This window comes from Lycium ferocissimum, chromosome 3 (genome assembly GCF_029784015.1).
Source record: "Lycium ferocissimum isolate CSIRO_LF1 chromosome 3, AGI_CSIRO_Lferr_CH_V1, whole genome shotgun sequence".
NCBI classification, from domain to species: Eukaryota; Viridiplantae; Streptophyta; class Magnoliopsida; order Solanales; family Solanaceae; genus Lycium; species Lycium ferocissimum.
In genome coordinates this window covers 23,903,936-23,964,883 of record NC_081344.1, presented here as the reverse complement: position 1 = coordinate 23,964,883, position 60,948 = coordinate 23,903,936, and the positions used below count along the sequence as shown (strand labels likewise).

The 60,948-nt window shown below is 36.9% G+C and overlaps 4 protein-coding genes, 1 non-coding gene and 1 pseudogene across 6 annotated transcripts in view; 2 read left to right on the top strand and 4 right to left on the bottom strand.

Annotated features, from left to right (window-relative positions):
• Positions 1 to 11,201: 11,201 nt before the first annotated feature.
• On the bottom strand, positions 11,202 to 17,158 carry LOC132050070 (uncharacterized). 2 transcript variants are annotated; one of them, XM_059441110.1, is made up of 4 exons: positions 16,927 to 17,158; positions 16,282 to 16,396; positions 15,218 to 15,401; positions 11,202 to 11,678 (listed from the first exon to the last, which is right to left on the bottom strand). In XM_059441110.1, exons 1-4 carry the CDS (start codon positions 17,122 to 17,124, stop codon positions 11,459 to 11,461), a joined length of 717 nt encoding a protein of 238 aa, XP_059297093.1. In that variant the 5' UTR covers positions 17,125 to 17,158; the 3' UTR covers positions 11,202 to 11,458. The 2 variants fall into 2 exon arrangements, with proteins under 2 accessions (XP_059297093.1, XP_059297094.1); XM_059441111.1 differs by having other exon boundaries at positions 16,318 to 16,396.
• A 2,184-nt stretch (positions 17,159 to 19,342) lies between these two features.
• Positions 19,343 to 21,956, top strand: LOC132051052 (cytochrome c oxidase subunit 2-like; annotated as a pseudogene).
• Positions 21,957 to 22,531: 575 nt separating this feature from the next.
• Positions 22,532 to 22,604, bottom strand: TRNAV-UAC (transfer RNA valine (anticodon UAC)). Its single transcript has one exon. It is a non-coding gene; the product is annotated as a tRNA-Val (tRNA).
• A 13,159-nt stretch (positions 22,605 to 35,763) lies between these two features.
• Positions 35,764 to 36,750, bottom strand: LOC132048793 (uncharacterized; the record flags this gene model as incomplete). Its single annotated transcript, XM_059439476.1, has 1 exon — positions 35,764 to 36,750. A coding segment is annotated over one exon (819 nt), but the record flags the coding sequence as incomplete, so codon positions are not given.
• Positions 36,751 to 43,782: 7,032 nt separating this feature from the next.
• Positions 43,783 to 46,046, bottom strand: LOC132048792 (uncharacterized). The gene is made up of 3 exons (XM_059439475.1): positions 45,200 to 46,046; positions 44,437 to 45,053; positions 43,783 to 43,919 (listed from the first exon to the last, which is right to left on the bottom strand). The coding sequence occupies exons 1-3, from the start codon at positions 45,418 to 45,420 to the stop codon at positions 43,783 to 43,785; spliced, it is 975 nt and encodes a 324-aa protein (XP_059295458.1). The 5' UTR covers positions 45,421 to 46,046.
• A 10,335-nt stretch (positions 46,047 to 56,381) lies between these two features.
• LOC132050069 (uncharacterized) overlaps positions 56,382 to 60,948 on the top strand; it is a 6,458-nt gene continuing 1,891 nt past the window's right edge. The window contains exons 1-3 of the mRNA XM_059441109.1: positions 56,382 to 56,699; positions 57,153 to 57,213; positions 57,296 to 57,440. Coding sequence (XP_059297092.1) covers positions 56,513 to 56,699; positions 57,153 to 57,213; positions 57,296 to 57,440 — 393 coding nt within the window. The 5' untranslated portion in view covers positions 56,382 to 56,512. The remainder of the gene's footprint in view (positions 56,700 to 57,152; positions 57,214 to 57,295; positions 57,441 to 60,948) is intronic.

The following is a 60,948-nucleotide window of genomic DNA, read 5'->3' as shown; positions in this document are numbered from 1 at the left end:
CTTTTTCGCTACGGTAAATGATCTCGGATCACGAGCACACATTTCTGCTCCGGTAACAACTTCAGATCAAGGACTCTCATCTTTCTTTTACGCTTTCTGGCAAAGACCTCAGAAGCTACTCTCTCTCTCTCTCTTATCACCATTTCCAATCACAGTTTATATCAAGTCATCATATGAAATAAGAGTGCTTGTCATGCATGATATCAACATCAACAAAGAATTCATATAAAAAACTCATCGGTACTTGCCATAAAGTACACATCAAAAATCATGTCATTTTCATATTCCTTCCCTTTCGGATGATAAGTGAGATATCAAGAGAGATGAATGCACAAATATAGCACATATGGCGATAAACCCACATAACAACTGACAATACCAACCTAGTTGGATTTCATATCCACACCATGCCCAAAGGTCTATCATGTTTTCCCCGTCAATAACTAACATTTGCATATGCTTCGCTAACCGGAGTCTAACCAAAAAGGAAAGCCGTAGCCTACCTCTCAAGTCGAACAGGTGCCACGGACCTCAAGCAAAACCTTTCCTTTCTGAACGATCAAAGTCTGTCAATTCTTTATTCTATATTAGATTCTGAGACTAATGATACCCATATTGCCATAATATTATTCGAAATCGGAAACAACCCTTAAAAAGGAAATCCGAGCCAATTTCATCGGTCAATTAGGTTACCCAAAGTCTAGAGAGTCCAAAAACTAAGATTCATCACAATCCAACCTCAAATGAGCATCAATTTCATCACAATCTAACCTCAAATTAGCATCAATTTTCCTATTTCGTCAAAACCCCGAATTTATAGGAAAAACCCTTATTTTCTATAACCAAATCTTAAATAAAAGAGAGATTCAAGCTTAACAACTAGTTACCCCAAAGATTAAATGACTAGATTCAAGGAGATTACCCAACAAAACATGATTTAGAGTGAAAAAATGGTTCAAAATCAATCTAGGGTTCATCACCTCAAAAACCCCAACTAAAACATGATTCTTTGACACGATTTCCCTATTTTAATGGTGACATAAACAGATTAAGAAGGTATGAAACTTACCCAATGGAGGAACCCTCAAAAAGACCAGTAAAATCGCCCCTTAGAACTGCTTTAAGACTCCAATTTAGTGAATGAAAAGAATGGTTTCGAATTAGGGCATTTATGTTTCTAATTTTAGCGATTCTCGCATTTGCGGGTCCTTATCTCGCAGACGCGATCTCGCATCCGCAGATGCGGGGTCACTTACCATGTCATCATCTTGCATCTGCGGACCAAATATCGCATAGGTGAGTCCGCAGATGCGACCCCAAGTTCGCATAGGCGGCACGCTGGAAAGTAGAAAATTCTGGTTTTTCACCAACTTCAAACCAAAACCCAACACTCATTCAAGACCTCCCGGATACAAACCAAACATGCATACCATGTAAAAACACGCTACGAACTCATCTTTGCCCTAGGAATTCCCAACGGATGTCATCTTGACCCGGCATCCCCCCCCTCCCCCCAACCAGGCCCCAAGAATAAGATTTCAACTAAAGGGCCAAAACGCTCCCGAGTGCCTAGCGAACCAAACCAACCCCTCTACCAAGTTATAATCGACTCTTTGGACCTCATGGAATCAATGAAATTCCCAAAAAGGTTTGTATACACAAAAGTCAACTTTTGGTCAACCATTTTTCACCTTAAGCTTTTAATGTCCTCAAATTTTGACCAAGACTCACTCGACTATCTCAGGAACCATTCCACCCATCCCTATAAGTTAAACACGCTCTAACGGAGTTAGGGGAAAGGGTCAAAATGCCTAAACGAAAAAATGAGTCGTTACATCAGATACTAATTAAACAATCGTTCGTCCTCGAATGGAAAAAAAGTGAAACGAAGGAAGCGTACCTGAATCGGTAAAGACCTGGGGATATCTAGTACGCACATCGGCCTCGATCTCCCATGTAGCCTCCTCAACTGGACGGTGCTTCCATTGTACCTTAACTGAAGCTCTCTCTTTTGATCTCAACTTCCTCACTTGCCTATCCAAGATTGCTAACGGCTCTTCCTCGACGGACAAATTCTAGTTGAACAATACCGAGTCCCATTGGATGATATAGGACCGTCTGAGTGATACTTCTTCAACATAGAAACATGAAACACCGGGTGAACGCCAGCTAAACTTAGTGGCAAAGCCAACTCATATGCCACCTCACCAACACATCGAAGAATCTCAAAAAGGCCGATGAACCTCGGGCTTAACTTGCCCCTCTTCCAAAATCTCATCACACCCTTCATGGGTGAAACCTTCAATAGAACCTGGTCACCAACCATGAAATCCAAATCCCGGACCTTCCGGTCCGCATACTCCTTTTGCCTACTCTGAGCCGCAAAAAGCTTTTCCTGAATCAGCTTTACCTTATCCAAGGACTCTCTCAAAAAATCAGTACCCTAAGTTCTCACCTCGAAGGTCAAACCATCCAATCGGGAAACGAGATCTCCTACCATATAAATCCTCAAAGGGAGCCATGTCAATACTCAAGTGATAACTGTTGTTGTACGCAAACTCAGCCAAAGTTAAGAACTGGTCCCAGTGACCACCAAAGTCGATCACACAAGCCCACAACATATCCTCTAACACCTGAATAGTCCTATTGGACTGACCATCGGTCTGCAGGTGGAAGGTGGTACTAAGATCCAACTAAGTCCCTAATTCCTTCTGCAAAGTCTTCCAGAAATGGGAAGTGAACTGAGTGCCTCTGTATGAAATGATGGAAACAGGCACACCATGTAATCTGACGATCTAACTAATGTTAGATCGTACCCAACTTTACCGAGTTGTAAGTGGTCTGAATTGGAATGAAGTGCGCGGACTTAGTCAACCTATCAACAATAACCCAAATGGCATCAAACTTGCCCAAAGTCTTCGATAGACCAACCACGAAATCCATAGCTATTCTCTCCCACTTTCACTCGAGAATGGCATCCTTTGAGTTACACTACCCAGTAGCCGGTGCTCGTACTTAACCTGTTGGCAATTCAAACACTGGGATACGAAGTCGCTCTTCGTGCTATCCACCAGTAATGCTGTTTTGAGTCACGATGCATCTTTGTAGCACCAAGATAAATGGAGTATCTGGAACTGTGAGCCTCCTTCAAAATCAACTTAATCAAACCACCAACCCTAGGAACGCAAATGGGCCCCTTAATCCTCAAAACACCCTTTTCATCAAGAGTAGCCTCCTTGGCTTCCCCACTTAGCACCTTATCCCGAATCTTACGCAATTTCACATCCTCAAACTGTTGGTCCTTAATCTACTCCAAAAGAGATGACCTTGCCTTAACACAAGCTAAAACCTTGCCAGGTTCTCAAATATCGAGTCTCACCATACTATTAGCCAAACATCGAACCTTCATGGCTAAAGGACGCTCCCCAACAATCAAACGCGCCAAGCTACCCATACTCACTGTCTTTCGCCTTAACGCATTAGCTACCACATTAGCCTTTCCCGGATGATAAAGAATGGCCATGTCATAATCCTTGAGCAACTCCATCCACCTACGCTACCTCGAATTCAGATCCCTCTGATTAAACACATGCTGAAGACTATGATGATCGTTGAATACCTCACAATGGAATCCATACCGGTTTGCCTCCAAATTTTCAAAGCAAAGACTACCACCGCCAACTCTAAGTCATGAGTGGGTCAGTTCTTCTCATGGACCCTCAAGTGTCTCGAAGCGCACGCGATCACCTTACCCTCTTGCATTAACATACAACCCAAGCCAATACGAGAAACATCACAATAAATAGTAAAGTCTTTACCCTGCACAGGTAAAGCCAAAATCGGAGCTAAAGCCAATAAAGCCTTTAGCTTTTGAAAGCTCTCCTCACACTCATTGTCCCAAAAATGCCACAGAACTGAGCCAGAACTCACACTTTGAAAACTTGGCATACAACTTCTTTTCTTTCAGCGACCCAAGAAGTATCCTCAAATGCTTCTCATGGTCTTCCTTACTACAAGAGTACACCAATATGTCATCAATGAAAACAATAACAAACGAATCCAAATAAGGCTTGAAGATCCCATTCATCAAATCCAGAGAGCTTTGGGGACATTAGTAAACCCAGAAGACATCACCAAAAACTCATAATGACCATAGCGGGTCCTGAAGGCTCTCTTTGGAATATCCTTAGCTCTAATATTCAACTAGTGATAGTTCCATCTCAAGTCGATCTTAGAAAAGATCGACGCACCCTGAAGCTGATCAAACAAGTCATCGATGTAGGGTATTAGATACTTGTTCGAATGGTAACCTTGTTCAATTGCCGATAATCGATATACATCCGCATAGAACCATCCTTTTTCTTCAAGAACAACACAAGAGCACCCCAAGGGGAAACACTAGGTCTGATGAACTCAACAAGTCTTGCAATTGCTCCTTCAGCTCCCTCAACTCTGCCGGAGCCATACGGTAAGGTGGAATAAAAATAGGCTGAGTTCCTGCCTCCAAGTCAATGCAAAATTCAATATCATGATTAGGCGGCATACCAGGAAAGTCTGTTGGAAAGACCTCCACAAACTCGCTAACTACAAGAACAAACTCCAGGGAAGGAGTATCCGCACTCGTGTCCCGAATATGAGCTAAGTAAGCTAGACACCCATTATCCACCAACTTTTTCGCCTGAAGGAATGATATAATCTTCTTAGGAGCAGGGCTAGGACTACCCTTCCAGTCTAATCTCAGAATGCCTGGCATCGCTAATATGACTATCTTGACATCACAGTTTAGAATCACGTGGTAAGGAGATAACTAATTCATGCCCAATATAATATCAAAGTCTACCATACAAAGGATCACCAAGTCTATCCATGTATCATAGCCCATAAAAGTAACCACGCATGAGTGATAGGCTAGATCTACTTCCACAGAATTTTCGACCGGAGTAGAAACACGTATGGGCACATCAATAATATCACAAGTCATATACAAACCAGTAGATAAATATGTATCCACATATGAGAAGGTAGAACCCGGATAAAATAATATCGAGGCTTCCCGATTATAAACTGAAATAGTACCTGTAATGACTGCATCGGAAGCCTCTGCCTCTGTGCTCCCAGGGAAGGCATAGCAATGAACTAATTTGCCATCGACTGTGCACCTCCCCGTCCACGCTGGCCAGACTGAGCTCCCCCTCTCACAGACTGGGAACCGCCCCTGCCGGGCTAATGAGCACTTCACCCAAAACTGCTATCCACCTCTACTAGGCTGCGACCCAACTTTGCCTGAAGTTCCACCTCGGCTAACTGAGGTGCTGGAGTCCGGGGGGTCTGAAACTTGGAACCCTGCTGGGCTCTACTCTGTCTGGGTCTGGGACACTTTCTAGCAAAGTGCGTCGGGTCATCACACTCAAAATAACCTCTGACCAACCTGGGCTGCACCACTAAAGCTGAAGAACCAGAATATCCACCCCAGTTTGAAGGTCGAGAATAGGGACCTTGAGAAGTCTGCCCAGTACTAAGTCAACTCTGCCCAAAATAGCCACCAATTGATATCTGAAGCGCTGACTGGATGGGGCGGCCAGAATAGTGCTGATGTATCCTGGCCGACTGGCCCCCACCTCTCGAAGTAGAACTACTGAAACTGGCAGATCCTCTTGTTGCTGCCCCCACCTTGAGCTCAAATCCTAGTATACTCAACCTCTGTGGCATGATCAACCACAAACTGAAATGAAGAACCCTAGCCACTAGTTGTAAAGTAGCTAGCTTCAACAAAAGCACTAATCCCTTGACAAACCTCCTCACCCTCTCTGTCTATGCTGAACAACATAACGAGCCAAGGAATGAAATATGGCCTCACACTCTGTAATAGACATACCTCTTTGCCTCAAGTCATTGAACTCATCTCTCATCCTATCTCTTAAAGTCGGGAGATGTACTTCTCCAAGAACACCTGATAGAACTGTGTCCAAGTCAAAGGAGGTGACCCAGCTGGTCAACACTCAACATAGGACCTCCACTACATCTTTACGTCCCCACACAACTAGAAGGACACATAATCAACCTTATGCGGATCAACTATACCCAGCTTGTGAAGCCTCTCATGATTGTCAATAATAAACTCATACGCATCCTCTCCAAGAGTACTAAAGAATTCCTGCGGCTCCATCTTGATGAACCTACCAAACAAATGCTTCTCTTCAACGATCATAGTAGGACTGGCAACAGGTCTAGGAGTGAATGCAAGTGCTAGGATCTCATCAATACGAGAAGCCACCGCAAAGAACAGGCTGCGCCCCGTGGTTCTAATACTGCTCAAGAGTCTTTTCTCCCGCTCTAGTCTGTGATCCTCCTGGGGTAGCTGGAAGGCCACCCACCTGGGTCAAACCCTCAAAAAGACACAATATACTAACTACGGCATCCTGGAGTATAGGAGTAGCAATCACCTCGAGCTGAGCCTGGGCTGGTCCCAGCTCCTCCTCATCCATAGGCTCGTGCTCATACTGAAGCTTTGGCTCAGGAGATACTGATCTGGCTCAAGTCTGACCAACCACAGGGGCCCTACCGCTGGCCGGTACTGCACGGCCGCCTTTGCCTCTGCCACGACCTCTCGCTTGTCCTCGACCTCATACTTCAACCCTAGCAGTGAGCGCGGGCAATTCATGCCTCAGAATAGTCGCACATTTTCTCACCATCTGTGAGAGAATAGAAGTAAAGTCAAATACCGATTTGAATCGAGTAGATACAAACTTGAATAAAGTTGCACGAAAGGAATGAAAGCATGGAAGTTTCCTAAATGTCCTATAGCTCTTGCAGATAAGTACAGAGCTCATCGTACCGATCCGCAGGACTCTATTAGACATTGCTCTTGTACTTGTAAAATCGGTAACCCAGGGCTCTGATACCAACTTGTCACGATACAACTCATGAATCGTGCAGGCACCCACACTAGCCCCTCAGGTGGGTGAACCCTTCCCTCAAAGCATGCCATTAAATCAAATGCGGAAATGAAAATAGTAATAAACTAAGTCTCAATAGATATCTAAGATAATAATGTAAGTGTGGAAGTAAGAAATACTACAACTCAAGGATCTAGTTTGAAACTAGTATAAGAGCTACTAAAATGAATACATAGTATGAATAAAGTACGACAAGTCTCAAATGCAAGAACTACTGTCTGATGAGTAAAAAAAGACAAGTATGCAAAGAGGAGTCTCCAGGATGCGGATCCGGCATGTGGCTCACCATGGAAGCTTTGATAATAAGGCCTTGGGATCACTCGCGAGGCTGAGATGTGGAACCAGTAACAAACTCTGCACTCAAGAAAAAGTGCAACAATAGTAGTATGTGTAAAAGCACACGTACTTGTAGGTGTCATAGACCGACAACGATTAGTTTACATATATAAAGGAAAGGAACTAACAGGTAGGCAGATAAGCAATCAAGTACAGTCAATGAGTAGTCTCAAGTATAAGATCAGTCAAATGTATAATATCAGTCATGTACACGATCAGCCAAATGTATAAAATGCCATGTACATAGTCAGGGATAAATGAGTGAATGCAAATGCAATACACTAGCGAGTTTCCCAATCCATACACACATTCCAAGGGCAATTCCTTATAGCCATGACCCATAAGAGACCCGCGAAGTCCATGTACCTCTCGTCCTGGCAAATGACCTCGGGTACGAGCACTCTCTCGCTCCAAAGAAATAACCTCGGTTCACGAGCACATATTTTTACTCCAGTAACAACCTCGAATCACGGACTCTTATCTCTCTTTTACACTATCCGGTAAAGACCTCGGAGGCTACTCTCTCTCACTTATTATCAGTTCAAATCACAGTTTATATCAAATCAGTATATGAAATAAGAGTGCATGTTGTGCATGATATCAACATCAACAATAATTTTTAAAAAGCTCAACGGTACTTGACATAAAGTAAACATCACAAATCATGTCATTTTCATATTCCTTCCCTTCCGGATGATAAGTGAGATATCAAGAAAGATGAATGCAAACACATGTCACAAATATAGCACATATGGCGACAAGCCCACATAACAAATGACAATACCAACCTAGTTGGTTTTCGCGTCCACACCATGCCCAAAGGCCTATCATGCTTTTCCCATCAATAACTAACATTTACATACGATTCGCTACCCAGAGTCTAACAAAAAAGGTAAGCCGTAACCTATCTCTCAAGCTGAATAGGTGCCATGAACCTCTAGCCAAAACCTTTCCCTTCCGAATATCTTTTGAACGATCAAAGTCTATCAATTCATTACTCTACATTAGATTCCGAGGATATGATACCCATATTACCATAATATTATTCGAAATCGAAAATAATCCTTAAAAAGGAAACCAAGGCCCATAAGGGCAAGATAAGTAGGTTACCCAAAGTCTAGTGAGTCCAAAAACCAACATTCATCACAATCTGACCTTAAATTAGCATTAATTTCCTTATTTTGTCCAAACCCCCAATTTATAGGAAAAATCTAGGGTTCATCAACCCAAAAAACCCAACTAAAACATGATTCTCTAACATGATTTCACCATTTTAATGGTAACATAAACAAATCAAGAATGTATGAAACTTAATGGAGGAATCCTCAAAAGACTAGAAAAAGCGTCCCTTATAACTCCTTTAAGACTTCAATTTAGTGAATGAAAAGAATGGTTTCGAATTAGGGCATTTATGTTTCTAATTTCAGCGATTCTCTCATCTGCGGGTCCCTATCCCGCATTCGCGATCTCGCATCCGCGGAGAATTGTCTACGGATGCGGACTCACTTACCATGTCATCATCTCGCATCTGTGGACCAAATCCACCATAGGCGGGTCTGTAGATGTGACCCCAAGTCCGCATAGAAGGCACACCAGAAATCAGAAAATTCTAGTTTTTCACCAACTTCAACCCAAAACCCGACACTCATCCGAGACCTCCCGGATACAAACCAAATATGCATACCAATGTAAAAACACGCTACAAACTCACTCGTGCCCTCAGAATTCCCAACAGAGGTCATCTTGACCCGGTCAATGCCCCCAAGCCCTAAAAACAAAATTTCAACCAAAGGACCAAAACGCTCCCGTGTGCCTCAGGAACTAAACCAACCCCTCTACCTTGTTATAATCAACTCTCTAGACCTCATGGAATGGAAGAAATCCCCTACAAAGTTAGTATACACAAATTTCAACTTTTGGTTAACCACTTTTCACCTTAAGCCTCTAATTTCCTCAAATTTTAACGAGGACTCAACTCTTCCCTACAAGTCAAGCAAGTTCTAACTGTCATGACCCAACTCGTGAATCGTGAGGGAGCCAACACAATCCCGTTGGTGGGTGAACCCTTCTGTAACATCTCGTACCGTTAAACTAAGCTACGTCTATGACTCAGATATACCGGAAGCCAAAAAAAGGGAGTTTAAGTCGCAAAACCAGACTCGGTTCTGTAGGTGACATTTGACAACCAGAGGGACGGATCGTCGATTGGTCGACGGACCGTCAAAACGCACCATCCCTATAATCTCATTTTGAAAATTCTCCGAAATTTCTCAGACTACTGACGGTACAGTAGAATTGACGGACCATCGACACGTCAACGGACCGTCAATGATGCACCATCAAAAAATTTAACTCAGACCATCAAAGCAACTTGACGGACCGTTGAATTTCGACGGACTGTCAAAGTGCACTGTCAAAGTGCACCGTCAATCCTCCCGGATAGCAAACAGTATAAATATGACACTTCACTCTAGAAAATCAGTTTTCACATACTAACGTGGTGGTTTCATGTCGGTTACATTAATGCTTTCCCATAGATATTTTTACTCATGTTATATATATATATATATATATATATATATATATATGTTCATGTTCATGACCATGTTGCACACTAGGCAAGATAGGATTAAGAATGAAGATAACCGGGATAAGGTTGGAGTAGCATCAGTGGAGGACAAGATGAGGGAAGCGAGGCTGAGATGGTTTGGGCATGTGAGGAGGAGAGGCACAGATGTCCCAACATGGGAGTGTGAGAGGTTAGGCTGGATGATTTCGAAGAGGCAGGGGTAGGTCAAAAAATATTGGGGAGAGGTGCTGAGACAGGACATAGAGCAAGTTTCAGCTTACCGAGGACATGACCTTAGATAGGAGGTTATGAAGGACTGAGATTAGGGTAGAAGGCTAGTAGGTAGTCGCTATTTCGATCTATAGTCTATTGTCCTTTGATTCTTGCTACTATATGTTGTTTCTTATACTTCGATTATCTTATTTGTCGGTAGAAGCATCGCTTTCTTTTTCGACGCTCTATCTTGACTTATTCGCTTTCTTTAGTTTCATTTGCATTTTGCTTTGAACTGCTCGTACTTATCTAACCTTTCTCGTTGTGTTTTTTCTTGAGCCGAGAGTCTTTCGGAAACAGCCTCCCTATCTTCCGAGATAGGGGTAAGGTTTGCATACACTTTACCCTCCCCAAACCCCACATTGTGGGATTTCACTGGGTATGTTGTTGTTCATGACCATGTTATAGTTTTAGTTTCAGTTCTTATCATGTTATTTCCGGTGCCATGTTTATTTCATTTAGTTGCTTTATATGTCAGTACATTCGATGTGCTGATGTCCCTTTTCTATTGCCCGGGGGCCTGCATTTCACGATGCAGGTACAGACTTACAAGATGACGCATTTGCTTAGTAGGACATTGCACGTATTAGACCACGGATTTGGGGGACAAAAATTAAAGACACACGCCCGAAACAGGGCCATTTATGCGAATAATCCGTATACTGCACCAAAGCATAAACTTAATGACTAATTGGAATTCGCTTGGCCAACATGGGATAGTCGGTACCTTTGCTGATTTAGCATGTCATCTACTTGAACTTTTGGTATCAATTGATGGATTATTCGAGCAGTTTGATAATTTGAGCGCGGTAGGACAAGTGCAGTTAATTTTAAGTGATAAACTAGTTTTGTAATAGCTTAATGACCGCTAGTGAAATAGACTCAGGACTTCAGCAAACACTCATTTCACATTAGCTTTCCAGCGAGCAAATTAGGTCCCGAAAAAGGTAAATAATGGAGATATGTTACAAGGGGCATGTTGACCCTCTCCATTTCCCCATCCTAAAATGTTATATCCTGAAGCATCCTTTCCATCAAAAGAAGAAGACGAGAAAGCCTGGCACATGTTGACTGCACGACTTATTCCAAACAAGAAGTACCAAAAAACAAATTTCTGTTGAAACATCTTGAAAAAAAGGGACAAAGAGGTGAAAGAACAAAGTGTTGGCACCTTAGCTTTAAAGCCGGCCAAAATCTACATCACAGGTAGCTGAAAGATTACCGCATAATTCCCAGATTCACTTCAGCTGGTAGAGCTGCTATAATACAGAATTGATCAATTGTGCTACAGGAGGACCTACATATAATTGGATCAACGACTTGACTAATCAAATTGTTGGCGGAGATGCATTTCTGTCTCACTTTTCCATGTTGCATGGGATGACTGCCCCTTCATCCTCTTATTCTTCTCCTTGTCTTTGACGGTAGACCCCTTCTTCTTGACTGACTCTTCATCAGAGTTTACAGGGCGATCACTGCACGCTGGGCACACCATCCCTCTTGTGTGCGTGTATGTTTTGGGAATTCCACACCTCAAGCACATCCTAATACAAGATGCATTTCATCAAAATGATAGTAAATAAATTGCAATCAGTAGTAGCACACAAAAAGATGTATAACCTCACCACATCCTGGTGGGAAAGAAAAGAAAAAGTTCATTCGGTAGTCTCTAGAAAAAGAAGTAATACATACTGGGTGACATTACCATAAATAGAGGTATAGCTCTTACTATGCAGGGGCTGCCCTACCTGGAGAGCACAAATAAAATATGTATATAATGGGGTTCACAATGTTGCCATGGCAATAAATTCAAGTTAATGCATGATGGTCTACGAACAAATTCATCACTACCAACCCCAAAAAGGGAGAACCAGGATGGAGAGGTATGACTCCACTGCTTGACATATACTTTATGCCATTTTTGGTTTGGGAAGCATAAGTACCGTAGCTAATATGGGAAGCTCATGACGCTTGAGCTGCAGGTACCACATATAAGAATAGTCACTAAAATCTATTACCTAAGTTCAAGATTAAGTAGTGTTGAAAAGCAAAAACAGATCTTGCAGTATATATTCATGCTAGGATACCATAGGATATTTGGATCCAATGGTTTTGTACTTGTTGGTTTTGTGCTATGTTTTCCTGAGCACTCTCTGTGTGCCAGCCATCGATAATCTTTATATACACCACAGATGAAAACAATGAAATGTACTTCTTGCAGAATCAGTAGCTGCTGCTCTATAAGTTGTCAACCTAACATTTGGCTCCACTTTTATCAACAATCATAGAACTACACAAAGGAACTGAGCCTTGGTTTAAAGACTCAGCCCAACCATGAAGCTTGATCTTCTTTTTCCTTTTTTCCTTTCACTGATTTCTCTTGGTGCTAAGAATCCAAAGTGAAAACAGGAGCGGGAAGTTTCCAGCTTCAGAACAGAAAGATAAAATCTCACAAGTCAGCACCACTTAATAAAATGAGAGATACATTAAAAGCTGAATCAGGAAAACATTTAACGAGGAGTGAGATTCTCTTTAATTGATAACAGAAACTCCATCATAAACCAGTCTCATAACACAGAGTTTAAGCATTAAAATAAAATGTGCACTTTTTTTTTTTTTTTTTTGATGAAATTAAAAATAAAATGTGCACTTAGTACAAGTAACGAGGGAAATGATTAACGAGAATGCGAAGGAATTATTCCGGACAGCAAAAAATTATCTTGGGGACTATAAAACTTGAATCCAATCCATCTCTGTCCCCTCCATGCCCCTCTTTCTAGGTAGGTGGGGTCATCCACACGAAAAACACAGGTGAGAATTCTTAATAGCTAGATTGACAAAACTGAGATTCTTCGTTTTTCTTTTTTTTTTCCTTTTTCAAAATGGGGTGGCAAAACTGAAGATTTAAAAGAGAACAATACTTAACACTTCTGCAACCACATGCTATACATGAAAATGCTTGCAGACAGTTTACATGGATAGACTTTGGTGGCTAGTGATTTTTTTTATGTTCATCCTTCTCAAGCAGTCAAACCATTAAAATCGAAGTCTTTAAATCTTTTTTTTTTCTCCAATAACCGAGGTGTCCGGACCAGCTTGCGCGCACCTCGACTAATTCCACGAACTACCTGCCACCTCCCACCCAGCAACGTATACTAGGAAACTTTGTCCACCAAGGCTAGAACAGATGGGAAGAAATCACATAGTGTTTTTGTCTCCGCTAGAATTGAACCCACTTCATTTACCAGTGTGTTATATTCAATATCTTCTGTATCCATCTCAAAAGCTCACAGCCATCAACCAACCAAAACCAAATTATGCTCCTCTCTGGATCCAAGAGCTGCGCCCTAGTAAAAAGCAGCTTCCGTTTACTCGCTGATCCACATGGATACAGCAGCTATATTCTAGTTCTCTGTGGTATGCTTGTTATCTTAGTAGTAAACAGTGTTTAGGATGGCGAGAGGCAAGGCGAGGCATGGCGACAAGGGCTGGCCTCATGCCTCACGCCTCATGGCGAGGCGTGGCGTGGCGCGGCGAGCGCCTTTTAGAAGCGAGGCGAGAATTAACACAAAAAATTAAGATATTAAATATGCATATATAAATACCCAAAAACTCAAATACTCAACATAGCAAATATTCATACTCAACATGAATGAAATCTGTTTATATAACAATAAAAGGCAAAAACTCATATAACTTAAATAAATAACAATACTGAAATTGGGGGGAAAAAAACTGTCGGAACTGGGTCGCCGGCCAGCTGCCCGAAAGTCAGCTCTGCCTGAAAAAGGCTAATCTGCAGCAGCAGCTGCCGGGAAAGTCAAAGAAAGAAAGAAGAAGAAGAAGACGAAGAAGAAGAAGAAAAGAAACAGGGTTAACCTGAAAACCCTAGCAGCAGCGGCTGAGGAAGATGGAAGACGAGACAACTGAAAGTGAAACCCTAGGTAAAAACTAATGTTTTGCTCTCTCTTTTCTGTTTGGTTTTAAGTTACACGCGTTTTTGTTTTTTTTTTTTTAAATTAAAAGGCGTCGCCATTCGCCACAGCTCGCCATGCTCGCCTCGACGTCGCATTTCCAGAAAGCCACGCCTTGGCTGTTAATGGTGACGAAGGCGAGGCGTGCCAAAAGGCGTAAGGCGCTCGCCTTCCTAAACACTGGTAGTAAACCCCCTTCCCAGTCCCTTTTATGTCTTCAATTATAACCATCATAAAGCTTACTAACTTTGTTTGAAAACTCTGTGTCAGTAATAGTACAAAAGTATCAAATTAAGTACTGGAGCTTGTTTACGAAGTTAGGAAAGGAAACAGATGACATTGTAGTTCAACCAAGAGTGTTAAATGGGTTAGAAATTCCGAAATAGTAAAAAGTGTAAGAATTATTTAAACCTCTAGTACCGTGTCAACTATCAAAAGCATATATTTGTTATAACCGTGGTGCTAAGGCAAGCTTGCGCGCACCTCGATTAATTCCATGGGATACCTACTATCTCCCAACAACACAGGTACTAGGTAGCTCTATCCACCAAGCATTTGGACAGATAGAAGACCCTTGGGTGCCAAATATTTCAAATATTATACTCCCTTTGTTTCAATTTATGTGAACCTATTTCCTTTTTAGTCCGTGCCAAAATGAATGACCTCTTTCCTAATTTGGAAACAAATTCACTTTATGAAATGATTTACAACCACACAAATATTCAAGACTTATTTTGAACCACAAGTTTCAAAAGTCTTCACTCTTTCTTAAATGTCGTGCCCAGTCAAATGGGTTCACATAAATTGAAACCGAGGGAGTACAACATTCTGAAATAAAAACTGCCTCATCCAGTGCTTTTAGAAGTGAAAACGCAATAAAGAGAAGAGGTCCAAGGGGCTTGAAGTGCAAAGCAAGAGGTGAAGCGCACAATTTACCAAAGTGACTAACACAAGTTACGGAAATTAAAAATTCCAAGCATATATGAATAATCAAATAGCAATTAAAATAACTAATTCTAGCACTGAATTTACAATAATGTTGATATTAATCCAACTTTCAAAGTTGAATTTCTGATAATAAATTGCTCCATTAAAATGATAATCCATACCTAAGAAGCTCTGCTGCATCTTCTGCACCAGGATAGCTCGCAGTTGCCATAGGTTTGCCTCCTTGTACAGTGCCAACAGAAGCATTTGCTTGACCAGTGGCTGTCTTTGGGATGCCTCCGCCAACATCGCTTCTCACCCTCTCATGGATCCCTACTAACTGAGCCTTTGACTCCACTACAGCCCCTATAAAGGTGAAAGATTAAAGAAAAGAGAAATGTGCAGACCGTGACCATTAAGATTCTCCTCTATTGTCAAAAAGAGGACTAAACAAAGAAGAGGAACAAATACTTTCATGGTAGTTGAAAAATTATACACTTACAGATGCTTTCTAGTGCAAAAATTTGACATGCCCCATTTTAAAGAAAAGACTTGTCAGCATGTCACCTTTGGAGAAATATCGTTTTTTTCTTGCGTTTACTTCTCTACCTTAGAGGATTAAAGTTGAAGTCTGCAAAGTAAAAACACTGGATCGCAAACAGGCTTCAACCAGACCTACGAACTCTATACCTCTAAGCTAATTAAGTTGCATTCACTTTGGTTTCCTATGATATGGCGACAACGTTAAACAACGACATCTAAGCCCCTTCACAAGGCTAGGTTTTCCTAATAAAGCGTCCGTCTTCGGTTCTCCACTTTCTCTATTAAGTATTAACTCTATACTATTAGGTTTTTACTCCTCAATTGATGATTAGAAATACTTTGTTTAATGCTCTAAACTGCAAACTAAAATGTGTGAGGATAGTCGGATGATAAAAAAATTCTAAACCTCGTAGGTAATGGACATACTTTAGGTATAACATTACATTCTTAGCTTTGCCAGAAGACTTGGCCTACGAACTTTCAGGCTTTGGGTGTATAACAACTACGCGATGCCTTATAAGTCTTCCTAAGCACAACTGAACAGGTCATTAGTTCTCTAACAAAAATTTCACTAGTTTTAATCTGAAAAATGATGAATTGTTCAAACCCCAATTGATATAACGGACCTCACTGTATGAGGCAAATTGTATAATTACAACAGAATAATTCCATCATATAGAATTAAAGGGAATATAGAAAGTACCAGCTGGTAAATCATTTTTGTTTCTGCTGTACTTACGACGACCCTGTCGCTGTCCATCCACCTCCTTTCCACCTTCTTCAACACTGTTGTTCAAAAACTCCGGCGGCCCTGAAATCTCCAATAATTACAAACATAAATGTTTCAAACTGCACTTCACACAGTAATAACATGAAAAAAGATAATGCTTCCTTTTTGCCCTATCCACTTAGCTACCGTTTGACCATAGATTCTGGAAGCTTTTTTTCAAAAAAAAATTAAAACGTTGTCTGTCCATGGAATTTGATCAGTTTTTGAAACTATTTTGAAGAAAAACTCTCAAGTTCCAAACACAACTTCAACTTTCACAAAATACTCCACCGTTTCAATTTGTCAAAGATATGAAGAATGTGTTTTAATCTAGTGGTGTTAAACATGGCATGTTGAAAGTTGAAATTAAAGAGTTGCCAGAAAAGAAAAGAGATTTGTTTTGAAATAGACTAAAAAGGGACAATAAGACAAACAAATTTTTTCAATACAAATTCAAAAACTCATTTTTTGTTGTTTTCAAGTTTCACAAAATCGATGGCCAAACACTGAGTTAGATTCAGCATTTTGTTGCTCCAAAAAGAAAATAAGATAAATAAATGTAAAATAGGGAAATGTTACTTCGGAAAAGGCGTCGAGAGCGGAGGGAAGGGAGGAAGATGAAGAAGGGTTAGGGTTAATTAAAAAGGGTTTGTAACGATTCTGTGGAACGTCGTCGTTTTCCTCTTCGGAGGAAGACTTATCGTAGTGAAGTTCTTGTTGTTGTTGTTCTTCATCTTCTTCCGCCGAGGAGTAGCCTTGTATTAGTGACAAACTCATCCTTACCGCCGCCCGGTAGGATCCGAATAAGATGATTACAGTTCTGTGTTCAGACACTAGTAGCTTGCCAATTACTATCGTTTTGCCCCCCTCCCAAGTCTCACAATCACAAAGTGGTCAACTACGAGCGAATTCCAAATAGTCCTCAAACTAAGGACCCGTTTGGCCATGTGAATTTTTCACTTTTTTCTAAAACAAAATTCACTTTATTTGAAAATTAGCGTTTGGCAATAAAAATTTTAAAAAAGTTATTATTTAAAATTTAAAAAAAACACCTAAAACTCTATTTTCACTTTCAGTACATTCAAACAACTTACCATGAACTCATAGTCGTCATAGCTATTGGATTCGCAATTAAATAATTATACATATTTGATGAATTTTCTAATATAAATACAAACAAAACAATAATAACAACAACCTCAGTATAATCTCACAAGTAGGGTTTGAGAGGGTAGCACGTATCAAGATCTTACCACTATCTTAAGAAGGTAGAGAGGATGTTTCTGATAATGCCCTCGGCTCAAAGAAAGATGAAAAAGAAGGCAGCAGAAACAACAACAAGATAATACTACAATAATCGATGCTAAAGAAACAACATGCAATAATAGAAATTTAAGACTACGAAAATACAAGAATAATACTAATACTCCGGGAATGGGAGAGAAATATTTCTGACTACCTGCTAACCTTCTACCCTAATTCTCAACCTCCACACCCTCTTATTGAGGGTCATGTCCTCAGTAAGCTGTAGTTGTCTCATGTCCTACCTAATCATCTCACCCCAATACTTTTTTAGCCTGCCTGTATCCCTCCACAAGCCCATTGTGGGCAACCTCTCACTCCTCCTTACTGAGGCATTCATACATTTTTTCTTCACACGCCCGAACCATCTCCACCTCACTTCCCGCATCTTATCCTCCATGAGAGCCACGCCTACACCCAACTTGGCCCGAACATCTTAATTCCTAATTTTATCTCTCCGGATATGCACACACATCCATCTCAGCATCATCATCTCTGCTGCTCTCATCTTCTTGACATGGGAGTTCTTGACTAGCCAACATTCCTCCTTATATAACATAGTCGATCTAACTACCACTCTCTAGAACTTACTTGAAGTCTTGGTCGCACATTCTTATCACACAGAACAACAAATGCGAGCTTCCATTTTATGCACTCCGCCCCAATACTATATGTGTCAATTTCCCCATTACCTTAGATTACTAACCCAAGTACTTGAAACTTCCTCTCTTGGGGTTTGGGGATGACCTGCGTGTCAAGCCTCGCGTCCACGTTCGCTTCATGGGTCACATCACTGAATCTTAATACAAATATAGAGTCTAAATAAAAATTACTGACTTCGTTCAAATCCATAACTAATACTCTCCTTCCGCCCCTGTGTATATAGAGACGACACAAAGGGATATATGAATAAAAATATGTAGTCGGCTACTCGAATCGAAGAAGCAAAAAACTCACTCGACTTATAAGAATATGAGGAAGTTTTTTTCCAAATCACTTTTAGATTTGAGCTAAGAAAATATTGGAAGTTCGACACTATCAAGACAACAATCTCGATTTAGAATAATCAAACGTTAATCACTAGTCAGTCACATGAACACTCCCACCAAGTAGAATAAATATGGTAAAAAATTGTGTAATACCTTTATGTCAACCCAGCTTGTAGGTTCCCAATTTATATAATAGGACATCTAATTAAAGAAGATTAAAGAAGAACAACAATGAAGAGGGAACTTAACAAAGTTTCTAACCAACGAGGTACAAGATATTTTTTTTCCAAGTACATAGAAGTAGTAGTGGCCTAAGGTTGTGTCTTGTGAGATTGTAAAGATCAAAATATCTTAATATATTTTCAGCCTTTTAATTAATCAATGGATTGCAGAAGAGGTTTGTCGAAATAAAGAAGAATTGGTAATTAGGGAGAGGTGACAAAGAATAGTAAATAGTAGTATAAAATAACCATACAAGGAAAGAGGAAGAATTATATATGGATTGATTTCAGAATATACCATTCTTCATGATTGGTTCAATTGAAGAAAGGAAAGCAAGAGGGCAAGCAAAAGGAAAACTAAAGTGATCTATAATTCTTACTGAAAAAAAAAATCTATAATTCTTCACTAATCGTACAGGGAAGGTGGAAAAAATTGTCTCTCTTTTTTTGGGGAGAGAGCAGTCAAAGAATGAAGCAGACCAAATGATTGTTCCAGAATGACTATTCCTCACAATTGCTCCTTGTGATGCAGCGGAACCATGGCAATTAGGATCTCAAGACGCAGCAACACCTATAATGTAAGGAATATCGGTCTTACGTAACGACAACCTTTACGTAACGACAACCTTTTCTTCGTTATTCTGATTTTGGTTTTCGTATCATGGATCTTGGGTCACGCTTTATGACATTTCCATATCAAAAAATTCAATCTCGCAAAGGATTGTTCATGGAACTATTATCGAGATTTTTCAAACCATATTTCCTAGTATCATCCCTATGTTCATTGTTATACCATCATTTACTCTGTTATACTCAATGGACGAGGTAGTAGTCGATCTAGCCATTACTATAAAGTTTTTTCTTATTGGACATCAATGGTATCGAGAGCGCCTTTCACGAGGGTGATTAAAGTGTAACGAAATGCCTTAAAGTTGAATATAGTCCACGAAGCATCTGGCTTATCGGTAATCTCTCATCCCCGCTGTCGAGAGACAATAATAACTATAGCACGCCAGAAACAGGGAGCTGAGGTGGTTAGACGTATATCCCGAAATGCACCCAGCATAAGATCCTATGGTTCCATTCTTGTTGTTGCTGGAGGTACACATCCCTCTTCTCGCGCGGAATGATATGGGAAGAGAAATACGCTAGCCCGGCATGTCCGATAATGAAGAATCGAAGTAGTGAATTCATCGGAACCAGAAGGTGGGTATACACTCGGGACCCAACGGCTCGGCTTAGTAACCTTTCGAAACGGGATCTCTCGTTGGTAATAACTACGTAGTAGTCGCGAACCATCGGCCGGGAGAGGAGCTAAAAGCCACTTTATCAGAAAGGAGAGGGGATAACCTCTTATTCCTACTCCTCTTCTTCGCTTCTCTGGATCTCCTACGGTAGGTAATACCAATGTGCACAAGCAAGTTGACCGAAAGAGACCTGGGCCGTTTTCTACTCTTCCACCAAGGAGCCGTTCTGCGAGAAGCAAGCGGAGGTCACAGAGAATCGAATCTATTCATGGCGATCCATCCCATGATCGATATAAGATATAAAACTTTCTTATTCTTTATTCTATTCTATTTTCGGAATAAAGAAAAAAAAAAGCGGTAACCTGGGAATCCCCCTCTCAGAGTTGATGCGGGACTCATAAGTATAACGCACACCGGAATACGGAATTCGAGGTCTCATGAACTACTACTAAAACTACTTTGTTTTTGTTTTGTTTGTGGACAAACGATATCCAATCGTGCCCATGGCCGGATCCTTTTAGATCTACGGGCCGGCCAGCCCCGACCATTTACATTAGCATGTAGCCGTTCCACTCGGGCCCCCGATGTGACAAGCGAGGAATCACCAGATCTTTCTCGTTTTTGGGCTACAACTTCGTAGAGCCGACTAGCCTCCCTTTCCACTGTGCATTTTTCGAACAAAGAAGAAGACTATAGAATCGAATTCACTCTTCAAGAAACTGTTCGTCCCATATCTTTTGCATGTCTTATATGTGTGGAACCTGGTCTTTTCGGTCCCTAGAATACATAGGGTAGGTAGGGCTGGGTGAGAAATAGTTCACTCTTGCCAATAAATTGTCCCCGGCCTTCGATTAACTTCACTCATAAAGGGTCTTACGGTCGAGAGAACTACCTAACTAAAGAAAAATAAAAGTGTTCTTTCTAAGAGTAGGCCAAGAGCTTTTTGCGGAAAATCCCAGGCATTGGGGCACAACAAAGTGAGGCGGTGAGTCGACCCTACCTTATGAGTATTCGACGATACGCTTTCGACGAATAGTCACTCACTTTTCGCGCTTATATAGTTCCAAAGAGAGATCAGAATCGGGTCAATCACGTTTATTATAAGTCGATAATACAGTGGTTCTACCAAAGAAAAGTTTATATATGTTTTATTGTAAATGTGTCAATGTACCTCATAGTCGGGATGCACCTTCCTTAGGTGTCGACGTGTGATATCAGTACTCGATCGTCTAAATCAGACCTCTATTTCGGTACAACAAAAAGGAGTTTACTATGGTCAGTGCAGTGAGATTTGTGGAACTAATCCTGCCTTTATGCTTATCATCGTAGAATTTGTTCCTAGGAAGGATTATGGGTCTCAGGTATCCAATCAATTAATAGCCCGAAAGCTTAAGCGGAACTGAAAGAGAAGGATGAGCGAAGCCACAAAACTGAGGCTTCGCTCGCTCGCTCTAACGCTCCTTTAGTAGACAGCGAGTGGAGTGCATAAGCCCCTTCAGAGCTAGGAGTGGGTTAATCACGTTTATTAGGAGTCGACAGTAGAGTGGTTCTACCAGCAAAAAGTTTATGTACGTTTTATTGTAACATGTGTTGATGTACCTCATAGTTGGGATGTACCTTACTTAAGTGTCAGATGTGATGTTGTACATGATCGTCTAAATGATGTTGTACCCGATCGTCTAAATTAGACCTCTATTTCGGTACAACGAAAAGGAGTTTACTATGGTCAGCGCAGTGAAATTTGTAGAACTAATCATGCCTTTATGCCTATCGTCGTAGAATTTGTTCCTAGGAAAAATTATGGGTCTCGGGTATCCAATCAATTAATCCCACCAAGCCCGGAAGCTTAAGCGAAATTGAAAGAGGAGGATGAGCGAAGCCACTAAACTGAGGCTTCGCTCGCTCGGCTAACGCTCCCGTAGTAGACAACGAGCGGAGCAAGTATGCCCTTTACAACTAGGAGTGATTACTACACGAGCTCTTAAGTAAAGTACGGAACGAGCCTTGCCTACAAAGCTCGTAAGTAAAGTAAGCAAGCGAGCCACTTGGAATTGGAGCAGAAAGCAAGTGAAAAAGGAAAACACAAGATATGGGTCTCGAGTATCCAATCAATTAATCCCACCAAGCCCGGAAGCTTAAGCGAAATTGAAAGAGGAGGATGAGCGAAGCCACTAAACTGAGGCTTCGCTCGCTCGCGCTAACGCTCCTGTAGTAGACAGCGAGTGGAGTGCATAAGCCCTTTTACAGCTAGGAGTGATTACTACACGAGCTCTTAAGTAAAGTACGGAACGAGCCTTGTCTACAAAGCTCGTAAGTAAAGTAAGCAAGCGAGCCACTTGGAATTGACAAAGCTCGTAAGTAAAGTAAGCAAGCGAGCCACTTGGAATTGGAGCAGAAAGCAAGCGAAAAAGGAAAACACAAGATATGTTACTGCCCAGGATCGAACTGGGGACCTTCAGTGTGTAAGACTGACGTGATAACCACTACACCACAGCAACTTGATGTTGTTAAGCTACACAATATCTTTATTTGTTCTTCCAAAAGGTCAAATTGGTAAATATGACAGTTAACAACATCTTAGTAATTTGTACTCCGTAATAGGTACTTCAAAAAACTTCCCGCTTGTAAAATTTTCATTCATAAGGCAGCCTATTTGAACACTTTCAACCAATAATCAATTTCTTATTTAAATATTAAACTGGTAACTACTTTAGGTGAACTTTGGACAAAACTATTTCTCCTCTTCTTTTTCTTCTTAGTTGCATTATACCATGGTGTTTTGCAAATCTATTATATCAAGTTAAGTATAATATTTGAAAACCCTATCAAAATCGTGAAAGAAATAATTCCAACAACTGTTACTATCCTATTCTTATATACGAAATTTCATGTAATAAATTAAAACACCATTAAAAACTCATCATTGATGCAAACTTGTGAGTTCAAATCAAATAGGTGTTGTTGGAAAAGCTTGGAAACATAAGCAAGGATGAAGATTGGTATTTCGATCATATATATCTGAAACTTTTACTTTAGACATTGATAGTCCAAATTTGAGACATACATGCTTGAAATTTGGCCTTGGCAAGCCAAACTCCAAACACATATCAGAAATTTGGCCTTGGCAGCCAAACTTCTAACGCGTATGTAAAAGGTTTGTTTGCACAAGCTAAATGCCAAGCTTCAGACAAAATTTGTAATATCAGACGCGATTTTTCGCAACTTAATCTAAACTCTAGATAGTTTGGTATGATGGATAAGCAAAAATAGATGGGATAAAAATTTAGTACCACCTTATCCTTTGTTTGGTTACTACTCTTGGGATAAGTTATCCCGATAAAAATAGTACTGGGATAACTTATGCCCACCAGAGGGTGGAATAATAATCCTGGGATAACTTATCCCGGGATAAAACAACGAATTGACTAAAATAGCCTTGAGGTTGAATGATAATCCTTTCCCTTTTCTCGTTTCGTTGTCTATTTTTTCCATTCTGTCTATTCACTTTGTTGAATCTATCTTATTTTAAAAACTAGTTCCTGGAGCTAATTTTCATCTATAATGACTAACAATTGGAGCCTGTTGCGTAATGAATACGTTATGCATGTTCTTAGCAACTTGGCAAATTCCAGGTTCTTGATCCCTTTTGCTCTTCCTCTAAATGTTGCGAATAGTTGTGTAATATTTGTTGGATTCTTGAATTTAGAATGGTTATATTTCAGATTGCCTACCATATAAATCCAAAGGAGTAAAGGGAAAGTGCTTTGTTCTAATGCAAAACAACTAATGCTAACTTAAGATCATAAAAGAACCAGAAAGGGCATCAAATTGACAAAAAGATAAGGGAAAATGAATCATGAAAAAGAAAAAGAAGAAGAAAGAAGTCAACAGATATATTTAAAAGGGAATTGATGTGTTTCAAACGGATAGAGCAGCTTTACTTTTGATCCTCCCCAAGTGCACAGTTCTTCCAAGGTATAGTCAGACTAGAATTCCTAACTATATCCAAAGCTTTTGGTGATTAACTATAGAAGCTAACCTTCGTAGATAGTCTCTTCTCAATGATCATGTAAAAGTTTGGGATGCCAAACTCAATATGTATTTCTTTTGTTTATCAATGATCAATGGAGGCAGTTAAAATATTTATATTTATATATATATATATATATATATATATATATATATATATATATTCAACAAACAAGGAAAAGGCATAGCCTCGGCCAAGACACTTACAGACAATAGGTATTAGGTAATCTTCATTTTAGACGTACATCTGCATTAAACAGAAAAGTCACGAATTTTGTTATATCGTTCATCTCTTTCTCTTAACCTTTGTTCTAATACCAATATTAAAGGGGGGTAGTAAATTTTTCGATAAGTTTTTTCAATAAGAAAAGTTCAAAGGACAAAACAGGAAATTAAAGTTGTTTTTAAATAATTTTTTAACAATCCTACTCGGTACTTCCTCACTCCTATGTTTCTTCTTATCATGTAGTTATAATTAATTTTCTGTCTATCTCCCAATTATTTTTTTTTGAACAGTAAAAATGAACAGTAACTTTTTTTTTTTTTTTAAGTCACGAATTTTGTTATACCGTTCATCTCTTTCTCTTAACCTGTATTCTTAATAGCAGTCTTCTTTAACCACACCCCGGTAACCACGGCCAACATCGTCCTTTATTTAGACATTAAAACGGCCTCTTTTAAACCTAGGAATTTACAGGTTAATCCATCGAGGTTATTAAGAAGTTAAGAGAATAACCATATACTAAGAATAACAAATTCATGAGGATAAGGAAATAATTACTTAAACATGATAATCACAAAATAATTTACATAGTAGGGAGATTAGTACAGAAAACATAGTAAATAAACTTACATGGTTTGAAGAAGGAGGGAGGTTTCCCTTTCGGGGAACCCCAAAAACTACTTTACACTAGGGGGTAGTTATTAAAAAACTTAATACTATTTTACAATAGGAGTTTATATTACACTGATTTTTGGTTGGGTAAGGAATTGGAGCATTTGATGAAAGGGAAGGGGAATATGAAAATTTTTTGGAGAGAGGTGGTTGTTGCTCTTGTTGGTGATGTCTTTGCTTCTCCACAAATGCTGCTATTTATAGGTGTCTTGGCGGACTTCAACTTCGGATTTCAAAATGTTGAAGAATCTTTTGAGTTCAGCCGGGTGCTCTTTGGGCCCCATCGTCACGTGAACTTGTTCAAAGGAAACTTCATCTTCTTGTCCGTTAGCTGATCTGTCCATTTACTGTAGTTGCTTTATCTTCTTGTCCGCTAGCTGATCTGTCCATTTACTGTAGCTGCTTTATTAAAGTTACTTTTTTGCAGATGTCTTCTAGCCGAATCTTTCAGTCTTTTGTCTCATCATGACTATTTTCTTCAGATTATTTTGCTTTTGACACATACACACACAAAAATATATATATATATATATATATATATATATATATATATATATATATATATATATTTTAAGTGTCTAAATTATGTAGTGCAATCGAATCAAAACTCATTCCCGAATCGTAGTCGTTTGGGTCTTGTGAATCTTGAAATGCACTTTGTTTCGAAAATTTACCATATCTCCTTCTTCTGAACTATGGACTGGTGACATCCTTGGGCTTGGAGATAATTCTGGACTAGGGTTCTTGATTACATGCTTGTCTTGTTCTGCTTTTGTTTGGAAAAATCTTTCCAAAGTCTCTTTAACTACACTTTCTATATTGTCATTTTTTTTCTTTTTTGCAAGTATGCTTTTCTTGGTAGAAGTAGCTCCTTGCGTCAGTGTCTTTGGTAGTCTTCGTCTTGTCTGGAGAGATGAACATCCCTCATCTTCACTTTTTGGCAAAGTGACAGACCATTAACGGATTTGATGAGTCTTTACCGGCTACCGTTTGAACCGGACTAGCCGTATCTTTATCCGATACGGTGGATCTATTTGCATTCATTGGGGAATGCACACCCGTCTCATCCATTTTTGTCCGAGATGGAGAACTGCGGGATTGTACTAATTCAAACTTAACCGCTTGTAATCTTTGTTCTAACGAGCTTGCTTGTTCCAAGAGTTTTTTTTTTTTTGGATGAGTGTTTCTTTTCTGGTTAAGTCTTCGACGGTTTCGATCATAGTAGAGCGATTGATCGCAAAAAATCACCTTATCCGTGTCTTTTTGTATATTGTGCGAGGGTTCTATCTGGATTTTGTCCGAGGAGGAGAAATATAATAGTTTGGTCCCAATACCTCTAGCATAGTCTAATGCCTCGGTGAAATCATTAAAGCCTTTAAAAAGAGGTCTTCTTATATCTTTGATAGAATCTACAACTTCTATCCAGGTTTGAAAAATACCATTAGTTCTACCATGGACTACAACATAAAATTTAAATTTCTTATCTAGATTTTTGTCGCAGAAATATTGACAAAGTGCGTTTAGAGTGGCTACAAAATGACCGGCGTCTTTTCTATTATGCGATATCCATAAATTGTCTACTAAACATGTCTTTGTTTGTCTATTACATATTCGGTAATACCTTAAAAGTTAAATTAGATGGCTGGAAAAATACTAAATTATTGGTTCCAAAATGTATTCTTTCTTGGGTGTTTTTGTTTAATGCAGATGTAGGTCTAAAATGGAGATTACCTAATACCTGTTGTCTATAAGTGTCTTGGGTTGAGGCTATGCCTTTTCCCTTGTCTTGTCCGAGAACTTGATGGTCTCATCTTTGTTCAAATAGGAAATCGAGTTAGATGTGACCTTTAATCTACTTAATTGGTCTCGCTAGATTATTATCTTTTTCCTTTTATATGTTCGAATATTAAATTATAAATTGAAATAGTATCCATAAAGTTTAACCATCTTCGTCTCTTGCTACTTTTATCATTAATTTTCGATAAAATTTGACTATAGCTTCACAATACCGTTCTTACAAATATTTCTGGTTTATTTAGTATATACAGTCTAAAACTATTTAAGCCATATATTACAGCTAAAATTTCGGCGTCTATACTACTCATATTTCCTTTTTCTCGGTATTTGCCGCTTTGATAAGCACATATCTTTTCTTCATTTTTATTGCTATATTTATTTGGTTTTGCCTTTAATACGGCTCCCCATCCTTGAAGCTTCCATCTGTTTCTATAATTAAATAGTCTTTTCTAGGGGCATATTTAAGTCGGAATTTTCTTTATTTTTTCTTTAATTTTTTGTACTAATCTAATATCTTCGGTATTAAAGTGTTTTTGACCATTTGATCCCGTTTTGGAATATAATGGCCACCTATTTTTCCTAAGTCTTTTATGAAACTTCTAGCATAATTTACTATTCCTAAAAAATTTTGTAATTCCTTAACATTATCTAGTTTATCTGGCATTTCTAAGGCCTTTTTAGCTATATGAGGCTGTAATTTTATTTTGCCATCTCCTAGTACTACTCCTAAAAAGTTTATATGGTTTTTACATAATTCCATCTTTTTCTTGCTAATTATTATTCCATTTTCTACAAATAATCTAAATACTGTTTGGAGGTGTCCTAAATGTTCTTTCATGTCTTTACTAAATACTAATATATCATCTACATATACTAGGACAAATCTTTTATAGTCTCCAAATATGCTATCTATTTTTCTTTGAAAAATTGGTGGAGCTGTCTTTAATCCAAATGGCATTACTAACCATTCGAAATGTCCTTCGGGACGAGGTAAATGCAGTCCATTCTATCTTGTCTTCATGCATTCGTACTCGCCAATATCTGATTTACAATCAAATTTACTAAAGATCTTTTTACTTTGTATTCTATTTATTAGCTCTTGTTTTGTCCGGTAATTTATATCCATACGTTACGTGTTATCATTAAGTCTTTTGTAATTTATTACCATTCTAGCTTTTCCTCTTACTATCTCACTATGATTTCTCACCATAAATGCGGCGGATCTATGTTTAGAAGTAGATCTTCTTATTACTCCTAAATCTAATAATTCTTTTATTTGTACTTTAAAGTCTTCTACATCTTGGTTAATTGCTTCTATTGAGGCTGTTTTAATTATATATTCTGAATTTATTATGTCTAATTTACATACAATTTTATTATTTTTCCAATATTTTAAAGGTTTTTCACCTATAATTTCTATCTCATCTAGTATTCTTATTATATTATCTAAATCTTTTTGGTTTTTTATTACTCCTATCCTTTCTATCCCTATTTTAAAATTATATAATTCTGTTTCTATATCTATTAAAGTATAATTTTTTTCTATTAGATTATAGTCGTCTAGTATTTCTTCTTCTTCTAGAATTAAATTCTTTATTTCTCTTTCGCTTTTACAGCATGTATTGTTGTCTTGACAATCCTTACAACAACTCTCTTCTTTCTTTTGCAGGTCTATTTGAGTGCCGGAGCGAGAGATCTTCTTATGTCGATTCTAGTTTCGGTTTTATGAGCTTGTCTTGGTGTATGAGTAGTATTTTTTAGAAAGATTACTCCATCTCTTGTAATCATGCAACTTCCATTGTTATGTAACATAAAGTCTAACCCTATGACGAAGTCTATATTTATATTCAAGTCTCTTACCCATATTTTATCCATTTTATAACTGGGTTTATAAAATTCTGAACAAGTGTTGATAAAGCTAATGTATGCCTTATGAACATAATGTTTATATATATTATGAGTTCCATCCATTTGCATGGCTGCAACTGGTCTTTCTAGAACTTTTATTAAATTTGGTGGAACTATTCGTTTATTTATTATACATTTAGTACATCCTGAGTCTACTAATGCTAATGTTTCTATTTCATAGTCATCTATTTTAATTCTTGCAAGTATTTTTATAGTTCCTAATTGTTTATCTTCATTACATACTAGGGCTCCATGGTCTTCTATACTCATTAGTTCCGCTGTTGAATTTTCTGGTATTGTTCTTAGCGGTTGTATATTAGATAGATGTATTTCTTCATCTTCGCTATTTGCTTCTTTTTCTTTTCCTTTTTCTAATTTACATAACCTGGTTTCTAATTCGTTTATTCTAGTTTCTAGTGTCATTATTCTTATACTTATAGTAGGGTCTTCTATTTTTTTATGTCTTTCTTCTTTATGAATTTTTGTCTTAAATTCTTTTTCTATACACTCAATACAATAGAAAGAAATACTACCTTAGAAAATCATCAGCCAAAAAACCATATTTAGAGTACCAGAAAAAAGTTTGTAAAATAAAGATTCCGTTAGGATAATAAATAAAGCTAGAAAAATAGATACATTAAAAAATCTAGAATACTTAGACTTAAGAATATACCCGAGAGTTAAAGAAATATAGAGCATTAAAAGATCATAGTATTATAAAGTGCAATTTCGATAACGGAGACCATATATTACATAGTGAAGACAAACAGTTGAACACATTGGTAGATTTAGTCATAAATTTTAGTGAAAAAATACAAGAAAATAATAAAAACATTACTAGAATATTAGAGGTGGTAGAAGTATCCCAGACTAAGCAAGAGAAAACTTTCAAGAAAGTAGAACAAAATCTAGATTACTTAAAAACGCAAGAGTTAGAATTAGAAAGGAAAGTCCAGACTCTAGTTAACAAATTTAATTTAGAAAAATTACCTACAAAGACGGAAATAGAAAAGTTGGTTAAAGTTATTACAGAAAAACCGAAAGAAATAGAACTAAAGACAACCCAAATAGTCTCTAAAATAATACAACAGATAGAAGTTTTGACTAGTGATATTAAAGAATTAAAAAAGACAGTAGAAGAACTAAAAGAAATCACTCTTTCATGAATAGATCGACCTTAGCTCAACACGAAGCCTCAAAATTAATAGAAAAGTCTATACCTTTACCAGCAGACTATAAAGATTATATACCTAACGCTAAATCAGATCAAATAACACTACAACAAAATATTACTATAATTTCATTAATCTTAGAAATAATAAAGAAAATCGAAATAATAGTACCAAAGTTAGAAGTAATAAGTGAGCACGTTCTATTGTTAAGTAAACAAAAAGAGAAAAATAAAGAGCCCGCTAAAGAAGTTGAAGAATTAATCGACCAATTAAAAAAGGTAGAAATAACACCTCAAAAAGAAAAAGTCAAAATAACTAGAAAAGCACAAAAATGGACCTTCTTCCAAGTAGATCAAGAAACGAAGGAGAAATAGAAAGGCAAGCAAGACCAAGAGTAAGTTTTTCAGATAATAGAATAGGTAATAGTTTTTTATCAAGAATTTTAAATAGAAGAACACTGGTATATATATAAAGGAGCAAGAAGAGGGGAAATTTTAGGCATTTTAGGCTAAATGGGGTGGAGGATATTTTTGTAAACAAACAACTTCTTTTAAAAAATTAAGGGATAAGGCATCATTACCCCCCTCACCTAGTAGCGTTTTTGCTAACACACCTTACCTAATGTTTGGTCCTATCACCCCCTTAAACTATTTAAAATCGTAATATTTTACCCCTAAACTGCTCGATGCCCACTCATATGGGAGAGTGACATACACCTCCCTTTTACGCGCATTTATTTTTATTTTTTTAATATTCAGCTTACGTGTCAATTTTTAAGAATAAAAAAATAAAAAATTGATTTTTCTTTTACAAAATTTATTTTTAAAACCCGTTTTTAAAAATAAAAAAAAAAGTGAATTAAAAAACTGATTTTTCTTTTAAAAAATTTATTTTTAAAACCTGTTTTAAAAACAAAAAAAAAAAAAAAAAACGAGAATTTAAAAAATGATTTTTCTTTTAAAAAATTTATTTTTAAAACCCGTTTTTTTAAAAAAAAAAAAAAAAAAGCGAAAACGCGAATTAAAAAAATGATTTTTCTTTTAAAAAATTTATTTTTAAACCCGTTTTAAAAAAAAAAAACTGAAAAGTCGAATTAAAAAACTCATTTTTCTTTTAAAAAATTCATTTTTAAAACCCGTTTAAAAAAAAAAAAACTGAAAATGCGAATTAAAAAACTGATTTTTCTTTAAAATATGGAAAAATGGATTTGTTAATAATATGGAAAGCTTGATTATTTTTTTAAAATGTCTTAAAAGATCTTGATTTTCATGATTTCATTTTCTTAGGACACTTTTATTTTTCAAAAAAAATCCGGAAAAAGTGTTTTTCTTGTCAAAATTTGAAAAAATTAATTATTTTTTTAAAATGTGAAAAACTATATTTATATTCATATTTTAAGAAAATACAAATTTTTAAGAAAAAATTAAGTTTTTCAGTTTTTTATGTTTCTTACTCTCTCAAAGAGAGTGAAACACACTCTCCTTGCCACATCAGCATTTAGGGGGTAAAATATTACGATTTTAAATAGTTTAGGGGGGTGATAGGACCAAACATTAGGTAAGGTGTGTCGTAGCAAAAACGCTACTAGGTGAGGGGGGTAATGATGCCTTATCCCAAAAATTAAACAATGCATGTTAATTTTAATACAACATACCAAAAAATGAATAAGAAATAATCTCAAGATAACTAATCCCAACATAACTAATCCCATCATAACTTATTCCAGTATAACTTGTCTTCAAATCAAACGACTCTTAAAGTGGCTAAAATTTACAAAAATATATGAAATTAGCCCATGGCTTAAATCAAGATCCCAAAATCAACTATCTGCAGGTGCGCCCTTGTCTTCAGGCTTGACAAAAGAAATAAATTTCAAAATTCTGAGTCGCATAATTTTAAGGGAAAGTCACACAAATACAACTTTTTGAAATGGTAATTAAAAAGATTGCAACTACTTTTTAAAATTTACATAAATACAATTTATTCCAAATTTTAACTTTTTAATTACAAAAATACAACTTTTTACATTCCTAAAATATCGATAATACTTAATTTTAAGAGTTACTACAGTTAATGCATCCACTTTTTACTTTCTCTCTTAACTCCACCCCAAAAAAAATAAAAATATATATATATATATATATATATATATATATATATATATATATATATATGAAAAGGGCATGAGAGAGAATGTAATTTTACAAATAAACAAAATCAACTTCAAATCCCATATTTCCTCCTCTTTATTCATCTTTTTTTTTAATTTTCACTTGATGACTGATGCAATAATTTTTTGTGATTAAAAAAAATTATTTGAATATATTAATATTAAGAAAAGTACATGAAAAGATATGATATATGGTATAAGAAAAGTACTTGAAAATATACCTAAAAAATATATGGTATATTGAAATTGACAAATTTAACTGAAAAGATGATAATAAAATATTTGTGGATATAATAGTAAAAATTAGTATATTTAGGTTTGTATATTATATATTGTATATAATATAATGATACCTTTGTGTATATAGTATATAATATTACAATATACCTAATATATGAATATATTACTATACGTGCCAACCAATTCTACTCTACAATAACATATATAGTATACAATATATATATATATATATATATATATATATATATATATAACAGATACAGTAATATACTTGTTCATGAATTAACTTTTTTTTTTTTTGGTTAAAATTCATGAATTAGCTTGCTAGTAGGTTGTGTTGGAGCTTTTTTAGGTAAGCAATTATTGTATTTTTATATGCATTCAATTATGTTATCACTAATATAGGATATCACCTTATTTTTAGCTTTTGATTCATAACAACAATCTCCTTGTTTTTAGATTTAAGTTGCATAATTTGTAATATCTAAATTAGTTGTTTATTATATATTTGACTCTTACATATCTTACATTTATGAAAGTTCCCCTAACTTTAATGGAGTATTAGATATTAAATCTAACTTGAGATAACTGAAACCTAGTTAAGATAATTATGACAATCCAGACCTGTCAAATTTGGTCATTATTTTTGACAAATAAGAAAAGCAAGAAGAATGCCTTCAACCTACACTTCATCTAAAGTTTTTTTGGTCTTCAAGGCTGCTTGGAGTTTTATGGTGAAATTCATAATGTTTGCTGCATTTAACTGATCGAAACAACCCCATTTTAAGAATAACTTTACAAAGCTTTTGTAAGTCAGCGCAAGCTGCCCTCAAGCTGTTCTGTAATGGCATTATGCAGAACACAAAAACATCGTCTTTGTGATCTAAAAGACCCACACAGAAGTGGTTAAAGGGATACCAAAAGCAAAGTTACTCCATTGAAAGGCGTATTTCTTTGCAACAATGTTGATACACATTTTGTGTTTAGACAATAAGTTGAGGTTGCAAAAACAAATTACGAAAGGCAGACACACAGATGTGTTTGAACATAAACTTCAGCTGGAAAAAAGTTTGTGAGAGTTTGAGCAACTTCACTTGAAAGGTATCTGCAAGCCACTATTTCAATATTTCACTCAAAACCCAAAACTAAAAACAAACTTCAACATTGCAAAATACTAACAACAAATTAGAAAGGTTAAATCACAATAGGCATCACAAATGGAGGATACTCAGAAAAAGGGCAAGAAAACAAGCTCAGGAAAACAACTAGAGCAAGGTGACTGATAACTAGTCAATTTGCAAGTGTGTAAGGAAGAGGGTAAAGCTGAATATCAGATGAGCTACTCAACAAAAAGCTGTTGCAGTTACAGAGCATACACATAAATAACATTGTAAACAACTAAAAACCTATTCCTAGTTTCATATTTGCTTTTGACAGGTAAATTTCTGCTCCAATTGCTATACCAGAACATAAAATTAACGTGCAGATGTAGCAGAACAACTCCATCGGTTACAGAAGAAAATTGATGTGCATGTACTTCAAAGACTGTTGCTTCAGGCAGTCCCTGATTAAGGAAGTGTAAGGAAAGCACTTAATCAAAGAACAAGACAACATTATTCCAACAAATTCATGTGAAAATGAACAACAAAGTATTCAAATTCATAACTAGTTCCATTTCGCATGTGAGTATCATTCCTGTCAGACCCCAATGATAATATAGCAGAATATATCCAATGTAAAACAACAAATACATCATGTACCAACTATGAATATCACAATTTTCAGAAGAAATCACCTTAGTTAAATGCATATATATGAAGCATAAATCGGGTTATACCCAGAATACTACCTGCACCTTCAAACAAAAACTAGTGCAAGGTTAAAATACAGACCAGGAGTTTTATTATCCAAACTACAGAATAAGAACTTGGCCACACTTCATTCACTGGTTTGTAAATTGGAAACAATGTGCTAGCTCGAACATGTAAGTCTCAAAAGGCCCTATGTATATCAAGTTCATGATCTATCTTCCACATATAGCCAGAGAAGCCAACCATGTAGTATTATTTCCCTCCTTCCAACAAGTACTGCATTTCCACTAACCGGTAAAAGTTACAATTATTTGTTAACGTTTGCCTAATTTACCATCCACATATCAAATAATATCTTGAAGCTAATTTTGATTGATCTGAGACAGAGAAAACATGCGTGTCAAGTCCATATGAAAGGCTGGCAGCAGAAATTTCATCAGTTATCTTTCTCCATATATAAAAGGGAACAACACCTTCATTGAGTATTGAAGTGTGTCTCCATAGGGAAAAAAAACACTTTATATCCATCATCTCTAGAATAGTACAATCGAATATTCTTGAGGACTCCATATATACAGAGACTAGAGGCGCAAATAGTGGACAAGGTATGTGGCTTAAATTAACACAAGTACCATTTGTTTTTTACACATCTACAGAATTACTTCTTGATTTGGCATTAAAAATGAGTACAGAATATTGAAGGTTCACGAATCAAGATAGATTAAGCTTATTTTACGTATTGCGAAACACTACTGCCTTATTAACCCATTTAATCATAATTCTAACATGAGTCATCTACGAACATAAATCATATGTCACAACCGGGTACATAAAAGAAGATTCAACTAAACAATTTGACTTCAGTAAGTTGACAAGTACGTGAATTGGCAGTGGCCTAAACAAGGAAATATATAGATAAGTAGTAATCACTAATGAGGTAACTCAAGAAAGACAATCCAATTAGTTTTTTAGCTGCTAAAAGTCTCAAAGCTAGAAGGGACAAGACATGGATAGACACAAAAGAGATTGACAAAGCTGATGAATAATATGCAATCCGTTAAGAGGAAAGGCAGTATACTACACTGAAACAGTAATGTTCCCTCTCCAAACTATAGAGAGAAAAAAAAATTACAAAGCATGTTGCCACGTCAAATTCAAAATCATACAGAAGCTCTTCATCACTAGACATTTACTGCTTATAAAATCTAACAAGGTCTAATTAAAATGATAATACCAACAATATGCTTATAATTCTAATCTACACAAACCATATGTCATAACTGGGTACAAACATGAACATTCGACTAAAGGATTTGACTTCGGTAAGTTGACAAGTACATGAATTGCCAGTGGCATAAAAAAGGAAATACATAGATATGTACTTGTTACCTAATGAGGTCCCCAAGAAAGACAATCCACTTTAGTTTTTTTAAAGCTGCTAAAAGTCTCAAAGCTAAAAGGACAAGACATGGATAGACACAAAAAAGATAGACGAAGCTGATGAATAATATGCAATCCATTAGAGGAAAGGCAGTAAACCACACAGAAACAGTAATGTTCCCTCTCCAAAATATTGAGAAAAAAAAATCAAGTTACAAACCACACAAGCACGTCGCCACATCAAATTCAGAATCATACAGAACTTCTTCAGCATTAGACATTTAATCACTACTAATAAAATCTATAACAAGGTCTAATTAAAACAAATAATAGCAACAATATACTTATAATTCTAATCTACACAAACTCTTCATTGACCAAGTGAAAAAATAAATAAGTGAAAACCAGTCAAACCAAATGCAGTCATTTAGAAACCAAAAGGATCTCCGGCTTTTTAGCTTTACTCGGCGTAGTAGCATTTGACATAACAGCACTTGCAGCAGCAGCTACCTTAACTGCGTCACGACCTCTCCTATCAAGCTGAATCAAACTCCGAGTTGCCAAAATCGCCTGCGGATTCAACTCATGTGAAGCCCTTGCATACAACCGTTTCACCGCCAATGAAGCAGCATCCTTCACATCCTCAGCATTCAAAGGACCCAACAAACAATGCCCCAATATCCTTATCACAGGTTGCAATAACTCCCATGGTAGTGGAATTCTTACACCTTTTGGCCTTAATTCATCATATCCATCTTCAATTCCCAAATTCTCCATCCCTCCCACCAAATCCCCGTTACTAATCTCGACAGAATTCTCTGAATTCCCATCACTTTCATCATCAAACTCCGAAACGCAAACACAATCTTGACCAGCCCAATCACTAGCAAACCTACAGAAATCCAATTTTGACCAACTTGGCATATGTGAAATCTGTTTATAATAAGAATCTAAAGCAACCCCAACAATACAAGCACGTTTAGTTGATTTCACAGCAATTTGATGTTCAAGAACGGGCGATAAAACTCCGACCAAATTACGATTCTGGACTTTATCCAACCTAGGATTCGATTTCCCCGAAATGGGGTTTGTTTTTCTTGGACTATGATACAAAGAAGGCTGAGAAAGATCCGGTATCGAGACAACTACTGGTTTACCACCACGTGATTTCGCTTCATTAGCGTAAAGAGCAAGAAGAACAGCTTCAAAACCCGAAAGAGAAGTATTACTAGAAGAGTTGTAAGATTTAAGTTGTGGTGACAAAAAAGTGTGATAATTAGAAATGGTGACAAGTTTGACCAGCCAAGGTCAAACTTGTCTTAAAAATGTGATTAACTTAAATTGGGACTCAATTACAATTTTTAAAACTTATAATCTTTTACAAAATACACAAAAACCCATACACATTATACAAAAACTTCTTCCAACCCACACACATTATACAAAAACTCTTTCCAACCCCAACCCACTTCCCCCACGACCCACTTCGTTTTATTTCAAAAAAAAAAAAAAGAGCAGTTCATTCTTCAGTTCATCTCATCTCTCTCTCTCTCTCGTTCTTCTTTGTTCAAAACCGGTGATCACCATTGTTGTTGCTCGTTCCTCTCTCTCCATTCTTTGCCGCGCTTGCTCATTTTTCTCTCTCTCCATTGTTGTTGCTTGTCTATTCATTCTCAGGTAAACTTTTTTTTTTTCACTTGGTTCAAAAGTTAGGGTTTTGAAATCAGAGTATGAAAATGATGATTTTGGTTAGAGAAGATGAAGAAGAGCATGGATTTTTCTTGAATGTTGTTTGTTTTGTTGTAGTTTCGTGTATTTGTTGCACTTGTTGGGGTTTGTGAGTTTGTAAATAGTGGTTGTAGTTGTGAAATTATGGTATTTGGTCTTGTTTTTGTTCTTTTTCTCCTTGTTATTTCAAAAAAAAAGGCTTGCAATTTTGTTGATATTTTCCAACAAGCGAGGTTACTGTTGCGACAAATTCGACACTTGTTTGTGATTCTGCAAACATCTGTGAGGTTGTATGGTTTTGGTGTATTTTGTTTAAGTTGTGAGTGAGATTTGTGATGGTTGTGTGTTTGTAGTGAAATATAGATGTTTTGCGGTTAAATTTAGATGTTTTTTTGTTGTTGTTCTTTGTCATGCTATGGTTTAGGAAAAGGTTTGATTTTATCCAACAAATTTTTGGATAAAATCAAAACAATTGTTGAGGTTTTTACGAAGAATTTGAAGCGATTGTTGTAGCATATTAACAAGTTTGTTGTAAAAAATCAAAACGATTGCTAAGCTTTATTGCAATCGTTTTTCTATTTCCAACAGATTAAGATTATAACACGTACAAGTAATAAGTTGTTGCAACAACTTCGTATTTTGTTGCAACATATTATTAATCTGTTGCAACAATGATTACTTGTTGCAACATATTCCTTTTCCTTTTTACTTTGAATGTTGCACTAACCAATTAAAACTTTTTTCTATCTCTTGTGTGTAGATAAAATGTCTCCGGTTAAAAGAAAAGGAGAGAAACCAGCGAGGGAGAAAGTAGTAAAAGAGCTAAGGTGCAAACACCATTAGATAAACTTGTGTTTTATTTGTCAATCAACAAATGAGGAAAGATTTAGTGAAGCTGGGGCTTCGAAAGAGAGAGAAACCCACGAAACCTCTGTTGGGCATGAAGAAGAAAGTGGTAAAAATGAACAAAGTGAAGAAACTAGAGAAGAAAGTGAAAAAGATGATGAAAAATCTGCTGAAGGAGATGAAGAAAATGAAGAAAATGCTGAAGGAGATGAAGAAAAAGGAGATGAAAAAGAAGTAAATGAAGAAGAAGGAGATGAAGGGGATGAAGGAGCTGAAGAAGAAGTAGAAACTGAAAATGGTAATGAAGAAGAAGAAGAAGAAGAATCAACAGATCAAATCTTAGCTGAGTTAAGAAGAAAAAGGAAACATAATGTGGATGCCAATCTTGTTGAGTCTTCTATTATTGCCATAGATCCCAATAGACCTTCGATTGAGGAGGTCGTCAAGAGTTTCAGCATTGAAAAGTACGGCGTGACGATGCCGGCGAATGAAAAAAGGATTTGTACGGTGATTTTGTGGTTAGATCAACCATGGGCAAGGGCTTTGACACTTTCGGGGGCATTCTCCGGCGACGAGGGGTTGGAGAATTTCTTTAGGGCTAGGCTGCTTTGGGCTCTATTTAGATTTGCTGAAGATACTAGTGCTCGATTTCAAATGACAATGGTTTACGAGCTTTTGAAGCGTAAGATTATTTGTGATAGAAAGGATGAGATTTGGATCAATTCTTGTGGCATGCCGGTTTGCTTTGGCATGAAGGAGTTTGCCATAGTTACCGGATTGAGATGTTATCCTTATGAGCCTCTTCCTACTGTTGTATTAACCAAGCCAGCCCGGACGCCCAAGGCAGACAAGAAAGCGAAGGGTTCCAAAGCTAAGAATAATGTCTCTTTGGTAAACTTAGTGGGAAGGAGCTACACTCAAAAGAAATTATTGCAAGACTTGGAGTCCAAAACTTTCTCAAAAAAGCACAAGGAGGCATTGTGCTTAGTTTGGTTTGTGCATAGTGTTCTTTGGGCAAGAGACGTAAACTACAACATACCGCTTGGATTGATTAAACTTCTTTGAGGACTATGATGCCTTCAACAACTATGCACAGGGGTTTTCAAAGCTTTAACTTGACTATTGAATATTTGATGAAGGATTTGAAGCCAACGGGAAGACCTGAAAACCTATATGGCTTCCTTGGGCTTTCATGGTAAATTTTCTTTAATGTTTTACCTTTTTTTTTTTATTTATTTCAATCACTATTTTGATTTTTGATGGCATCTTTTTTTTTTTCTAGGCTTGGGCATTTGAAGCCATTCCTCACCTCGGGCATCAAGTCAAGGAATACTCCAAAAGAAGTTACCTATCCAAGAATTGTTAGATGGCTCGGCTGCCGGGGAACAACACAAAATTGAGTGTTGACCTTTTCAACCCCCACAAGGAAAGGCTGTAAGCATTAGAACACAACAGATGACTAGGTGTTGCAACAACTTTTATGTGCTGCTACAACAACACATTTATACATTTTGCAATAAGTTATGCATCTGTTAGACAATGTCCAACAAATGATTAACCTGTTGCAAAAAGTTACCCAACAGATGAATCTGTTATAACATGCAAATAGTTTTTTACAACAGATGAGTAACCTGCTGCAACAAGTTACCCATACATTTGGAAAATGTCCAACCAGATGATAAACCCTTAACGAACAAGTTGACAATCTGTTTGGACAATTTCCAACAAGTACCACGATTGTTGCAACATATCACTTTATTTACTAATTTGATAACTTACGAATGCATTACGATAAGTTTTTACAACAAGTACAATAATGTTGCAACAAATTACTAATCTTTGTATAATATCCAACATATGAGAAACCTGTTTATCAGCAATCAACTTTCAAGTTACCCATACATTGGAAATTTTTCAACGATGATGAGATACCTATTTTAAACAAGTTACCTATCGTTGGACATTGCCCAACAGATGTGTAACCTTTTGCAACAACCTGTTAACTTGTTTTAAATAGGTTTTGCTTTTTATGATTTAGAACCATTATGATATATCTACTTTTTTGTTGTAGGTTGTGAACCCATGGCTTGTTCCAACAATAAGAGAGTTGGAGATGCCATGCCTTGTCACCTTTGTGCCCATAGAATACGTGCACAGTTGATTAATGGGTTCAAAGGGGAATTAGCTGAGTGACGACCATCACTAGGGTTGATAATGTTATAGTGGTGGTGGTGGTGATGTTGCTGGTGGTCATGTTGTTGTTGGTGCTGGTGGTGATGTTGCTGTTGATGCTGTTGGTGGTGCTGATGCTGTTGGTGGTGGTGTTCAGCTTTGATGTTGTTGTTGGTGGTGGTGGTGGTGATGATGTCCCAGCAAGTATTCTTTGGGGAAAAATTAAGAGATGATGATGCTAATATTGGTGGATTTACCCCAGTTCCTGGATTGAGTGATTTTTTCCGTTTGGTGGTAATTTTAGTAGTGGTGGATTGAGTGGTAGAAGATTTGTTGATGTTGGTGTCGGTACTTCTAAGGTCCCTTCATGTGCTTGTGAGTGCACCACTTGCAAGGACACGATGGATAATTTGATTAGAAAGGTGGAGGAATTGGTGCGGACCCGAAGCCACAAACACTTCTATTCGAGAGGTTGATATCCAGGGGTATCAAACCGTCAAAGAATCTTTCCTCGCATATACTCTGTTCATGCTCGGAGGAGGGGCAAAGCAATTGCCAAGGCACTTGCATCGGTTAGATCAAGAAGATATATTGCTACTCCTAGTAAGTCAATTGAGACTCCTCTTCTTGATGTTGGGCCAAAAGTGCTAAAAAAGGTGGACATTTTCAAGCCTGTACATGCCCAAAGAAAGAAAAAGGTTGAGACTGCAATCAAGTCCAAAAAGAGTGGGAGAACCATGTACTCAATGCATGAATTTGGAGCGACGGACTTGGCTCGACAAGCATGGAAATATGGTGGGAGGATTGGGTAAGTTTCAACACTTGTATATATCTATCTAATTCGGTATGTTGTTGCAAAAAGTAGATAATCATTCCTTTATTTTGTTGAATCATACACCAAGTTAACTAGTTGGTGCAACAAGTAGATAATCTGTTGCAACAAGTTAACTAGCTTTGTTACAAGTAGATAATGCTGTTGCAACAAGTTAACTAAGTTTATTTGCAACAAGTAGATAATCTGTTGCAACAAGTTAACTAAACATTTATTCTGTGATTCCTTTATTTTGTTGAATCTTTGTTGCACCAAGTAACTAAGCATTTTACTACTTTTACTTTAGTATGTAGATGAAGTCCTGCTTCTAATGCGTATGAGGCAAATCAATTTCCACAGTACTATGATTCTACGACATAATCCTGGACCTCGACTTTTATAACAACATGTGTATCCAGAGTACGCGGAATTGACAAAAGAGAGTACGAGTTCCAAATGCTTAGTGTCTGCGAAGGTTAGACTTGCTTGAATTCAAGTGGGATGATGATATGGTCGATTATTGTAGGGGTGTCGGACCCTACCGGGAGAGGCTGCTTTCTTGGGGGAGTGGTGCAAAGAGGGTTTTAACGGTGATGAATATTAATGCCACACATTTTGTCACTCTCGAGTTCATGATTGAAGAGGGAGTGGTAAATGTGTATGGCTACAACGTTCATGTATGAAGAATCTAATTTCTTTTGTTTCATGGAGCCGGTAATGGAATTGTGGCCCAAGTTATTGCAACAGTGGAATGTTCGCACACTTGCTGCAAAGTTACTCAATGAATCTTGGGAATTCAATAGGCTACGAATCTCCCCCATGATGTCACTTAGTAAGGCATGTGGTTCGTGGTCAATTGCTTTTATGGAGGCTTTGCTTACCGGCACAAGCGTGACAAAACCCGAAAGTCTAATCGGCGACAACTGCTCGTAGGGAGGATGCAATGGAGATGGGCATTAGGTGTCATTGAAAAGGTGTTGGAGCCACTAAGATGGGTTGATAAACAATTCATTGATTTTGCATTTTTTGGAGCCAAAATGTGGCACATTGAACAATTTAAGTATATATTAGGAGTTTTTTTTATGACATTGTGTAATTTAAGTATATATTAGGTGGTCAGTACTTTTCTAAGACATTTTGTTAAGTATATATTAGGTGTTCATTATTTAAGTTGTGTTCAATACATTATGTTCAGTGGTTTCAGTAGTTTTAAACAAGTCACAAAATCTAACAGCTGTTGAAGAAGCTACGATCGACCCACAACATTGCCGAGCGGATCTGTTGAAGAAGTTGCAACAAGTTGATAATTGCAACAAGTTTGTCATCTGTTGCAACAGATGAGTAAGTTGTTGCAACAAGTTTGTAAATTGTTGCAACAGATGGTTCAGTTGTTGCAACATATGGGTCAGTCGTTGCGACAAATCTAACTGATGTTGAAGAAGTTGCAACAAGTTGATAATCTGTTGCAACAAGTGAGTAAGTTGTTGCAACAAGTTTGTAAATTGTTGCAACGGATGGTTCGATTGTTGCAACATATGGGTCGGTCGTTGCGACAAATCTAGCGATGTTGAAGAAGTTGCGACAAGTTGATAATGCTGTTGCAACAAGTTTGTCATCTGTTGCAACGGATGAGTAAGTTGTTGCAACAAGTTTGTAAATTGTTGCAACAGAGATGGTTCGGTTATTGTTGCAACATATGGGTCAATTATTGCGACAAATCTAGCGATGTTGAAGATGAGTCGATTCATAATATGTCAGTTGTTGCAACAAATCTATCAATTGTTGAAGAAATTGCAACAAGCTAACCCATCTGTTGCAATAAGTTTTTAATGTTGCAATGCATTGGTTAGTTGTTACAACAAGTTACTAATATGTTGCAACAGATTGGTTAGTTGTTGCAACAAGTTACTAATATGTTGCAACAAGTGCATTATCTGTTGTAACGGATGAGTAACCTATTTAAAAGTTTCACATTTAGTAAACAATAAGTATCATTGGTTTTCGTTATTTACACCTAAATATGGGTGAATCAAGTAGTTCTCATCAAATTACACCAACGATCGCTCGATTTGGGAAGTATACGCTTAGTTGATCATATGTCCCGACTCGAATACCATCAAATTGGTTAGGAACATTTAATAAATAATAAATATCATTGGATTTTCGATGTTTACACCTAAATATGAGTGAATCAATTAGTTCTCATCAAATTACACCAACGATCGCTCGATTTGGGAAGTATACGCTTAGTTGATCATATGTCGACTCGGGATACCATCAAATTGGTTAGGAACATTTAGTAAACAATCAATATCATTGGTTTTCGTTGTTTACACCTAAATATGGGTGAATCAAGTAGTTCTCGTCAAATTACACCAACGATCGCTCGATTTGGGAAGTATACGCTTAGTTGATCATATGTCCTGACTCAGGATACCATCAAATTGGTTAGGAACATTTAGTAAACAATCAATATCATTGGTTTTCGTTGTTTACACCTAAATATGGGTGAATCAAGTAGTTCTTATCAAATTACACCAACGATCGCTCGATTTGGGAAGTATACGCTTAGAATTTCCCATCAAATCAATGAAATTACCGTCTAATCCATTAAGGATGTTAGTAGATATATATATTGTTCACTAAATATCATTGAATCCCTTTGTTTAACACTAAATATCATTGGTTCCCTCTGTTAATAACTAAACATATGTGACTTATATCCTAGTTGTTGCAGCAATTTCATGATCTGTTGCAGCAATTACATAATCTGTTGCAACAATTGCATAATCTGTTGCAACAATTACATAATCTGCTGCAACAATTGCATAATCTGTTGCAGCAGTTGCATAACCTGTTGCAACAAGTACATAATCTGTTGCGACAATTATTTAACTTTGTTGCAACAAGTATATAATCATTGCGTTTGTTGGAGTAACATAGGCATTGTTGAACAAGTCATATCACTTGTTGGATGAAACAACTCATTCTACTTTATTGTAACAAGTCATGTCACTTGTTGGAACAAGTCATGTCACTTGTTGGAAAACCAAATTAAGTTAGTTCTTCATGCAACAAGTACATAATCTGGTTAGCAAAATCCCAACAAGTTACACGGTAAGCATTTACTGAAATTTTTACTTGGTGAAAAGCGTTCGAGAAATTTCAAAACCACGGAACATACATTGGTGATTTGAGCAAGATCAACATATCATTTAAACCAATTTTACTAACAGAAACGACATAAAAATGTCATAAAGTCTAATTTCACAAACACAAAAAATAGTAATTATTATTACAAGACATTGCAAATTTAACAACTAGGGAACAATTCGGTTCGGGCATGTAGTTTTTATGGCCGGTTGTTTTACATATGGAGCATTTGTTTTTCCTCGTTGCAAGTGATTCCCCGATTCCACGCCTCCTCTTTGTCCGTCTTCTTCCCGGTTTGCTCGGATCAACATGTGGAGGAGGTATTTCTCTCTCTAAAATCTCCATAGGAACTTCCCAAGATTCTTCAGAAGGCACGGGATTCATTTCCTCACAGTATGCAATTATGTAATTCTCCACCCTATAATATGGAGATGAGTAGTCATAAATCCGCCTCGCAAAGTCTTCACCATATTGGACTCGAAGCGCTGCCATAGCATGTGGGCAAGGTATTTTGTCCAGGTCAAAAACTCTACAAGTACAAGATCTTCTTTGCAGATCGACTGTTGCAACTGAACCGTGGCCGATGACGCTGAACTTGTAGTTAGCAATTTGATGGGCCAATAACTTATTACCCAAGTTGATAAATTTTGATATTTTTTTTTCCATTAAGGGAACAAAGATGGTTGGTGAGTCGATGAACTCCATACGCCTCTCATGAAATTTCTCAGTAAACCTCCTGTTTATGGAATCAAATAGAGCAGTAATGGGAAATTCTCTTTCAACATTGAACATTGAGTTTATCGACTCAGCAGCGTTTGTCGTCATAAAATCATACCTGACAAAACAAACATATTAGTGTTAGAACATGTGGCTGAGGCTCAGCTGTGTCAAAAATCACAACAAGTACAATATCTGCCGTAACAAGTTACCTATTAGTTGCAGCAGATACGTTACTTGTTGGAAACAGAAATGTGCAAATACCTATTTCCGGGGCAGAATGCCCTGCTCCATCTGTGGAATCCAGCACGTTCAAGATGTTCGGCGGCCCCAGGAACCAAATCTCTGATTTGATTGAAATGGTCATTGAAGACATCAATATTGTACGCTTTTGCTGCTTTATAAAATTGAGATACGACCGCCCCATTGTGAAAGGTGGTTCTCAGATTTTCCCTAGGTGCCTCATGCAAAAACCATAATGACATGTAGGGAAGACAATTGAAACCGCCTTTTTGATACTTGGATGTCTATCAGAAATTATGCACAACTCAGGGGTATCCTCTATATAGCTTCTCATTTGTTCAAAAAAATATTTGTACGAAGCATCACACTCCTTGTCCACCACACAAAATGCCACTGTGAAAAATATGATTCTCCGCATCTTGTGCGACTGCTGACAACAACACTCCTTCGTACTTGCTCCTCAAGAATGTCCCATCGACAGCTATGACTTTTTTCATTTGCGCAAAACCAAGCATCCAAGCCTTATAGGCTACAAAAAAGTACTTGAACTTCCCATTTTCATCAACCTTCAATGCCGTCTTACTTCCTGGATTTGCAGAACGAAGCATATAACGGTACGCATCAAGCACCGCATACCCGTGCTCATGTGTCCCCCTTGTCAAAGCCTTTGCAATCTCCATGCCCTTCCAGACCTTCCAATAACTTACCTTACAACCCAAATCTGTACGGATTGATTGACTCATATCTTTTGTAGATGGGCCTTTACCGTAAGGAAACTTATCTTTGAAGTATTCACCAATGACTTTCGCGATGGCGTGTGGATTATGGCTCGTAATGTGCTCGGAACCACATGTGTGATGCTTTATGTAAGTTCGATACAAAATCTGTCAGAACTTAAAAGCTTCACATCCCTCAGCCACCACTTGCACTCCGGATGTACACATCTGAAGCAATACACAATACGCGAATTAATCACCTTCTTGATTCTAAAATCTTTCTTCAAGCAAGCAAGTTTCAACCAAGTGGCTAGTTCTTCCTTGTTCTTGAATGACATTCCTTTATAAAAACCTATTTCATCATCTTGAACATGGCTAGACTGTATTGATTGTGTAGTGCTCAATGTATTGCTCGCAACTTCGGGTATAGGAATCGGGTCAGCCCCACTTCCATTATCTGGGATATCCACATCCACCCCATCTAATTCATCATTTAACACATCTTGTTGGTCTTGAGATAAATTGTGGTTCTCTATCGGGCTTCCAACAACGTATACCCTTAAAATGGGCCTAGCTATATCATTCAAATAAGCACGCAAACGAACTCGATCGGTTATCTTAAATGGCAAGACCCTCGATTTTCAAAAAAGGCATGCATGTAAGTGATGGCAAGATCTTTTGGTTCACAAGTTAATTCGCAATAGGTGATGATTAGGTTCACAAAATCATCGAACATAACATCTCTTTGGACGATCATCGCTATCGTCTCTAACGTGTCACTACCCTTCCATCGCCAAATATATCGATTGTTCTTCTCGATCCATTCACCATGGCAATCAACCCCTATTGTTATTGAGTCCCCCATTAGTGGTGTTCGAGGTACCTGAAGATATTTTTTTTTAACAAAAAATTGGTCATGAGAGTACATATCAATCTATAACAAAATGAAACAGCTGCAGCAGTTGTTCCAACAGATTATTGACTTGTTGGAACAAGTGGACTACTTGTTGCAACAAGTAATAAAATTGTTGCAACAAGTCACTAATCTGTTGGAGTCAGCTTCAGTTTTTTGGGGTACTGTTTGAAGATGAAGAGTTGTTGCAACAAGTGGAACACTTAACAACTATACAACTTGTTGCAGCAAGTCAATAATCCGTGTATTTTTGGTTGTTGCAAAAAGTAGTTGAGTTGTTGCAACAAGTGGAACACCCGTTGCAACAACTATACAACTTGTTGCCAAGTCAATAATGGGGAGCGACTTGATTTTTGGGTTACATTTGAACAAAAAAGCTGACTCCAACAGATAGTTGAGTTGTTGCAACAAGTGGAACACCTGTTGCAACAACTATACAAATTGTTGCAGCAAGTCAATAATCTGTTGGAAGCAGCTTCAGTTTTTTGGGTTCTGTTTCAGACAAAAACTGAAGCTGACTCCAACAGATAGTTGAGTTGTTGCAACAAGTGGAACACCTGTTGCAACAACTATACAACTTGTTGCAGCAAGTCAATAATCTGTTGGAAGCAGCTTCAGTTTTTTGGGTTACGTTTCAGACAAAAGTAAGCCGACTAACAGATAGTTGAGTTGTTGCAACAAAGCTGAAACACCCGTTGCAAAACTATTTGCGTGACAACAACCGCCGACTCCAACAGATCGTTGAGTTGTTGCAACAAGTGGAACACCTCGTTGCAATAATTATACAACTTGTTGCAGCAAGTCAATAATCTTTTTGTTGGAAAAATCAGCTTCAGTTTTTGTAACAAGTTAACACCGTGAACAAATTGTTGGAAGCGCGAAAAATCGAAGCCGACTAATCTATTGTGAGTTGTTGCAACAAGTTGCAATTTATTTAACAATTACAACAACTTCATAATCTGTTGTAGAAGTTGCAACAACCACATTATATGTTGCAACAACTACAACAAAAGTTGTTGAAAAATCGTAGATTTATACCCGGTGAAAAATTGAAATAAAACAACGTTGTTGTACTTACCAAATGAGCGGAAAACACTTATGAAGTAATTGCCAGTGCTACACCAACAAAATTCAGTCAAAAAATTGCAAAATCGGGTGGTCACGTTTTTTCTTTCTTGAGCAACAATGGCGGACGAAGAAGAAGAAGAAGAAAGCAAAACAATGGAATGAGTTATGAAGTAATTTCCGGTGCTACAAGAATGAAATCCATCAAAAAATTGCAAAATCAAGTGGTCTTGTTTTTTTCTTTCTTGAGCAAAATCCGTCAGTGAAAGAAGAAGAAGAAGAAGAAGAAGAAGAAGAAGAAGAAGAAGAAACGAGCATCAGAATAAGAAGAAGAAGCAAGAAGAAGAAGATCGTAACGAAGCAAAAAAGAAGAGCCCAAAATGGTGGAAACGGCGCAGACAAACAAAATATTTGGCGCGTTATTTTGGCTCTGTAGGGTTTATATGGGTTGGGTCAAAGTGTTAAAAATAAAACTTGGGGGCAAAGTGTAAAAAATAAAGCTTGGGGTTAAAATGTTAAAAATATAACTTTGGGGTGAGTCAAATTTCTCTAATCACTAATCCAAAGTTTATCACCTTTACTCAATTAAAAAAACTAGAGTTACCCCAACTCAATTTTAAAACCCATTTGTCACCTATAATTAAAACCCCCAAGTCACTATGTGTATATACTAATGTGATATAGAAGCATCCAGCGCAAAGAGATTCGGCCACCAGAATTAGAAAGAAAAAAAAAAATTGAAATTATATTTCAACCTTTAAAATATTTACAAATTTGTTTAACCACGAACTATTTTTTGAAGGTAAACGACAAGTTTTAAATCTTAATGCGGGAAAGGTATATCTCGTTGAATCAGTCTTTTTCTTCACATCACATATAACGGGAATCGAACCCCCTTCGCTGCTAGGCCAAAACGAATGGCTGGCCACCTTTTACATTAGAAGAGCAAAAGGCCCAGGGCATAGCAGGATGATTCAATGTGAATGAGTGTCAGCTTCGTTGTCCGAACACAATTGTTGTTGATCATGCTAGGTGCTAATGTTGTAGCAAGAATCTGAGACTTAGATTAACAATTAAATTTATTTTTAAGGTCAAAGGCAAGTACATTATAATGATCAATATCAACCTTTCAATGTTAGGAACTGGGTTATGAATATAATAAAATAAGTAAATAACAGTGAATTAAAGAGTAACAACGCGAAGAAGTAAGGATCATCTTATTGAAATATTTTCGGTGGAACTATTAAGCATGTCATAATGATCACAGTATGTACGTGAAAGTGTAACTGTCGCAATGGATCCCGAATTTATCGGAACTGGTTGATTTGTGAGGCTTATCATAACCGGGCACTAATGACCTACCAAACGCTCTACTAAGAAACAAGATTGCTTGATGTGGGCTCCGAATAAGCTGTCCAGGAATTTCTTTATCCTGAGCCAAAGTCGTCTTTGCTGATATGGACTTTGTAATGTCAGCAGCAGATCTGAGATTTGTTAGGGCATCGACTTATGCATTTTCCTCCCTTGCGATCTGGTCACCTTCCATTCCTTGAATGGGGATAGCAGATTCTTGACCTTAACATTCTCGTGAACTTGGTTTACCACAACCTGAAAGTTGCTCTTCAACTCTACATTCTACGATTCGAGTCCCCTGACTAGTTCGAGCCCTGCAATCACAACCTCATATTTAGATTCATTGTTAGTCATAGGAACACATTTTATAGCTTTTCTAACAGTTTGACCAGAGGGTGTAATAAGTACTACTCTGAGGCCGGACCCTTTGACATTAGAGGAGTCGCCCGCATAAAGGGTCCGGACTCAGGGGATGGTTCCAGAAGCTAGTTTCGCTTTCTTTCTGCCCCCGAGAGTATACTCGAACTGAAGTGCCACGAAGTTTGCTAAGACTTGAGACTTGATGACAGCCCGGGATTGGTATGTGATATTGTATGCACTAAACTTGACCACTCATTTTGCAAGAAGTACCGAGAGTTTCAGTTAATGCTGGATTCCCTGTGATGGGAAAGTTGTGAAAACAAAAACATAGTGACACTGAAAGTAAGACCGAAATTTAATTTCTACAGAAATTATGTCGGACAAGGCAAAGTTTCTATAAACTTATGCCTTGCGCAATTAGGTGGGTAGGCCGAAATTTCTTTTTTGTTTTTTTGATGTCAGGTGTTTTCGGCCACTTTTTGTTACTTAAAGTGCTGAAAGGCAAAAATTAAAAACTAACGATTTGAGAGGCAAAATTTAAAGATCACCCCAAGATAGGGACATTCGTGCTAATGACCCCTTATTAGTTTTTTTTTTTTTTTTTGGGGGGGGGGGGGGGGGGCGTTTTCCTGTTCTTTAAGGCAAATTTGGAAGGATGAAGATTGAAAAAACTTGTAAACTGTTGAAATTATCTTTAGACAACTTATAGATTTGATTTCACCAAATGTTCGATAGTGTCAATTGTGTAGATCGAAATCATGACAGGTGAGTTCAAACTTATTAGAAACAAAAAAATGTTTGATGACTTTTTTTTTTTTTTTTAATTTGCGTGAATAAAGTTACTCCCTTCGGTTCAAAATAAGTATCCAATTAGCTTTTAGCATACCCAAACAAAAAAAAGAGTATTTTGACTAAACTATCTCTAATTAAATTAGCATATTAGTATTAATTATTGACACATCGATCTGGTCACGTAGCACTTACTAAGTGTAAAATATAGAAAAATAATTGAAGTGCTTACTGGACTTTTTCCTATTCTTTAAGCTAAATCTCACCAAATGTTCGTCAAGATCCGGAAGGATGAACATTTAGAACTTGCTTAATTGTTGAAATTTCTACAGACGACTTGTAGATTTGAAACTTCACCAAATGTTTGACTAGCGTCAATTGTGTAGATGAAAATTATGGAAACAAAAACATGTTAGATGATTGTTTTCAATAAAGTTGATCCGACTCAATTTGTTTGTCAGGTTTTGACTTGGGAATTTAATAAAGCAAAGAACAATTTTGAATCTTGTGGTTGTAAACTAAAGATACTAAAATTATCATTTAATCTTATAATCTTAAACATGTCATGTGGAAAGTTGGAATTAAAGAGTTGTAAAAAAAAATTGTATTCTTTTTTAAACAGATGACAAAAGAACATAAGCCAAACAATTTGAGGAGAGCGAGTATTTTTTTCAGCCAAATCTCACCAAATGTTCGTTAATATTTAGAAGGATGAAGATTTAGGACTAGCTAACTGTTGAAATCATCTTCAGACGAGTTGTAGATTTCAAACTTCACCAAATCTTTGACTGGTGTCAATTGTGTATATGAAAATTATGGAAAGTGAGTTCAAACTTTATTAGAAACAAAAACATGTTAGATGATTGTTTTCGATAAAGTTACTATTTAAGTACTAATGTGATATACAAGATCCAGCGCAAAGAGATTTCGATCATTCGGCTGGGTCATTTGCACTTCTGGCCCTATTTTGTGTTGGTCTGTAATCTATATCCCTTAGCCGGTATTTAATTTTTATCCTTCAAAATTGAACTTATGCCTATAAAGACAAAAGTTACGCATCATATATAATATTCATAAGTTATGCTAGCGTCCTTAAAGAATTTATGCCCCTATAGGCATAAGTAGGGGTGTACATGGACCGGGTTGGTTCCAATTTTTTAAATATCAAATCAAGCCAATTATGTCGGGTTTTAAAATCTATAAACCAAACCAAACCAACATAACTCGATTTTTCTCTGATTTTTTGGGGTTTTTTTCTTTTTCGGAAAGGTTTCATATAAAACATATAACTTTTATTTCAAAATTTCTTTTCTCATAGTAAAATACAACTATATAATTAAGGTGTTTTTAAGAAAATAAGACAAAGTGTAAGATGAGTGATGACATTGTAATAAAATATTCAACAAAAAAATAAAAAAAAAATCTCATAAAATAGATATTGCTAATTAAACCACAATGAAAATGTTCATAATCTAAAAATTCGAGGTCATGCTAAAATAAGTGCGGCTAATAAGTCTTAATTACATGACAAATGTTGACACCTAATTTTCACCTCATAAGATGCATATTTTAATTTTCAAATTTCCCGAGCCAAAGACGGAGTAAGGATGCACCCTTTAAAAATTAAAAATTTCAAAAATCCCGAGAAAATTGTAAAAATGACGTTTAATTATTATTTCCTGGAAAAAAAATGACAATTACAAGAAATACGAGTTATTTACTTTCATCCCGCTCCGTCTAGTCCGGAAAAATTGTTAATTTAAACGACGTATGAATTACGGCTCATTTTTTACCGCATTTTTTCATATTTAAAATATTGCTCGGAACTATGTCAATATTGGGCTTGTTTTAAAGCTAATATTTTAACTTTGCGAGTTTTTTAATTAGCCTAAATAATTATTGTACTTAGTAATATGTGTATTTATAATATATAGTTTATATTGATTAAATTAGAGAGGGGCGTCTTATGTGTTATTTTTTAAAAATAGAGGGAAAATGTAAAAAAAAAAAAAGGGTGGGGGGTGGGTGGGGGGGGGGGGTGATAAGTTTGTAAAAACAAAGTTCACCCCTTCACTCAATGAGGGAATTTAGGGGAAATTTCCTAGATGGTTCACGGTTTGAGTACAAAATTGGGGATTTTATCTTCATTGTACCATTTGGTACTATTATACCGTTAGAATGGTACAAAATTTGTTATACTTGTACTATCCTAGTATTTTTTGATTTTATGTGGATTTTAGGGTACAATTAGTTGGTATTGTTTGTTGTCTTATCTGATAAAATTCAAATTTTGAGGATAAGGTACAAAAATTGGGATTTTGTGGAGAAAATTTTAGGGCTAGGTGTCCTTGTTTCATCCCTAGGATTCCTTATGATGGAAAGTCTATAAATAGTAAGTAGAAGGGAGAAGAAAGGACCCTTTTCAGAAATTCCGAATTTATTCCTAAAAACTAAGCAATATATTAGCTATATACTATATACAGTCAAGAAAATACTACAAAATTTATAAATATACAATCAATATACACAAAATATATAAGAGGAAAATATAAAGAAAGGTGATTTCTTTGAAGATCAAAGGGGGTTTAGTTGCTTGAAGTTGGAATTTCAATCCCCATTTTGGTCTTTAGGTTGCCTCAATAAGAGGTAACTTCTTATTTCAAACCTTATTCTATTTTTAGTCATGATTATTTACTGTTTAAGCTTGTTTGTTATTCAAAATTGCTATAAATGATTAGCTTAGTCCTATATGTTGCTATTCTATTCTGTTTCTGTTATGCAAGGTTATAAAAATAAGTTAAGGTTTAAATTATGTCACATTAAGTTGATAGTATAACCTGTTAGTTAATAAAATGAGAAGTGTTTAAAGAATAGGATTTTGGAAATTCTGAGTTAGAAATGCACAGTCTTTGGTTCAAGGATAAGTTAAATAAGGTGGTGTGATGGGAATTCTAAGTTGCTAAATCTGTGTTAAGTTTTTTTTATAGTCATACTTTTTCCAGTTTTGTTGTTTGAAATGGTGATGTTTAGAAACTATTTTAATGAAACAGTAATATGTAGTTACTACTTTAGTAAAGGTGAAGTTACTTTCAAGGTCTGAAAATAATTTTGTGGCTTACCTTAGATTCTGGACTTTATCTGGCTTCAGCTTAGCTAAATATGATTTCTGTTAGCTTAAGTCCATTTCTAGAATACTATGCTTGTTTGATATGTTTAAACTGCTTAAGTAAGCATTTTCCCTTGAAATGAATCATGGAAGTTACTTGTTAAGTTTTGAATGAAGTTCCTTGAAGATTGAATGTCCCGAGTTTCTTTTGTTCGAATGATTGAGCTCTGTCACTCCCTTTTGTTGTCAACACTGTTAAAACATGATACATAGTAGGATAAGTGAACCTGCTTACTTGGCTTTTGTGTGACCTAGTGTGTGCCTATCTTGATGTGTCTTTTTTGACCTCAGAATAGATTCATGAACCTTTCATAAGTCTTTTTTCCTTAAAACTGGCAATCTTTGTGAAAAATTGATTGACTATGTGATTTGAAAAGTGAAAAGCCTGCTTTGCAATTTGTTTTTTAGATCAAGCTGAGTTCATTTATGTCACACCCCAACCTCGGTGAGGCATGATTGGCACCCGGCACCCTACTGGGGCCGAGCGAACCAAACTGTAACTCGCATCATCTATGTCTCCAATGGCAAAATAAGGCCAAGAAGGCCAACTATGAATATAATATCATGCATACGTATAAGTACAATAGGCCTACGACGTCAACATATCCACTAACAAAGCATAACTAAGCTGTATACAGGAATCTGTCTGCAAAGCCTCTATGAACATGACTAAAGTACACAAGTCGGGACAGGGCCCCTGACGTACCCGTAACACAAAATATACCTACACAAACCCAGACTCGGCAATGCTCCAGGAAGAAGTGGAGCCCACCAATCAAAATTGATACCTGAAAGCAGCCTACTGTGGAAAATCCTCGTCTCGTCTGTCTACACCTGCAGGCATGAACGCAGCGTCCACAAGAAAGGACGTCAGTACGAATAATGTACCGAGTATGTAAGGCGAAAATGTAATATAATAAATATATGCTGCAAGAAGAAGAATAAGAGTCAACTTGGCACTTCTGACTTACCAATGAGAATCTAGCACGCATGTCTCTTAATACTCTCATATCTTTAACTACATCTATGTACAATACTGTGACCCTGACCTACGTATCATATAACATCCTGGTGCTATATGCCCGACCGATCGAAGTAATCGCCCGACCGCCGTAGCACGAGGTAATCGCCCGTCCGATTATCACCCGACGGTAAAGCGCAATCCGCCCGACCGATCGGTGGTAACGGCCACGGCCAATGGTAATTAATGGTAATAAACGCAACCCGAGCATGGTGGTAAACACATATCTGCCCAACTGGTCGTAGACCAGTGGTAATTATAATCGACATCATAACCAAACTTCTACAAGTACTCTCTATGTACTTCTCATAGTCATCACTTAACCCGTAGGGTCTACATAATCACATAAGACTTATAAGCACAGCCCAGGCCATTAGTACTTCTTCTTGCTTAACTAAACATTAATCAAATCCTGAGATACACCATAAGCCTCTCTACGAACATTAAATACCTCATTAGGGATCCTCTACTAGCACTCTATTCATGTCCTATAAAACATTCCTTAAGAACCTGTTCCTAAACTCGTTGGATTATTATTATGGAACCCCTCATCATGAACACATCTCACCTTGAAGAAACAAGTCATAAGGTGAGATCAACATCAATAAATAACATCAATAGCCATGAAACAAGTTCGATGATATCACAGAAACATCGGGAACTGTAAGCTTTGGTATTTTAGAAATAGGTTTATTGAGGATATCATATATAGGTTCACAACAAAGGGATCATGCCTTAAGAAAGAAAGGTTTAGCCTTAACATACCTGGAAGCTTACTTTTCGACTTTCCAACCTACCTCCCGTCTTGCAATCTATTTACGATCGTTCGTAGTCTCGTAATCTACATATAAAACCATTCATACTATTGTTAGGCTCAGCATCATACACTTGTCTTAAGCCTTCAATTTAAATCCATTTAAAATCTGCCGAAATTTGGTCACACAAAAAATGTTCGGTAATATTACTTGTAATTAAATTATATTACGAAAATGTCATTAGACATTAATTTTAATAGTCAGGTAAAAGATGTTATTAGACAATTTAACATTCTCAATTTTATAATAACACCAACTTTTCAAGTTTACAATATATAGTGAGAAATATTTAATCCTTACAAACTATTAAAATAGAAATAATACACATTTGATAACCTATCAATCCATCACACCTCTTACCATTAGATGCACCTTCAACGATTCTAGTATAATCGAACCACTGTGTTTTAGAAATGCATAATAGATAAATATATTTAGTGTACGTAGGTGTGTAGCTCTTTTTATACATAATAACTTGTGTACTCTAGGTAGATATATAAAAAAAGGTATTATTTTTTAGCATTGCACGAGAAAAAAGAACTAAGATATATAAATTATATGTCCTACGTACAGGAGAGTTTGAGTATGAATAGGATAGTAATTATTTAAATAAAATCTAGATACAAATAGGATTGGAATTATTAAAACAAAATCTGGGTCTTTTTACTGTTAATAAAATGAAGTGTCCAAGAATTTGATTATCAATAGGATTGAAATTACTATGTTACGATTTGATTTGGATTATACAACTAATGAAGTATTTTACATTTTTGTACAATGATATTATAGAAGAGAATTAGGATTAGATCTAATTAATGATATAAAAGTCGTTCAATACTTAAATGATATTTTGGTCAATCAACATTTATATTCGCACTTTTAAAATAATAGATATAGATAGATTTAATCCCTACTTATAACTTTTTCCTAGTACCATTTGACCTTGGATGAGCCTCCCTAATTTTAACTTGTTCAAACATCCCCACTGACACCAATGTTGTTACCTCCGCCTCTGCTCCACACTGGACTCTCATCTTTCTGCTTTTACTTAAATCTTAACGCTTAACACACATCCTCATTCTCACCCTCTAAATTCATCAAATACACACTCACTTTTCACAATACATCTTTCATCAATGGCTTCTACTGCCTTGTCACAAACTCTATTCTCCACTCTCAATTATCACAGAAAACAATCACTTGTTGTTTCAAGATCACATTCCTTGAAAACCCAATTCAAGAAGAACAAGAATGAGTTCATCACCAGCTGTGTCTCTCCTGATAGTGATGCAGTTACCAAATCTGAAACTCCAATTGAATTGAGTATGCATTACCGTTATTCTTTCTTATCTCTTTGTATTTCTCTTTTTACTATCCACTTTAACTGTGGGTTTGGACTTGAGAACAGATTATTAAAAAAAAAAAAAAAAAAAAGGCAGCGCGGTGCACTAAGCATCCCGCGTTCACGCAGGGTCTTGGGAAGGGCCGCACTGCCGGGGTGTGATGTAGGCAGCCTGCCCTGCAAGACTTATAGATCACACGGAGACAACTTTACCGTTGCTTCAAGGCTCTCCTTTAAATTAGAACAGATTATCTCGTTTGAATTTGGTTTTTAGGGACCTGTTGTGAAAGAATTGATTTTGTGCTTCCAAAAGTTTGTTTGGTTTCAAGAAACAAATTAAATAAAACATGCTTGGACAAGAAAACAAAGAAAAACTGTTTTTGAGAACAAATCAGTTTGGTCTGATCAAAGTTTGCATCTTGGTTTATTTGTAGGATACCCAGCATTCCCTACTGTGATGGATATCAATCAGATTCGCGAGATATTGCCTCATCGGTAAGAAGTTGCTCCCCGTTGTAAGTAATTATTTATTTGTTTCAATAATGTGAAGAGGCTGCTGAACTTGCATTGTTTGCAGTTTTCCGTTTCTACTAGTGGATAGAGTGATTGAGTACAATCCGGGAGTGTCAGCTGTGGCTATCAAGAATGTGACAATTAATGATAACTTCTTTCCTGGTCATTTCCCTGAGAGGCCTATCATGCCTGGTGTCCTCATGGTTGAGGTATGTATCTCATTCACTTTTCATTGCTTGAAATTCTAACTGAGTCTCTTCGTAGAATGTGAATAGAGTAAAGATCCTTCATTAAAATTATAGTTTTTCTTTATACTAATTTTTGTACCACTTATGATGTATATTGGGTTAAATTTCAAGAGTGCATCTATACGGTCATGGTGTTATATGTTAAAGTAATTGCATTTGCAAATATTTTTAATAGGAAACTTCAAGTAGTTCACGATTCATCAAAAGCTAATATTTCTGTAACCAACACTTGTTGCCTCCTGTGTCTAGAGTCTAGACATTATGATTGTCAAACAGTAATTATCATTGCAAAGAATAAATCTTATAATTGTCAGATACGTCAGATACATATGAGACATGATGTCGTAAAACAATTGCCAAGAGATGGAATAACTTCCATTGACTATGTGAAGCTAGAAGTAAATTTGGCCGATCCTATGACAGAGACTGTTGGAAGAAAATTAATTCGTCAAACCTCAAAAGAAATGGGTTAAGGCCAACAAGATGTCAATAAGATGGTAACTCAACCTATATAATTGGAGATCCCATAAAGTAAGTTCATATGGTATTTTTTTTTATAGCCATGGTTTTCGGGTGAGCTTGCATGTACCTCGACTAATTTCATGGGGTAAATGCTACCCTCCACCAGCACAGGTACCGGATAACTCTGTCCATCAAGGCTTAGACAGATGAGAGGAAATCATGTACTCCCTCCATCCCAAAAAGATTGTCCTCTTTTGACTTGACACAAAGTTTAAGAAATAAAGGAAGACTTTTGAAATGTGTGGTCCAAAACAAGCCTTAAATATTTGTGTGGCTGTAAATCATCTCATAAAGTTAAATTGTTTTTAAATATAGAAAGGGGACAATCTTTTTGGGACAGACTAAAAAGGAAAGGAGGACAATCTTTTTGGGACAGAGGGAGTAGTATTTTGTCTCCGTCGGGAATTAAATCTGAGACCTCATGGTTCTCAATCCACTTCATTAACCACTAGGCCACTCCCTTGGATGCTCTTATGGTAATGACAAGTTGATATTGACATTGAAGCACGGATCTTTATTGAGAGGATGCGTTATAACTCTTAATGAATTCATATTTCTTAAGGATAGTGTATTCAAACCATTTTACACTTGACAAATTCACCTGTATGAGAGTGGAAGGAGGCTCTGCTCCAAAAAACTTTGGTCAAGTCTTTCGAGCTCTCATGAATAAACCGGCACGCACTTGGCCTATTCGCACAAAATCGCTGTCGAACATCACAAGTATGGGGGTCAAAATGTGATCGGTGAAATCTCTGACTTAAAATAAGAATTTTTTGTTCATAGAAATATTATATTTCACCAGTAATTTTGAGAAATTTCTGACAAATTATATCCGTCTAAGTTTGGTTCATAGTTTAAAAGACACCAAACCTATTGCATTTGGACCATACAAATCCAACGCTCTTAACCTTTTATTCCTAAAATATCTTTTGAAATATGTGGGTATTGTTGACAATAATTCAAAAGCCAACTGACCAAGTGGCTTCAAGCATGGCAAGAGATCATTAAGTGGCATCTTGCATGAAATTTTTGGACGAGTGGCATGAGTTAAAACCTACTCTACCCCTATAAATAAATCTCACCATTTCCAATCAAAGGTATGAACAAGCCTTCTGCCACCAATAAATTCTCAAGCTCAATTCTCTTCTAGTGCTCTTTTTCCTCTACAGATATTTAACTGCGTTCTCTTATTCTCTTTTTCTGACTAGCTGGTGTGTTATTTAGATTTTGTTGTTCCTGTTCCCTCTTCTTTAAAGGAAAGCTTGTTTAATCCTGGAAGATTTTTCACACTGAAATAGTTTCAGAGCAGTGCCTAGCTCGACTCAAGAAAATTAGTGCATCTGCTCATAAATAATCTTGTAGTAATATTCTCATTGTTATTCCAATGGAGGAAAGATATAGAAAGAAGTTCAAAAAGATTGACAACTACACCAATTTAGCTATAGAGAAGATTGCCCAACAACACTTTTTGCATGATGGACACAGTTTGTTTGGTGTGATCTATGTTGAATTGAATGGCACATTGACATAGTAAGTGTAAGAATATACTGTTGTGTGGTTTGTGATTTGGGCATTTGAAACTTTTAGAACCATCTTTTGTAAGGATGTTGTTCTCAATATGCTGTACCGTGAAACATATGTGCGTGATGAGAGAAATTGGTGGTTGTAATTAATACCAATTTCCTTATGGGTAAAAACAAATGATACACGTCATGGTAACCTTCAGCACCAAATTCTCATGGACTCGATGTTGTCCCAGCATGGAAGAAAAAGTGAAAAGTGTGACAATGTGCATATTATTTTGGAAGTTTAAAAGTTACCGGTTTTAAAAAAAAAAAAAAAAAATTTGGAAGTTCAATATCACTATATAAACATTTCTTTACACTATTAGGTGCTGCAGCTGTTCATGATTTCTTCTGGTTGGCATGTAGTTTTCTATTGGTTCTTTATTGACACGTCTGTGTGCCTGTTTCTTTGGTGAGAGTAATTAGCGGTTGTGCAACACCAGATTCCTCCGTGACAAAAGATACTACAATATACTCCTTTTGGGAACCTTCTGTTCTAGATCTTCAAGGACCTAATGTAATCATATCAAAGAAAATGTGAGATTTTAGAATTTCAATATTTTCTTCCTCTGATCAAAATGCTTTCTATTCTCTAATGCAGCTGTCCAGTTTTTGTTGAAACTGGTAAATTTGTATTCATAAGCATGTCCTAATGCTGGAGACCTCCAAAAAGTGTCTAACAGAACAGAAAAGGAAAAGAAATACTTACAGAGTTCTAAATAAATCTACAAATTGGTCTTCTAATCCTATTTCCTTACCCCAAAAGTAGAACGATTCAATACAATTCCATTTAACTTTGCGAATGGAATTGGATCTATCTTCAAAGCATCTCCCGCTCGTTTCTTTCCATACAGTCCACCAGATGCAATGTGGTATCATCTTTCTGACTCTTGCTGCCTCCCCTCTCATCCAACAGCTAGCAGATCTGCAGTATGTTCAGGCATGGTCCATTTTGTCTCTGTGAGGTTGAGGAATATTTCCCAAAGTTGTACTGTGAATTTGCAATGTAGGAATAAGTGGCTGTTGGTTTCATCTGTTTCTTTGCAAAGCAAACATCTGGAAACTATACTAGCACCCTTTCTCTTCAAAACTTCATGTGTCAAACAGGCCCTCTTTGCCACCAGCCAACTGAAGCATTTCACCTTGGTTGGAGCTGGTCATTTCCAGGTGTTTTTCCATAATTTTGGTTGCTCCCCATTCTGCACCCTACCCTCCTTCCTATATGCCCTGTTAACAGTAAATTGTCCATCTCTGTTGTGTCTCCGTCTCAGATTATCTGGATCAGTGCTGGTGCTATTGAAATCACCAATCCTATTCAGGAGGTTAGCCACCCTTTCCACCTCCCAATCATTCAAAAATCTTCTAAGGACAGTTCCAGCCCT

What these genes read in the sequence shown, in the direction of transcription:
- LOC132050070 (XM_059441110.1), bottom strand. Translation starts at nt 17,124, where the DNA reads ATGAGTTTGTCACTAATACAAGGCTACTCCTCGGCGGAAGAAGATGAA. An exon ending in CAAAAATGATTTACCAGCTG is followed by an intron (nt 15,402 to 16,281) that starts GTACTTTCTATA and finishes TCACCTTTATAG; the next exon opens with GGGCTGTAGTGGAGTCAAAG. An exon ending in GATGCAGCAGAGCTTCTTAG is followed by an intron (nt 11,679 to 15,217) that starts GTATGGATTATC and finishes ATCTTGTATTAG; the next exon opens with GATGTGCTTGAGGTGTGGAA.
- LOC132048792 (XM_059439475.1), bottom strand. Translation starts at nt 45,420, where the DNA reads ATGTCATTATGGTTTTTGCATGAGGCACCTAGGGAAAATCTGAGAACC. An exon ending in GCATTCTGCCCCGGAAATAG is followed by an intron (nt 45,054 to 45,199) that starts GTATTTGCACAT and finishes TTGTTTTGTCAG; the next exon opens with GTATGATTTTATGACGACAA. An exon ending in GAAAAACAAATGCTCCATAT is followed by an intron (nt 43,920 to 44,436) that starts GTAAAACAACCG and finishes TTGTTGCAACAG; the next exon opens with GTTATGCAACTGCTGCAACA.